This window comes from Falco biarmicus, chromosome 2 (genome assembly GCF_023638135.1).
Source record: "Falco biarmicus isolate bFalBia1 chromosome 2, bFalBia1.pri, whole genome shotgun sequence".
NCBI lineage: Eukaryota > Metazoa > Chordata > Aves > Falconiformes > Falconidae > Falco > Falco biarmicus.
In genome coordinates this window covers 70,108,390-70,180,478 of record NC_079289.1, presented here as the reverse complement: position 1 = coordinate 70,180,478, position 72,089 = coordinate 70,108,390, and the positions used below count along the sequence as shown (strand labels likewise).

Below are 72,089 nucleotides of genomic sequence, written 5' to 3'. Positions count from 1 at the left end.
CTGACATTTAGACACAGGTCCATGTTGTAATCTGTGCATTTATTGGCAGAGGGGGTCTCTGTTATTCTTTTTTGGGCCTATTTCCTGCTAGGTAGATGGAAATGTAGTGTTTTGTTTATCCAGCAGGCATATTTATTTAGAATTGTTTGTTAAGCAAACCTGTAAGTCTCAGCTGAGGTTCTGCAAAACATTTCATATAGCAGGAGCCAGCCTGTGCCTCCAGAGGTTTTTTATCTGTACGGTCAAGTTAGAAAAAAACATGACTAATAAAGGGGACCAAATCACAAAGTAATTGCTGAGAGTTGCTCATGCTAGGGCCTGTGACGATTAGAAGTGAGTAATGTGATCTCAGCTCTGCTCTTTGCCTTGTGGGTGGCAAACTCTCTCCTGGCTCTGCAGAGCTTGTTCAAGCACTGAGGTGAAAGACTCGGGCTGTATCAGCTGCACCTTAAAGTTCAGGTTACTGAGCAAAGACCTTGCGTAGCACACATGATACTGAGCAATCCCAGCACAGGAAAGATGTTAACAGTTGTAAGTGGCAGCACTAAGCTGAAGGTATCAAGTGTGCATGCTCAAACAGCAGCATTTTTCCACAATCCCTAGCAATGTTCTTTTATCTCCTGTACGATAAACACTTTCACTCACGTGTGCTTTTCTGCTTGCTACTAAGCAAGCTCTCTGGCTCTGACAGCCTGTTCCACGCTGACATCCCTCACGCAGGATCCCATCTCCCTTCTTACCTGAAGGACAAGCCACCACTCCTGACTGCTGGCTCTTCCCTTCCCTACCACCCAGCTCCTCCCTGCAAGCACTACCGCACCTTGGTGTGCTATTGTTATTCTTCAGATGTCCCTCCTGTCCCTCACTTTACTTTGCCCTATGCTGTCTATGCGCTGTATTTTAAACTATCTAGACAAGCAGGTAGAATAATTAAATGTGAAGTGTTTCAGGATGAAATACATTAAACAAAAAGAAATTGTATAAATATGTAAATAATTGTATCTATGTGCTGAATCTTCTTAACACCAAGAAGCTTTGCTCAAAATAGATGAAATAATGGGGTAGCATAAATATTAAAAGGTTTTGATTTACCTGTTGCTTGGAATATACTGTAAAATAGAGACTTCTAGTAACAAAACTTAAAGAAAACCCTGGAAAAGCTTCATGCCTACATACCTAGAATTATTTATCTAAGATCCTGAATTTCAAGTCTGGATAGCTCCTGTTAGTAATTATATTTGAAACCCGTGTTATATCCAGGTTTGGATCCATCTGTGAAGTGCAGCCAGAGGCAGTACTACCCTCATATGCCCAGTGAAGGCACACATGCATTTTAGTGCAAGAAGGAAGGGAAGTGTCTCTTGCCTCTCACCGCTAACAGATCACCCATGCTAGTATGCTAAGGAGAGAGCGTGGCATAGCACCACTTGGGAATAAGGCACTCAGCCAGCCATGGGCAGGTCACGATCCAGCCCTATTCTAGCGAGTACTTAACTATTTGGACAAAACACAGCACAGCAATGTTTTAAGAAAAAATGGGGAGAAACCTCCCCCCACCAACAAAACCCAGCTCTCCTGACCCATGGAAAACTTTGGCTGATGTAGCTGCTCCCAGTCAGGTAGTTTGGGGCTGTTAAAACCCAGGCAAGTGCCCTGATTGCTGTGTTACGGATTGAACCAAATGCTCAGCCAAGGCTTTCTCTCAGCTGTCCTTAGCCTTCTTAGCACACATGGGCCACACAGAGACAGGACTGAAAATGCTCAGAGGAGAGGTAAGGGCCGGGAGGATGCTGGAGAGGCTTTAGGCAAGTAAGAGGTAAGCAGCCCAGCAGCTAATCCCTGAGGCCAGCTCATGACTGCAAGGTTTGGCTTGAACCCTTAATCCAGAATTCCTGTTTCTCCCCTTTTTAGCTGTTCTTTAAAACAAACAAAAATCAAATCAGAAAGAGACTGATACAAAAACCTTCTGGGTCACATCAAGGTAATAAATCAAGAGCAATGCATACTGTTCCCCACCAATCCAGCAGTTAGCACACGTGGGCTGGCTCACAGCAGCAACATCTGTTACTCCAGTTACAGTACTGCCATGTATTTTGATAACCTTTATGTATGTTTTGAAAAAGCATTAGCAATATATTTGCAGTAGCTTAGTCTGGACATGAAACACACTACAGGTGACATGGTAGTTATCTGGTTCTTACCTGGTCATTCTCTTCTTCGTCACTGCTTAACTTGAGGTCATCTTCTAGCATTCTGGAAAGTAAGCAGTAGAATAAATCATAATGTACCAAAATGCGTTAGATATGATGTTTTCTTTGAGCTACTGTAAGCATTTAATAATTTAAATGGAAAGAAAATATATTTTTTATCCTGTAACTGTAGATGTGATACTTTATAATTTTTTCTTATCCAGTTGCTATCAACTAACTTCTTAATTCATTTCCTACTATTACTGCCTGAGAGAAAAAGTTTACTAGAGTAATAATGGATTTTGCAAAGGTTCTTGTTATTACAATCACTGAAAAACAATTTTTATATGCTAAAAATAATAATTTTGATGCTGACAGGTCAGTAGTCTCTCTGAAAGGAAAATTTTGCTCTGTTTGGCTTTGAGCTTACAAAACAGAAGTAGATATTTACACTGGCAGTACTGCAGCACAAAATAAGATTCAGTGATGTTTCCCAAAGGCCATTTTTACTTTATTGCATGTTTGATGTAAAATTGACATTGACTGAAACAATTAAAACTAAAATATATTGTCTCAGCGCACGAGAGTATCCACAAGGATTTCACTGTCATAAAAACATAGAAAATAATGCATCTTTTGTAATGGGGATTTCATCCTCCCTTCCCATATCCTTTCTTCAACTTGCTTAAACTGGCTCACAAAGAAGAGGAGTTTGTTTTTACCTCCATGCATTTTTTTTTACAAGGTAGGGTTAAATAACCAGCAGTTAAAGGAGTTGAAGAGGTGCAAAGATTTCCCCTAGTGCTTGAAAGGTCTTCAAGAATGAGAACTGGTTTTAAGAAAACACCTCTGTAATAATGACAACGATAGCAATAATAATAATAATAATAATAATAATAATAATAATAATAATAATAGAAAAAGTTGCTGTTTTTTCTTGCATTCTGGGGAAAGAGAATCTATAATTTCTTCTCGACTCCAAAAGAAAGCTTGGTGAGCAATTCAAACACATCCTGTGATGTGGGTGGTCCCCAGAGTGTAAATATCTCAAGAAGACATATGTAGTAATTTCAGACCACCTCCTTGTACTTGTGCCTAGATCTTCCAAGAGCGTGCCTGAAAAGCGTGACTCTTACATGGGCTACATGGTGCGCCGTGTCTTAAAAGAGCACAAGCCGAACCAGCCTCTCCTCAGCTGCTCAATATCTGTACAGTCCCTGCCTGTTGCTGCTGTCACAACTCTTTCTCTATTTCCCTGCAGCACCTTTCAGTCAACATAGTTGTATAAGAACAGGATCAGGGGTCAGAGCCGAAACTCCCATTTTTTCCTCTATAAAAGATTTTTCCTCCATAAAACCTGTCTGCAGTGCAGACACCTAGAACATACAGGACGCTCACTGAGTCAGAGGGACTTGACAATCTCACAGCAAGGCTTTTACATGTTTTATCTGTCAATATGTCCACAGGCAGGGAAAAGCTTGCTTTGCCATTTCCCGAGTCAGCAAAAGCTCTGGTGGCCGTATCAATGCAGCCACCAGCTGAGTTAAGAAGTCCTGCTGAGAAGTGGGCAAATGGGATGGGTACAAATGACACGGGATATAGCTCCTAGGGGCTAAAATATGTCAGAGAAGCAAAGCTTCCTGTAAACACCGCAAGGTCCACATTGACTTTGGATTTCACCACTTACAGGGATCCAAACAACCTTATAATTGCTCAGTTTTTTGAGTTAGATATGTTTAGGGCATCACTGAGAAAACAAGTGCTTGAAAAGAGAAAGTTCAGATCTGGGATTGGGCACTATGTAATTAAATGTGACAAAATCTGCACTGATAGTGATTTAACCAGAGAGAGATGTGGTTATTCTGTGAAAAGCAGAGCACCCAGGGTATAACTCCTTGCTCTACCTTGAGTTTGAGTACATGAATTTCTGCTAGTGAGGTGATAGTTAAGTACATTATTTAAGATTTAGCTATTCAGCTCTGCCCCTAAATGGAAACTAGAAAATCAAAAGTGTATAATGAAATGTTCTAGGTAGCTCTACGCATTTATTAGTGTCCTGGCTTTTTGTATCAACATAAAACCCCTGTGTATTATGCATCTGTGATTAGAAGGAGCTATGATGCTTCAAAGCCTTCAGGTTGTGTGGAGGTGTGAGTGGAGCTAAGGTGAGGCACCAGGAGTGTGAGCAGGAACCATCCACACAAAAGGAACAAGAAACCACAGTGCTGGCCCATCAACCTCTCTTTGCTTGTATGTTTTAGCCTGCCTTTGTTATCCCTGTCTGTTTCTCATTTCAGAAGCGCTGCTCTCCAAGAAAAGCAGTCTGCCTGGGGCTCATGGCCCCTTTTGGAACTACCATCAGCATACAAATAATCTCCTAATGCTGGGGAAAGGAAAAAACAGGTCATCATATAATGCTTGCTTTTTTTCCCTAGAGTGGGATTTGGCCCACCTGATCCATGCATTTGTCACAAGGATGTATCAGGTTAAGACAAGTTGCCAGTGCAGAGGTCTACCTTGTAAAGGCAGGAGCTGCGCAGGTATAACATCCATGCCTACAAGTCCTCACCAGTTCCCAGACTGCTTTCCCTGTCAGATGAGGCCCTCAGCCCTGACCTACAAAGCTACAGCCAGAGCAGGACACACTGTCACCGGCAACTGAGGTTCACCTGCCAGCAGTCCTGGAGAGGGAAGCTCCTTGGGCACCAGGCAGCTCTTGTAGCCCAGGCTGAAGCACACCTGGGGTGACGAGGAGGCATTTGTGTTATGGGCACTCCAGTTTGCAGCAAGCATCCTAAGGAAGCTAGATCAATTTTAAGTCTGGATGCTTTTGAATAATGCTTCCACCATGACAATGATGATGGTTAAAAGAATAAGTCCGTTACTGGACCAGCAGACCCCACTTGAAGAGAGGGAGAACAGAAGAAAAATACTTTAAGCTCACAAGAGGCATTACATTAATTTGTAATTTATCTGAAAAGCACTTTGGCACAGATTCAGCACAAAATGAGCTCTGGTACACCCTATGTTAGCATAGCACTTCAGATCGTGTTTAAATCAACCCCAGCTCAGGATGGAATTTCTTTACGTATTCTGGCAAAATAGTACAAGGATGGACAGACAAACACAGACAAGCTCAAGTGCAAACACAGCCTTTTCAGCACAGCCTATCCATAGCTATTTTCTGTAATACTTTTTTTCAGAATATGCAAAATCCAGGCCAGTCAGTGACATCATCCATGGGCTTCAAGATTTCTTGAAATGGACTTGGCTTTGATGTGCTTGGGTACTCGTAAGAAGATAAGTAAATATAACTTTGTAAACAAAAGCTAGACAAATGAAGTGGTTTTCAAAGCAGCTCTGAAAAACACACACTACCACTTAGGGCTTCTGCACTTGAAAAGCGTGCGTACGGTCAGGAAGTCACTTTGCAGAACCTAATTACATGTTTTTAGTGAAGCCTCTGTGAGGTTGCTGAGGCACAGAAGGGTGGGAGGCACGGGCAGGAGTGCTCACTGCACTCCAATTAATGCATTTGTTCCTTTCTCTGTGAAGAATGTGTCAGGTAGAGACATAATGAAAGGAAATGAGGATGAGTTTGAGATAGTGAGCAATGCCTCAGCAAGTCAACTGGTTTCTTTCTCCAGTAAAAGCAATTAAGGGGTTGCAGCCTGGGGTGCTGGGCTGCTTAGTTACAGTGGGAAAGGAGCGGGGGTGAGTGGTTTCTTACATGCAGAGCAAAATAGACACAAAGCCTTCTAGAGGGCATTGATATTCAACGTCTGCCAATTTCAATGTGACTGCATGTCCAGACATCCTACATAGCTTATCAGAAAGCCTGACCTGTTTTATCCGGGACTGCTCACTGCATTGGTTCAGTAAGCTGCTGAGGCAGGGTGTCCATGTGGGGCACTGCAGAGGGACCCTGTGGGACTCCTGCTCGTCCCAGCATGTTGAAGAGCCAAGAGATGCCCCTGGTCAAAAGTACCCAGGGTTTGGGATGGGAGGCCATTGAATGCTGCACGGGAACCACCTTGCTCAAAGGGAATGGTCAAATTGAGACTTGCAGCTTCACTGTTTTGTCTGTCTTTTTTCCTGATTTGATGTTGCTGGAAAGTCAATTCCCAAGCAAGGATTATCTTCAGCCCCAGCCAGAGTCCAGGGGATAGCAGGAAGATAACTAGTTTCCCCTCTGGGAAGTAACATGAAAGTAACATCATGTTTCAAATGTGAGGGTAGAGGCAAGGCCCAGGTCAAAGGGTTTGGGGTTTTAAAGAGCTGGAGAAGAAGGAGCTGCTGGGGAAGGAGATGTTCATGGTGCGGTGTCTGGGGGAGATGGTCTTCCAACAGTCAGTTGCCGATTAGTTGCAACTGTTAATGTTTGGAGCCAGTCTGAGACCCTTCCAGCATAGCCCTACTTAGAAGGATATCTATTTTCTTCCAGGGTGAAGACACGGACCTGCCTGGGAATTAACCTTCACATCTGCTGGTGCACATAAAAGAAGCAGCAGGCATCACACTTTGCATTGTACTTTAACCTCTGATACATTTCACATTCCTTAGCCTGATGAATTCTTTCCTTCCCCCACACCCCCCCGCAAATTACTCACTGAGGCATAAAACTCTCAAAAAATGCCTCTATGGTTTTGTTTTGTGATTAGAGAGATTTCCTTTTGGCACATAAATCAAAGGACTAGAGAAGATGCCCTGAAGATTTTCAAGACAATTTATGAAAATGAGGGACAAAAGCCTCCCTGTGTCCCTCTGGTGGTCTAAGCTACTATACAAGATACGGTCTTTGTGATAATTTTGATAATTAAAAAAAAAAAATTGAAGTGGGAAAAGAAAGATATTGATAGCAATTAAATCACTAGCACTAATGCTTTAGGAGAGAACATGCCAATGGTTTGCAACCCAGAGCAGAAATATATGTATGTTGCAATTGTCATTTAAATAAATTCAGGAGCCACCATCTTTGCAATTTGTGAAAGATCTTATGAATGTGTTAATCTGATCAAGTATATTGTTCCATTTTAATGCTAGCCAGCATCTCAGTCAGAATACCATGTTTATTATGAACTTTTATGATTTCTGCTCATTATGTAGGAAAGGAATTTCACTAGTGGGAAAATACTTTGACTTCAGCTGAAGAGGAACCCCACAAAGCAAAGAGTTGTGATGAAATATGAAAATCAGATAACTAAGTGCTCATTCAAGTTTATGCCACCAAAATGTTTCATCTGAATGAGACTGGTTTTGGAAAATTATCTTATTTTTTAATGCGCAATATTGACATTTTATTTTCTTTCTCACAAATGCATAGTGACCTTTTAAGAACTGGACATAAGTTTTAATATTACCTGAAACCCAGAAAGACAATAGTTATTATTCTAAGTAGCAGTATGCTAGAAGGCTCTCAGACTGACTCCAGATGTTTGAATTCACAACTGATGCACTCATATAGGAGAAGAAAAATATTGCTTCACATTGTAGAAAAACAATCCAAAAGCTTCCTGGAGGCACAACACTGTGCAAGACCTTTAACTCTTGTTCCCAGCAAAATGAGAGAGAACACCAGGTGGGAATCTGCCGTTCCTGTCCAGACTGTGCCCTTATGTTACTGGGATTATTTCAGCTATGAGTGCTCACGTACGTAATATGACTTAAGCTCCAATAAGACAAATGTATCTTAAGTTTCTGGCTGTCTTTGGTTGCTTTCTAAAAGAGAAATGCAAGGAAAAACATGCCTGGTAAGAAGTACGGTGAATTCATAAGAAACAGATGAACACGTTTCCTTCCTTTAAAAAAACGAGAAAAAAAAGGGAAACTAATGCTATTACCTTGGTTACTTGCACATAACAGATGGCCAGTTATATTTGCTACTTACTTACAGCCAGAACAGGTATTTGAAATAGCTTTGTTTACTAATCCTAAATATAAGAGTAGCTGTTTTTATACAGTAGTAATTTTTAATTAATTAGATTCTGATTGCTGAAATTATTTTTCACTTTAGTGCTATAACTGATGCAAATGTTTCACATTAAAAAAGCTCATGCATTTATATTATCTGAAAAGTGTAGTACTCATTCATGTTTTATATGAAATAAAGTCAAAAGTTTATGGATTGAGGTAAACAACTAGATCAAGAGGATATTTTATAAATGCTGTAATACAGCTTTCAGCAGGCTTGTAAGAGCTCTGCAAGCACTGCTTGCAGCATCTAAAATTCACTCTGAATATATGATGTTTAAGTTGTAAAAACCCCTCAACAAACAGTTTGTGCAAGTTCTGCTACACAGAAACATGTAGGAAAACACAATTATATAGAATAACATCAAATCTAATTAAAAACAGAGGGAGAAGGCCAGTAAAATCAGGCTGGTGAAATATTAATGTACTTAATACTGGAATGAAGCATATATATCAATGTGAGATTTAATGCCAGAGTGTAGCATTTAATAGCCTGAGAAACGGACTCAGTCCATAGAAACAGAATTAGCAATTCCAATAAAAAATAGATGCTCTGAAGGAAAAGTTTTCTGTCCTTGATTTGAATCCATCTAGGCTGGTCTACGCCACTCTCCAAATCCATTTAAACTAGCTAAATGCTCTGCTAAATTCCCATTACACTGACGGTCTCATTAGAAATGCACGGCGGAGTCCTCTCCAAGTGATCCAGCCATCACTCCTACCAGCAGAAGCTGAAATAAGGTTTCCTCTGCAGCAGCTGCCCCGGTAAGCAACTGTGTTTGCCCTGGTGATGTTTTCCCTCTTTAAATGAAAGGAGGACAAACACAATTGAATCATACCCTGAATTCTATCTTGGCAGGGTGGCAAGAAAGTGCACCACAGAGTGCTTCCCGAGAACCATGTTTGAGCAGAAGGACTCAGAGTAGCTCCTTAAAAATGGGAGAAATTCTTCAGAAAAAGGAGGAAATGAACCCACGTGAGCCCACTCTTCCAGCAAGGAAGCCACCTAAAAACGCATGAATACTCAGAGAGAGGGAAGAGTGATGAGCGATGTCCTGGCAGCTCAGCCTAAGCACCCACCTAAGTAGTCCAATCACTCCGAATACTTACCAAAGTTTCATGGCTAATCATGCCCTGTGTGACAGGAGGAAACACATTTGGGGAATAAAAGTTTTGAATGAGCCGCACACAATTTTCCAATCCATTTCTTGCCTCCCTGCCCCTGCTTCCCCCAGGCTCTCCGGTTGTGATTAACAGTTATTTACCAACGCTCTCCCTCTGATTTCCTAGTAATTGCTGATGCTGCCATCTACAAAATATTCATTTCAAATGTGAAATGAAATAAGAGTGCATGAACTGCACTACTGCCTTGTGTGTTAGCTGTTGTGGCAGAAATCTTTGGGAATTTAATGTGTCTGAGATGGAACTGCCAGTGCCCAGCCTCCCCGCGGAAGGTGCATCATCTGATTTTGTACTCGGTGATTATTTCCTTGCAAATAGCCTCTTTCTGCCTAATCCCCAGCATTACAAGCATCTGTCCTCATGCTGGAGTCATCACCCCACACATTCATATTCTTGTGCTCCCTTGCAGATGCTGACTGTTCATTTAGCAATACCCATACCCAAGGCTGTGGTGGTGTTTATCCCTACCTCGCTGGTCCGGCAAGGGAAATGAGATAGTTTTGGCTAGAGGTTCTCAAACATTGCTGTGCCAAAATAAGAAGTGTCTTCTATCAGCAAAGTGATGGGGAAAGTGGCAGCTCTGTGTCCTTGCGTGACCCCCTGGGCCCTGCCCCACACACCAGAGCCCCACGCCTGTCTCTGTGCCAGGGCATCCTGCTGGCCCTGACCTCCGGCTGCCTGCTTACCTCCATCTCTAAGGGCTTTTCAGTGTTGCAGGGTAGAGTCCCCCCTTAAAAACTCAGTCAGGAGCGCATTCCTTGTTCTGGGATATACAACTTCATGTTGGTTTCTGTCAAGCCTCCTTTGTTTAAGCGAGGCTGAATTATTGAATTATTCAGCCTATTTGATAAGCTGCTCCATCCTCACTGTTTCTTTCTCTGTAATCCTCCACAAATTTTTACCATCAGTGAATGTAATTTCCTACCACGTCCTAGTTGCCAGCTCCTCACAGCATGATATCAGCTTTGGTTGATAAGAACTTACATTTCTTTCCTTGAAAGTAAAACATTGAACACAAATAATTATGCTTTTATCCTTCAGTTTCTCAGTGGTATTAAAGGAACCCTGTTTGGGCTCCCACCAAACTCTGCGCGCAATAGAAGGTGCCAGGTGACTTGTCCTTAAACTTTCTTCCTTGGCCTTTTGGCATATTGCACAACATTAGATGTCTTCTGGGGTTTACCCCACATTTCAAGGTACACCACAAACGACCCTCTGATTTTGCTAGCCAGTGGTCTTCATAGCTGTATGGTAGCATGGAAGATCTGAGGCTTATGGATATTTGTATCTAGGGTAACTGATTTTAAATAATTTACTGTCTCTAGACACTGTTCAGCTTCCTGCCTGTCTACTAGGCACCCTGCTTTTTCTCATATAAAAAAACATTTACTGACTCTAACATTATTAACAGCTTTAATATTTCCAGCTAATAAGGTGCTATTTTGAGAATTTCTTTATTGTTGTTGTTTGTTATATACCTTAAGAAAATCCTTGTTCTCATTGTCCGTGAACTTTCCTCTGGTATCCTCCACTCCTTTTATCCGTTTTATAATTTCTCTTTTAGATTGATTGTTACCTTTCTCTTTCATGTTACATGTATTTTATATTTCATCTCTACTGCACAGATTGCTTTTTCATTTCTAATTGCTGCTTTTCCATCACCACTGAAGCTGAGCTAGCTTTCAGCAAATTCGGGTTTTTCCGTGATTGTGCAAATGCAGCCTTTTTCTAACCTAACAAGCTCTGCTTGAAAAATTCTAAACTTCATTGTTTCTAGGTTTTTCTACCCCATCAATTTCTGGTCAACAATTTCTTCCACTTTGGGACACCAGTCTTTCCTTGTGGGGACTGCCCTTTATTTGTTGGAGGCTGGACAAAATAAAATCATGATCTAGTTCCCAGGCAACCATGTGCTTCCCATCCAGTGACCGATTTATTTTTATTCCAGGGGTATGTCTGAGGAAATGTCCTCAGTGCTAGAAAAGTGCCACAAAGACCATCCACAACCTTCATTTTAATTTCATGGTTGGCTGCGCAGGACCTTTCTGGTGATAACCTTCAAAATTAAGACCTCTGGTATCCACCTGATGAACCTTCCTTTGCTTTACAGATCGGTGCCAATGGAGCAGCTCCATCCCCTCCTGTAACCAGAGTTGATATTCAGTGATATTCTGGCTCTGGGATAAAGAAAAAGATTATCTGACATCCCCAGCTGGAACTTTTCATGTCAATAAAGGCTAAAAGAGGGGAGGAACGGGTGAATTCAGTCCCTCCAAATGGTGCATGGCTGACAGGCCGATACAGAGAAGCTATTGCAGAATATATATATGGCACTGAGCAGCAGGATAGGAACGTATGAGAACTATACCTCCTCCATAACCTCCCAAGCTCCAGCCAGTTGATGCACGGCTGTGAAAGACACACCAGGACCCCCAAAGTTTTCAGCATTTCCTTTTAAATACTTTTCCTAGCCATTTCCTGGAAAGCCACTATAAGTATTTTACTCAGTCCCGCCTGCAATACTTATAGCTTCATTTAGTTTTAATATAGTTATAAATGGGCTGTAGCGGCCTGCTTCTTTTAATAACTAAGTAAATGAAACCCTGTCTGCAATAATAAATGAACCATCCATCTGGGAGGCCTCCAGTAAAAATTTCAACAGGTATTTATTGCTCCTTTATGTAAACAGTACTCTGGACAATACAAGTGATTATACTCTCTGTCAGCCCTGTCAGGAAGGAGACAGTATAGTTTTGGATGAGGTTCCGTAGCGTACACACTGAATTTACAGGTTTATTTGACTAGATGGAGAAAAAATGATCAAAACAAGCAAAGAAATAGACAAGAACCCAGTTGGCTCCTGTCGAAGGGAGCATGCCATGTCATTTAAAGATGTGGGCTGCAAGGATAAAATAGAGAAAATTGACGGGTACCGTGGTGTGACAGATTAATTGCAACCCCAGATGCTTCATAGACACCACCCTAAAAAACCCCAGCCCTCTGCCCCTCAGAAGCAGAAGGAGTTCACTGTAAAATCATCACTATAGAGACTTTAAAATATATTGTGCCCTCGCAGGTTCTAACGGTATGGAAGAGCAGTGCCTCTGGAAAATCCCTGACTGGGGTGCAAGGGGCCACAAACCATGCCATCCATCCCCAGGGGTCATCCCTTTCATTCATGGACACTGTTGCTCACACACTGGAAAGGGCAATAGCATGACACTTTTGCAGTAATGAAATTTTAATTAAAAAAAATCTCATTGCCAAAATCATCTTCATACCACTGTTATGTTCCTGCTCCTAATTACATACCATTACATTCTGCTATTGTTGAAATAGTACAATGCCAGAATATATTGTCAAATAATTAATTCTGTGTGTGGCAAGAGGGAAAAAAAAAAAAAAAAGAAACAAGGGGCAGAAAGACCTGAAAGCTCATGTATGGCCAGGCTGACATGCCACCACTTGACACTGAGAAGTGAGCTGTAGAGAATTCTGTGCATTAAACATGCTATGATTTTTGCCAAAATTTTCAGCCCTCAAATTTCTGCAGGAATGGAGGGATGGGCTTAAACCTCTCCTGTGAGCAGGTTTCTCAGTACTTTTCATTTGAAGCCAAGCTAGGCATAAGGAAAAACACATTTTTTTTTCCTTACAAGGCAGACTACAAAAGGAAAGCAAAGCTCTCAGCCAAACTGCCAGGCAGCATTCTGCCCCACGGGGTGAATGTCGCTACTCGTTACAGAGACCTGTACCTTGTGCGCTCTGCTCAGAGAAGCGGGTAGCACCGCTCTTGAAGGGGCCACCTCCTTGACCAGGGTGTTCTAACATTTTTACTACGCTCAGTATGCTAACAAACTTATTTGGAGATGGTGCATTAGTGATAATATTCTCTTTTCTCCTCTCTGCTTTTGTGGTGATCAGAAGACGCAGAAAGGGGAGAAGATAATCCCAGCAGGGCAGACATCTCCAAATTAATAGCAGTCCCATCACAATACAGGAGGAGCTGTCAGGTTTTCCTGGGATGGGCTGAGGGAGGGAAGGGGGTGCCCAGGCAGTGCTTGGGCTCGGGGCACAGGCGCTGCAGGGACAGGGAGGCTGGAGGCAGATGCTGGCACCTGGGGCAAGCACATGCCTGTGAACTTCACTGCTGGGGGGAGAAAAATGTGCAATCTGCAGCGGTCAGATAATTCCTCTGCTTCACACGGAGCTGCGCTGAAGGGATGGTTGCTCATGTGAGACCCCCTTAATTCAAATTGCGTTTTGCAGCTCCTGTCAAGGTGTATGCTTGGGTTGTCTGTGGGCTTCCTGGCACAGACCCTCGGCTGCCCTGGGGTCTGAAGGCAGCAAACACTGCTGGCCTGCTTGTTTCACTTCGAGATAACCCCTTCTAGGAGTCAAATTGGGAAATTCCTCTTCCTTAGAAATAATCTCCTTTGGACATTGTAACCGCAGAAATAATCAACTGAAGGCTGCTCCTTCAGAGAGGGGAAGGGCTTTACTCCCAGCATTCAGACCCTGCATGTGCTGTGCAGAAATACTACACCTGGACTGCAATCTATCTATCTATCTATCTATCTATAAAGCATGTATTTTTTCTTTAGAAACACTTTTTGGACAAAATTATGAAGTTAGCTCTCAAACAGTAAAACCATGCTATATCTCCTTTCTAATGTCTCTTTTTAAATATACACCAGGGAACAACTCTCATAACTCACTTGGCACACACTATCTTATGAGTTATAGGTCAGTCTTCTATGCACAAAGTGTGTGTTGCACTTCTACACACCATTATGAATTTTCCATCCCTCATCATTCATATTGTGTCAGAATATCTATTACAAACTCCTGTTTGCAAGAAGAGCTTCTATTTTCCCCTTTCATTTTATCACTGCTCTTAAATTTTCTTCTGGACACCAGCTTGGCATGCTGGCAGTACCATGCTGGCAGTTTCTGAGAAAAAGTCATATTAAAAAATCATATGTCAGGGCCATAATGTCACTTGCAAAGAAATACCCCTTTTTAACTAATAGAAGTAGTGTATAAAAATGAATTAGACACAATTGTATTCTGATTGCCAGATTCTACCACCCAGCTACTAACTACCACAACCACCTTGTAAAAAATAATCATCTGGAAGTCTAAACGGTGTCTGATAATGCTTTCTGCTATCCTAAATCTTTGGAAATGTTGAGTCATCTTGAGAAAAATGTCGACAATCATTTTTCACAAAGGCTCAAGTGTGGACGAGGCTCTAACTAGAGCCTTGTGTGAGGGATTTAGAGCTGAAGAGAATTTTCTGACAAATAGTTCCACCATCAAGAACAGTGTGAAGACTGGCCAAAATGCTTGGCAATTGCTAGATTTGAGAAATGCTTTTCCCTAAATAACTAAAAAAAGTTTAATTTCTGTGTAAAATGATTAATTTCAGCATGTCTGAAATTCTATGCTTTTATTTTCTTCTTTCAAAAACTTTATTGCAAAATATGCTTGCATTTAGTACTGCAACAAGGCTGCCTAAGCGCTTTCTGGAGTGGGGTAGCCCAAATGAAGCCATTAGCCCTGAAGGTATTTTTTTTTTCATTTTGCTGAGAAAGTGAACACAACTTTTTTTTTTTTTTTCAGTTGACATGTGATTTTTTATTTTATCAAACAAAATATCTATCACTCACACTGACTCAGAAGTTAATTTAATTCAGTTTGCAAAGTACTGAAACTAGCCTCAGTTTGCATGTCATGTGCATCCACAAAACAAACTGGCTTCTCTCATTTTTTCCCCACTCATTGACTGTTAATTGAAGCTTTCTGTGAAATATTGTTTCTGTCATCAGTTGTCAGAATGCACCACAGGAGCAAACTTCTATACCATAGCAGTGTTGTAAGCAAGTGTTGGTATGAGCCAAGCACGCAGGAAATGGGTTGTTACATGACTGAAATGCAGGGATTTGTTGGTGGTTTGTTTTTGGTTTTGTTTTTGTTTTACAAAGTCAGACTGGAATTAAGACTGCTTGCTCAAATCTACTCCATTATACAACTGGTTGGTTGGTTTGTATGTTTGAAATTTATGATCATCTGATACTGAGTTCCCAGGAAATGAATTCTACTGTCTCCTATAGGATCTCCCTATGGCCTCCACCTTTGAAAAAATGGCAATAAGTATCATTTAACTTGTTATTATTTGATGTCAGATCAAGTCCAATGAATACATTGTTATTTCAGAAGTACTTTTGAGTGTGGAAATAAAATATGCAGGACTTAATATTGACAGTGCTGTGGGTAATTATCTGTTTGCTATCTAAGTAAGAACAAACCCTAAAGATAATAATATGCTAATTCAGTAAAGCTGCAAATAATTTGTAAGAAAATACTGTGTCTATATTATGCAATATATATTTTAAAAGTCATATGTATGAGGGATGACACTTGACTTCTAAAGAATTCAATTTCATAGTAACAATATTAATGGTCAAAAGTGGATCTCCTAAACTTGGGCTAGTTTCACTCTAGTAAAACCAGTTTGATCAGCAATTAATTTAGCCCACTATATTACCTTCAAGGCAAATTATTTTTTTACTGATAAAAGAAAATACTTCAGATGTACAAGGTTTATCAGGCATTTAAGTATTATTAGTGCACTGAGGACAGCAGAGATGGCTGATGAAAATACTGAATAAAATGGGCAAAATGTAGGAGACTGATAATAAAGACCTTTGAAATATGGAAATAACTTTCTTGAAGTCGTATAAACCCTTAGACTACCTCCAGCAGAGTCTTTATTAGTCTAAAGAAATCATTCGGTATTTTTCAGTGTACTACTATCCTCACACTAGGAGCAGAGAAGTTTTTACTGTTCCACAGATGCAGCAAATAGCCCTCACTACACATTTTTATAAATGTCTCATGCTTGAAGTTTATATGCAACTTAAAGTAGTGCCAGAGAAGAACCGGGAGAGAACAAACGGTCTGCCAGAATTTTCTTATCGGTACTTCCTCCAACTCTTCCTTCTAGCTGAACATCAAAGCACAAGAACTTACCCTCCTCACTACCAGGATCATCAACTAGTATAAAATAAGACCCATCCTATCAAGACAGGTACCAATTCATTATCGGGCTGTATCCTATCACACCATTTTCTAGTGAGACAGCTCTGCATAGGTACATTTCCCAGCACCCTGTGAGGTGCTGGGAAAAAATAAACAAACCCATTTATTTATTTATATATCTGGAAAAAGTAAATAAACCCATGAATATTCTCATTCAATTTGAAAGAGGAAACTGAGGCAAAAAGATTCACTATTTTTCTCCAGAGTCACACTGGTCAATAAGATCCAGAACTGGGGAAAGGGACTCCAGGTCCCGACTGGGAACACATCAGTGTTGCCTCAGAGGTACCTGTGACCCAACATCTTACGCTGTTCAGCCTCCACTTCACCTTTGGAGCCTGCGCTAGGAGGGAATCTGAAGTGAAAGAAGGCCAAAACCAAGGTGGGAAGGCGAAGAGGTGCCGAAACAGTATCTTTCTATGTACAACAATCTCTCTTCTATCTGAGCACAGCAGAGTATGTCAACATTTAAGAGTCTGTAACTCTCTGGCAAATACACATACCCACCTGAAATGGGGCAAGTGGGTTTTATGTAAAGAACACACTTATTCATCTGTATAATGTTACAAATAAAAAATAAAATTGGACCAGATTATTTGAATCTCTTGCAGAAGAACCCATAACATTCGAACTTATTTTGGTATTTTGAATCAAAATTTGATTATTTTAAGCTACATGTGAGAGATCATTCATTCCTAACAAGGATTTGTTATATTGCTTGTTTAGAGTAGGATTAAATAAACTTTTGTCATGCTGGGACTGTTAACTCTTGATGTTCTTTACTGCTACGCTCACGTGGTTATTAACTCCTAACAGTCTTTAGTTTGGGCTGTAATTGCTCTTTCTGTTTGTTCTTGTGAGGTCTGAAACTGCACTCAGAAGTGCTCTTTAAATATTTGGGTTTTTTTCTGGAGTTTTTCCCCCATCTTTGTGAAAGTCCTGACAATTCACTGCTAGTTACTGTCACGAGATACTAAAAATGTGCATTTCAGCAGATATATGAAGCAGCAGCAGATAGATGCTTTCTGCACCCCTGCTTGGGACCACTGGGGTTGCATGTGGGACACCAGCCGCAGCTAGGGTGATGGTGCCTGACTGCCTGCCAGCTGGGGAGGGGGCCTGTTGCTGTCACAGTGCTCTGTATGGGGACTGGGTCTGCCCCTAGCTCAGCACCGGTATGGCTCTACAACCGGGTGGGCAGGCAGGCAGGCAGGTGCACCCAGAAATCCGCCAATGCCAAGTGCCCTACTGAGGGGTGTCCTTCATCACAAGTGATAAGGAGTGGGTGAAAATTGGCTTGGAGGGGTGCCCATGCCCTCTGGTCTGCTCTGGGGTCTAGTGGCTTGGGGATAAGGGGTGGTGGTGCCCATGGCTTGTAGCAGCCACGCTGCACAGGTGTTGGGGTTACTTTGGCTTCTGAAGCAGCTGAAATGCCAAGTAGGGAGCCTTTTCCCCAAAACCCTGGCTCTGAGGCTGACGAAGGGCTAAATGGGGATGCAGCAGGTGACCTTCTCCAGCAGCTGCATCTCAGGGTCCATCCCCAAGGAGTGCCAGGGCTGGGGCAAGGGACAGAGTCACACATGGTCTGAAGAGCAAGCAGCAACTGCACCAGGGGCTTGAAAAGCTTGAAGACCTCAGTGAAAGCACACTGAAATAAGTGCCTAGCTATTTAACAATAAATGTGTATATTTCGGATTGGAACTCAGGCCATAGCTCTATTTTGGGGGTTCAGGGACCACACGAGCCTCTTGGGAGAAGGGGTATCCCACAAATTTGCTCCGACAGCACTCCTGAGGCATGAACGCCCTCTGAAACCCAAGAGCAAGAAAAGGTAGGTGAGCAGCCGCTGGCACACCCCGCAGGGCATCACCTTTGCACACTGGCAGAGCCACAGCTGCCATGCTGGTGCCAAGCTGCTCTCCATCCTCCGAGGACTGTGCCTCATCTGCTGTGCGAAGATCGAAACCCGGGAAGGGATAAGGAGGAAGGTACTAGTGAGAGCACACTTTATGTTTTTAAGTATTAGTATCTTCGGTGCTCTTCAAAGAGGGTGATGCTGCCGTATCGCATTAGCTCCCTGTACAGGTAGTGAATGGGGGCTGCAAACTGTGAGAGTCAAAGCATCAATCTCAAAGAGATTTAGAGGGAAAAAGACATTATACACATTGAAAAATAAATATATGCAGCTTGGGACATTCAAATATATCTCGTCTTCAGAATGCTGATTAATGTTGCATCAAATCACAATAAAAATAGCTCCTAAGGCTCATTTTCCTGTTTGTAAAAGGGTAATAATGATTTGCTTTACCAGTGTTTGTAGCAGGTTTTGAGGGGGGGGGGTGTGTGTTCAAAAGAAATACTAATGACCTGAGGAGGTCATTAGTTTGGGGATATTCTGCTGGGCCGGCACCAAGTCTCCTGTGACACTTTCTGTCTAACAAATCATACTGCAAAAAAAGAGTGGACTTTCATCTGTGCAAGCTTCAGGCATATTTGAAATTACTTAAATGAATGTAATTGCAAAGTAATTTTATTCCACTGTTTTATAGCTGCTTCCTTGCTCTGCCAAAGGCAAGACCAGGGAGCCCTTGAAGGGCAGGAGGCTGCTGAGAGGGTTCTATTTTGTCAGGACTTCTCCACTTGTCTGCACCGGAGGACTCACATCATCTCAGCAAACACCCCATTACACAGGACCTCCACCATGAGCCCCACCACCAGGCAGTGAACCCCTAATTTACACCACTGGCATTTGGTCTCAGCACCTGATGAGGTGCTAACTATAGCAGGTCTGTGTGACAGGACTACAGCCCTAGAGGTAATTTCCTACACCTTATTACCACATAATAATGGCCTCTTAACAACTAGGCTAATCAAGAATTAATGAGGCACTAAAACATTTTAAGGAACAATGAAGGATTTAAAAATTTCTCTTATGTGTTTTATTTAAAAAGCAATTCATTTATAGTTACTGCCCTTGCTTTGGAGTCATATAAAACGTCTTGGTACTTATCAAATGTATCAGCTGAAAGGTTTTATTCATTTGTCAGTTATTTGCTTATGTGGGGCTGCATATAACCCCAGAACTGAAGGAAACCTTAAAGGGAGCAGAACCAGATTTGGTCCCCATCTGCCTCCCTCACGTTCGTCCGTCTGTCTGCTTAGCCGCTCTTCTGCTCTCACAGGGGAAGCCCGTTTGTCCGATGGTGAAGTGCAACACCAAAAATACAACAAAGTCAGCCCAAATTAACACAACTGCCCAAAGGGGAATTTGTATTAGCTCTGGAAAGCTACATTGTCTTTATTTTCAGGAAGGGATGGTGCACTTTAATGGGGGAGCCATCCTCGATGGAAGTGTTTGAGAGAATGAAGTAAGTGGGGAAAAAAAGGAGGGATAATTTACACTAGTATAGGATTTCATATCAGTGACTCAACACTAAATTAAAGCCTGAAAATATGTGCCTTTATCATCCTGGAAGGGATAATCAAAACAAAAACATGTTCAAATTTGACTTTTAATATTTAAAACTTCCTTCTCTGGTGAAAGAGTGGGGAATATATCCTGGTTTGCTGAGAAAATCCCCAAATAGATCATTCTGTGACAGATAACTGTTATGATTATTAATTCCACTGCTGACACTGAAATTAAACTGATTCCCAACATAATGGATGAGTAAACAGCACATCAGAAAGTCTCAAATGCTTCCACATTTCCTATGCAATCAAAAAAAACCCCAACTCCTTCATTAAGTAATACACTGACAGAAAAAGCAATTTGATTAAATAAACCTATCTGCCAATCATGCTAAAAGTTATAAAAGGAAAGCACTTTGCAGCAAAGTAAAACTTTTCTCCATACTAATCTCTCTCTCCCCCCGGCCTTCCCCAATTCTTAAAAGAGAGCGATGGAAAACTATGTGCCCCAAAGGAAGATTGGGGCAATACCTGGGCACCTGACAAAGGAGTTCAAAGTTAGTCTTCAGTCCCAGTGATTTACCATGAAGCAAAGATGACATGATGGCGGGATCAAGGGACAAAGGAGAAAGCGGCAGGTGATGAGGCATATGGGCTAATTCAGGAACCTAAGCTGCTGTAGGTATATGGGTGTATCCTTTGTTACATATTTATCTCTATTTTTTTTTCTGTTTTCCAGGTGACATGGGGACAATTTTTGTGGGGTGAAAGTGGAGACGGAGAGGGTCAGCAGAGGTGAAAAGCCAGGAGAAATGAGGCTGAAGGTGATGAACCTGACAGAATCAGGGATGGGAAGGTAGGAGAGCAGCAGAAAGGGTGCAGCAAGAAAGAAAAAGGAAAGAAAAGCAGAATGGGTGGTGGATGGCATAGGATGGACACCAGGTGACAAGACAAGGAAAAAGAAATCAGAAATCATCCTGTGCATAGGGTCTGAGGTGTCAAAGATACTGGGAGAGTGGGCAGGGATGTGGGGCTGCAGAGGTACTCCCCAGGTTTTGTGCTACTGGGCTCCCCTTTGTCCTGTCCATAGAACCCCCACTAGCAAAGCAGCAAACACATGTTCTCCCCTAGCAGGAAACGAGGCCACACATTACCTAGCTGCATTCCAACAACGGGGGGTTAATTTTTCATGATGTTTAATTTCACCAGCTCTGTGGGTTGGGGAGAGGGGAAGAGTTGTGTAACATGGTGTGATGGGTGGAAAGTCTCTGAACGTCACTGAGTCTGGTGGCCAAAGATGGGAACAGGGCCTGGCAGCATTCTCTCCTTGGCTTTGGGAGGCAGTAGATTCTCAGGACATCAAATACTTAATTAACTGAGCTGCAGAATTGCAGGCTAAGATTCATGCAGTTGCTTCTCTGTTGGAAACCAAGAGTGTCAGCCTGGACCACTCTGTTCTTGGTGAGTCTTTAAAGCTAATGCAACTCATACAGAAGATGTTCTTTGAAAAGAACCAGAGATTTATTTGGATAAAACTCTGAGTAGATGACAAGCGCATGCAAAGGAATAATATGAGTTTTTAGTTTTTCTCAAGTAGAAAAACATAAGCAGCTTGAGCAAGAGGTATGTGCTTTCCAGCTAGGCACCAAGGCTTTTATGTTCTTCCAGGCACAGAAAGAGTTGTTCTTCTCATAGTGAATTCATAGCTCTGCAACGTCATTGAGCCAAATGGGATCATGCTAAAGAAGTATTTGGCCACTTCTGCTAGATAAAAATAAACCAAAATAATTTTAAAAGAAGGGCTGTTGCTTATTACAATCTTTCCATAATGTCTGGAGACAATGGTTATTAAGCCATCCACCTACTGTTGTCTTAAGGAAATATATGCAAGTGGGGAATATATAAATATTTTAGGTCCTTTATTAATCTAACCTTCACCATCCAGCTTTGAGCCCATCTCTCATTGTTTATGTATTATATCTGTCTTTGTATTTGTTTAGTCCTATTTGTTACACGTAATAATGAAACTCCTCAAATCCTATCTGGCTGACAAGTCTTCTGTTACTAGACCTCTAATCTTCCCTTTCTCTCTTTATTCCACTGTCTCCCAGGCTTCAGAGCTGGAAATTTGGTTCCCAACACCTGGCTACTCAGCATCAATCACAGGAGGCTGCGGTGGGTGCTGCAGGACTCCTGACACTAGCATGTTTGCTGAGGAGAGGTGTCAGGCAACCACTCTTAGAGAGCAACGAAACCGATGGAAAAGGTTCACGGAGAGGTTTCTTCTCTTGAATGCAAAACCGGGAAAAGTAAAGCTTTTCAGAGGAGGAAAGGATGCCTCTCCCGAGTGACCGTCTGCCTCCTGGCCTCAGTGCTGGCACACTCACCGAGTGGAGCTGCACTGGGATTATCACACCGTGGGATGCATTGGTCAGCATGCTACTGGCAGCTGCGAGGGATGGCGAGAAGAAGCAGACCTCCACCCTGACAAACACAGGTTCCTCTTTTTTTTTTTTTTTTTTTTTTTTTTCCCTCTTGGTATTTCCATGTCCAGTCACTCAGGCAGGACACTTTTTCAACACATGTAAGTCACCCTGCTCTACTGAGACTGCTTACAGCAAGGCACGCAGCTCACGGGGATATTTTTTTTAACTGAACTGAAGATGGGCAGCACAGCATAAACACGAGCCTAGGTACCCACAGGGACTCTTGGTCTTTCAAACAATAATGCTGATAGAACTCCTGCTGCAAAGCATCATCCTTGTTTATGATTATTTGTGAGATCAAAACGTTACTCTGTGACAGAGGAAGAGCTCAGGGTTTTTTAACAGTTTGTGGCAAAAGGCTTCATCCTTTCTTCCACAGAAGGCCACGGAAACTGCTGTTGCTTACACTGATTGCAAGTATTAAAGTCTGTGCCTCATATTATATTTATTATATAAGTTACGGGGAAAACATGTGGATTTTACATGAGCAGCCACAGGAATTTTTTCTTAAGTCCAGCAGTTAAAAACAGTACAGACTAGAGTGATGACTAATTAGTTTTGAGGTTACGTTCTGTGATGTCCTGGGGTTCCCAACCCCAGACCTTTTCCTCGTTCTTCGCTGTACTGGGCCTCTACCTGGACTACGTCAAGGCAGGTTGCATGCCTGGGTTGCCTGCATCACCTCCCTAGGGGACTTCAGGACAGCAGGTCTCATCCACCCCCACCCCCCAAACTTCAGCCACTACAAATGGCACAAAATTGGTCATCAAACAAGGTACAAAAGGGTAATTTGCTCATCCTTTGTCTGTATCATGCTATTAAATACTTGTAAGAGATTATTTGTGCTGATTTGTCTGCTTTGCTTTGATGGTAGGAAATCTGATGGTAAATGTACAGGGTGTTCACTACTAACTGCACTAAATTCTAATACAGTTAAATACATAGTAAGTCCACATGTTTATCAGGTAACATCAGTTCTGTTTTAATTTAGTATACCTGCTCTATCGCACCTCCTGGAGTGTATCTCTAAAATAATATGTCAAGAGAATCCTTCCCTCTACCTACAGTTGCTTACAGTTTTTGCCATGAAAGGGAGAATCAGCACAAATGAATCCTGATAAAATATCTTACAAAACTAATAAAAATCAGCATGAAGAAATGCCAGCTATAATTGCACTATTTTGCCATAAAAGGTCTGTGGGCCAATCAAACCACAGTTTGATTGTGGTTTTTGTTTTGTTTTGTTTTGTTGTTTTTTTTTCTTGGAAAAACAGCTTTTATCTTTGTCAGTGGTACAGTTGCCTTGATTTTGGAATGATCTGTAAGTATAACCTTTTTGAATCTCAGGAACAATATACCTCATCCAAACCTTTGTCCGGATTCATCTCCAGCTTTGATAGCTTTGGTGTGTCACCCTGCTTTCTTGTCAAATCTACCATCAATTCTAAATTGCCAATAAATAAATTCCACATTTCTTTTGGGAGATGAAGCTTGTCTGCATGCTAAACAAAGAACAGAATGCACAAAGCCGAGATACACACCGAGATATAATATTCTCCCTCTTAAAATACCGCAGGTGAAATGATAATGTGGAAGTATTCTTACCCTGAGGAAGGCAGACTCCAGTTGTAGCTTAGCAAATCAAAGACCAGAAAACTTGCTTGCAATAACATCCTAACAAATCCAAAGAGTTATTTTTTTCCCCCAGTTAAAAAATATCCACACTCTGACATTTAATCCAAATCCAGAGATTAAGGTAGAAGAACTTCAATAATTTGTTTAGTTAGGTATGAAAAGTAATTTTTCAGGAAACTGCCAGCTTGCTACTATAAAGGTTTAAAAAAAATATAGCTATTCATAGCTGAACGATAGGACTTTTCCACACAGGAAAATTCATCATCATTTCAGGTTTCAGTATCTTTTTGTATTTTGCATGGCAAATAAAAAGTTGTCCACCAAGCTTGAAAAGTCTCTTTTTTTGAGTTGGTCACTCTGTGGGAGAAACAGGCATTTCTTTATATTCCCTTAATTTCGTCTTCATAGTTGTAAAATAAGTTAAAAACAAAATGAGAGAGCTTCTTATTAAAAACTTCACTTTCTTGTAATTGAAAAAATGTATCTGTGTACCAACAAAGTAGAAAACTAAGGCACTTCAAATTCCAAAAATCTTTCCATTCCTGGGCGAGCTTTAGTGTTCAAATGTTAATAGGATGCCTGCATTAAAAAAAAAAAAAAAAGAAAAAAAAACCCATAAAAAAACTTGGCCTGTATTCAGGCTCAAGAGTCTGTGAAACAGACTTTTTCCATACTATGACCTCAGTCTTAGGATTTCTTTTTTGCAAAATAGTTATTTTTCTTGGCAGGTGGCCAGAACCCTGTATCTGTCTTTCTCCCCCTCCCGCCCTCCTCCTCTCCCCACCCTCCAGACGCCCCCTCCCCCCCCCATCCCCCCCCCCCCCCCCCCCCCCCATCTTTCCATCACCCAGCAATTCAGCCCCGGGACAAGGTAACCCCCTGCCCTCTGGCTGATGGGGCATGGTGATGGTGTGGGAAAAAAAATCAGGTTATGAGAGCCTGGAAGTATTGAACGCTCCCGATCGCCTTTCTCTTCTTTTTGGACCCATTTTATTTTGTTTCCCTGCCTAAGACCCCTCAGTGAAGCCAGCAGCCCCCCGCACCCAGCAGCAGTGGTGCCCCCGCCAAGCATCAGCCCCTGCGGGTTTCAAGTTGCAGTGGCTTTCGCCCAGGGTAAAGGATTTCCAAAACGTGTTACCTCGGCAACCAGGAATTTTAGCCCAGCAAAAACACCACCATGCACATCTCGACTCCAACATGCGAGACGCTGAGCTTCCATTTATCATTTTCTTCAGAGAAAAAATACGGAGCGGGGTCGATGGTGCCTGCCTTCCTGGCAGCATTTCTGATGAAATAGACTTCTTCCCAGGTATTTGCATCTCCTGATTTTCCTGGCAACCCCTCTTTCACCATCGTACTCAGAGCTAATATATAATACATTTAAAATTCCCAATTTGTGCCTTACAAATGACAAAGTCCAAGGAAAACAGTGCCTAAGAGAAAAATAATACGCTTTTGGTGCAATACTGCAAAGCATTTCCTCAAGCATGATGACATTTTAGCCAGTTAAATTGGTTAGCTTTATTCTAAGTGACATTAAATGAACACCAGTGTTACAGAGCATTTTTGACTTGGTATAAAATTAGAAATAATGTCCAGCATTATAGTAGGTTTTCTAACGGGACAAAAGTTGTTGTTCCAAAGTGAGTTTTTCTCTTGCATTAAACCACCCCCCTTAAGCCTTGAGCCAAGGGCGGCATCAAAACACGGACAGCTTCCCATGGCTAGTTATTTTTCCCTCCGGCGTGCAAAGTACAGGTAGATAGTAAAGGTGAAGGTGCTAAACAAGAGGGCCTGGATCAAGGGGAATTTATAAATAAAACTCTGTGCTGAGCCCTGCAGCGGTAAGAGTGGTTATCTCAAGTTATTGGCTATATCTGGTCAAAGAGTGGGCTAGCACTTGAAAATAGGACCGTGAAGACCCTATCTCAGCCCATGTAAGTCAATCACAAAATGTCCCCAGACCTCAGTAGTGCTTTTATTTAGCATTCGTCTATCCCTGTTCCTGTTGACACCTCAGATCAAGCTTTTTTTTTTGTCTGATTTGAACTCAACAGAAACTAAATCTTGTCCCAGGAAAACTGCAGCTGCAATTAAGGTCAGATTAGGCTTCCAGGTGTTCTCTTTCTAAACCAAACAAATAAGCCCCCTCTCATCTGCTTTCATGGACATAATGTTTTTAAGATCTTTTTATATGACTTTATATGTTATTTAAAGATTTTTTACTTGTATCATCTTCGATTGCTATGTGTCCATAATTTTTACATGGCAAAAAAATTACCAATAATACCAATTCATTCTTCCTCCCTAACTTTGCTAAACTTCAAAGACAGGTTCAGTCAAGACCTGTGTGAGCAAATGTCTTCCAAGAAAATGTCTTTATAGCATTTGAAGAAAATAGATTTGTTGGTATCAATTTACAATAGTGTTTTTTTGTGAACTATCAGCAGCATTATACACCACAAATCCAAAAAATCCATGCGCAGAAAAGGTTAGGAATTGGCAGGCAAGGTTCAGGTCAGCATTGTGACAATACTGCAGCAGCTCTGATGCATCCCACAGGTGAAATCACTTTGTTTCTTAGAGCAGGAAGTTATGGTGGAATTGTATTTGTTAACAGGCTGTATTTTTAATACAGAGAGAAATGCTGTGTACGCCGAGGGCAATTCTTCAGTGGAGAGGGAAGAAAAAAGAACTTTTTCATGGGAATTTGAGAGCCGAGGGGTGTGTTTTAAAATTTTAGCTGTTCCTGCTGGACTGGCCGAGCAGAGTGACAGTCTGGCAGTGTTAGGGGGGAGCTCTGCAGGCTGAGGCTCAAGTAAACAGGTGGAATAGTGCAATGAAGCCAGCCTTCTTCTTCTGCCAGCGACTTGGCTAGTGGATAAACACCAGACTTTCACTTCCACAGTTTTCAAGACCTCCATTGCTCTGAAAAACACTGCCTTCATTCATCATAGTAAGGGGGTTTTTTTCTTGGTTTTTTTTCTTTTTTTTTTTAGCATGGACTACAAGAACTCTCAGAAACATCACAGACATACATTAAAAGCCATTGATGCAGTAGTGTTTTCAGAAACAATACATCTCAAAAATTAACTTAAAGGATGTAATTTCATTTTGTCTACGATCCCTTGGGAGTTGTGCTTCTAGGCAGAGAAGGGTCATCTGTGGCTCATGAGTCAGTTGATATGCTCGTAACAGTCCTTGATAGAGCCCATGGAGTTACTAAAACAGTTGTCACCAAATCATTGGCCAATGTATCTGCTGCAAATGTCCTTGCCATCTAAAATGTCCACAACTTGAGCTGTGGAAGAGTGTTTGGGAAGTTGCCCTGGTATCTTAATCTGAAAGCTAAAAGTGGATTATACCCCATAAAAGTTTGGGCAGCGCATTTCTTGGAACTGACTTCCACAGTTGCTTGGATTTCACCCTTTCCATGGTCCTCCAGACCCATGTGTTAGCTTTTTTCTGGTTCAATTGACTTGATCCATCATGGTACTTTTGCCAAACAAACAGGAGGATACTGAAGATGTACCATCGGATGTATTTTTCCTCTGCAGCTTGCATGCTTTGCCCCTTCCCTATTTGCCATCCCTTCCTCCAGTTCCAGCAAGACAAAACTCAACTCCTAGTTTAAATTGGGTGACGCCTTCCCAAGATTGAAACTGTAGGAGGAGGATGGGGAAGTGGTAATGGGGCAGGGGATGCCCTTGGTCATCTGTGGGTGCCTGGGAGAGACAGCAGCTCCCGCTTTCCCTATCTCCCTACACCTGGCACTCCTCAGGACATTTACCACTGACTACCCAAGCCTGTCTTTAAAAAACTACCGCTCGCTTCCTTTACTGCTCCGGGTGAGTAATCCTTAGCCATTCTTACAGAACATTACATTTTTCAACATTTTGTACAAATATTAATCAGATAGTCTTCACAGCAGCCTAGTTATTATTTTAGATGGGGAAAAGCCAAGGCTAACCTTAAATAACTTGCACTAGGCTTTTTGGTGAAGTGAGGTGGGATTAAGTCTCCTCTTCCAACCCCAGTGCTCAACCAGGTTGCAGTAGTTGCCTGAGAGGGTTAAGGTCAAGACCACACAGCCAGATGTGGGAGGTCAAGGTCCCCGGGGGCAAAGAGCTGGACAGTGCGTTGGCAGCACTCACTCAAGCTGCTCTCCTGTGTTTGAGACTGGTTCTCTTTGTTCTCTGGAGGCACCTTGCAACCCCTCTGCCTCAGTCTTCCCATCTACAGAAGGGGAAACCAGGAGGAGTTTGTGGATGTTGGTATCTGTGAGTCACTCTGCAGATACAAGGGGCAGGGCAGAAGTGAGGAAGAAAAGGCAAGAAACCAACAGGTGACACCTGTGCCGATACAGATGTAGGTCACATCAAGTAAGAACAAGCATGATGTTGCTTTTAGTAAGGTTTTTTTTTTAAAGAAGTAAGCTTTTTAGTATTTCCTTTCTCAAGGAGAATCAGGGTGATGAGAATGATGAGCAGCTGCTGTATGGGCAAGAGACTGTAGCATTAATGTCTGCAACTGGGCAGCTTGGAAGCTGTTGAATTCAGTACTGCTAATGAAGATTCCCCTGAGCAAACTATTCTCCAAGTGATGCTGATGCTGGGGACTGGTGCAGGGAAGGAACAGAGCCAACATCTATTTCTGCCTGGCAAAAGCAAACAAACAAACACACACACCGAGATCACTGTGATTCTCAGAGAGTATTAGCAAAGGACAAAACTTGCATAACTGCCATAAATTATAAAAGCCTCCCTCAATCTTGGTTAATTCTCTTGTAAAAGGGAGGGAAAAATCTGGAGCATCTCAGCATGAAAACAATTGTGGGAGGGATAATAAAGAGACAGCACTGAGGTATCTAGTTGCTAGCCCTGATATCATTAAGTAAGTGCACTAGAAATGTCGAGGTAAATGCATAGCAGTGAATCACATTCAGGCATGATTAACCTTGGGTAGTCTGAACTGGAAATCATTTACAAACACAAAGGTACCGAAGAACATCATAACAGACAGTACATCGAAAGTCATCCCAAGAGCGAGAGTCTTGCCGAGTGCTTTGTGTATTTGTGCCATTTTTGAATTACTGTCATATTTTGCGTGTGGGAGGATGGAAGATCCCAGACCCCTGGCTCGGGGAGGAGCTTCCATGGCATTGCAAGGTCCTCTGAAACACATGCACTAGTTAGAATCACTTTTCCTTGCACATAAGTTTTATAAAATTACAATTGTAATATTCTGAGGTTTACTGAAAGGATCCAGTTTTTGCCAAAGAAAGAATGAAATCCTGTATCTGAAAATATTAAAGAATGCAAGAACACTCTTTATTCCTCCCCCACTCCTTAATGCAGTCCTTCAGACTATGACTGGTAAAACCAGGAGGAGAAAGGATATTAATAAAAATTAAGTGTTTTTAACAAAATCTGTGAAAGATTTCTGGCCATTGAAAACAACCTTTTATCACAAAACCAAAAGAACAAGACATTATTGGATATTTCTGAACAGTCCTAAAAGTTTAGAAATGCTCAGCGAAGCTGTAACCAGATGACCCATAGAGAGCTATATATATTGAGTACAACAACAAAAAACCCCCTTCAAATCCAGAATTCTCATGGCTTTAAAAGCATTCAATTACAAGGAACATGAATCAACTGGGGAAGACTCCAGACAGCTTAACACCTTTGTATTGTTTGCACCTTTTATTGCAATTCTTCAGTGCCAGCTCAGGCGATTATTGTGCATGCCAAGGTGGTAAAGGCCATAGGGATATCATGCAAAAGGATACAGCTCTGCTCACACTTCCTCCCTACTTTCACATCCTTCTCATTCTCCTACACCCATCTCAGTTATCTCCAGCACTGTAATAACTGCCCTTATTTATCTGCCTCATTAGGATGTTGCATCAATTAATGTGTATCATCTAATGCATACCAGTTTCTTAATGTTTAATATTATTATCAGTGGAGAGCTATGTCATGCTGAGTCTATCTAGGGAGTTAATGCATACAGGAAAAAAAACCCTGTGCATAATGCTATTCAGAACGATGCATTTACTGTACCCAAACCCCTCCGAACAGATCACCATGCATCCAGCACGCTAGGTTTCTGTACTCTCGGAGGTTACAGGTAGCACTTTTGGCCCCAGGGCTCCAGGTCACAGGGTTATATCTGGTTTTGAGGACCTGGAGCCTGGTGGACAAGGCAGGAGGAATGTCTTGAGAGGAGACGTCATGTAAATGCTTGGTTCAGAAACGCCTCGCTGCCTGATTCAGGAGGGTAATCAACCTGTCCTTTGAAGCTGCATAAATAATGTTTGGATGGAGGTAGTAAATCTGCACCAGGGATGAATTAACTGCCATTGAGTCATATAAGCTTGGCTTGAGTGTGTGGCTTGTAACATGCCTGAGGAAAATAAAAAAGACATTTGCAAGAAAGAAACATTAATTTTTTCCTCCCTGGCTTTTCTGTTATTTTTATCTAGGCCAACACGACTTGCTTTGTGGTTTCTTTTTGTTGTTGTTGTTGCTGTTTGTTCCATTTTCACAAGGAGACACTGATCCACAGTGAAACAAATCCACATTTTCTCTGGGTCAGGCCTAAAGGTGCCACCTCTCCTACATCAATGTCACTCCTTTTTAGCACCCCTGCCAGGAGATGCCAACTGCACTCCTTTGACACTCTCAGGGAAGTGACACCTCACAAGAAGGTGCAGGGTTTTTTACCCACAGGGACCCCTGGCAGCACTTGTGCCCCCTCGCACACCTCTCCCCTTGCACAACCCTGCCGGCCTCCAGCTGCAGGGCTGGGCACTACTGGGGCTCTCATCTGGCTGTGCAATGACATGGTCTTATCCATGCAGGGAGGGGATGAGTACATCCACTCCTATAGATGGACCCAGCCACACACGCTCACACATCCACATGTACCCTTGCACTGCAGGTCTTTCTGGTTGTGCTTCTTGTGCACAGGTGCGAGCTGCTATATCCCCAGAAGAACAGGCAGTCTATATCGATCGATGGCTGCCTGAGAACCAGGGATAAAAGTCTGTCTTAAAAGAAGGTGGAAAAGAGAAGAAACCTGGGGAAGGCCAACAGAAGGTAGCAGAAAGAGAACTGAAACATCAGTGTGCACCTACACGTCAGCATGAGTTAATTTACCTCACTGTAACACTCAAGTATCCATCCCTCAATTCTATAACACATACATTTTAGTATACTAATAACTTTTGCTCATATTGCTTTCCCTACTTTCTCATTTCCAGTGTTTTACCTCTGGTTTTCTTCTGCTTCTTCTTCCACTTCTCTCAGTTTTATATCTCTTTCTGAAAATTTGGTGGTTTCGGTTCCTTTTTCTCCTTCTTAGAAGTATCCCTCTCATTTTCTTCCACCTCTTTTGGCACAGGACTTGCTGATTCCCTTCCTCTGATCTCCTTTCCTTCCTGTCTCTTTCCACACAATTTCTCTAGAGGGGTCTTTCCTTCTTGAATGCAGTCATTTATCAGTGGTAACCAGTCATTTCTACTTCTAAAAATTGCTATGGGAGCCAGTATCTGCTGTGGGGTAGCCTTAGCATATAGTAAGGATTTAAAGATAAGCATTTTAAGAATACTATATGTCTAGCACAGTTTCAAAAGGTTGCACTAAGACCTCTTATAGGCAAGGAACTTTTCACACCTGACCAGATTCCGGTCTGCTATAGGCACACTATATGACACAGTATGTAGTCTCAAACCAAAACCATAAACGTATTGGGGCATATCTTTGAACCCATATTCTGGGTTCAGAGGTACCCCTATTGTGGGTTCAGAGATCTTACAGGATTTTAATCTAGTGAAGAAGAAGAAAGGATAGTAAAGAACATTTCTCATCAATAGAATACTGTCTAACTAGAAAAAACACTTTGGAGGTTGGCTTATGTTTTACATATTGCTAAATATCAGCAAAAAAAAAAGTGTTCATTTCTCAAAAATACCTCCAGATGGCATTAAAACCCTTCTTCTTTTGGTCTTTATTGTGATATTATTTTAAAAAATTATAATTATTGGAATTGTTCTATTAACCATTCCCAGCAATCATACTATCAGAAGGAATAAGGCTGCTAATGCTTAATTCATTTAATAAGTTTGGCTAAATATGCTCACATACTGTAATTACATTCCACAACACAATCTGCAGGACAAGCCATTCCTTATACCATGTCAAATCTTTTTCTAGATTCATTTCCAGAAGATTTTTAATGTGTATTTGCAGCAGAAATCAAAACATCCCACAATAAATCACCGTTATTGTACCTCCTTCTGTGACTGCTTTTGCCATGTAACAAATGGTGACACCTTGTGAGATTTACATGATATAATGCTCTGAATTTAAATAACAGGAATCAGAAAACATAAATTATGGGCAAGATGCACTCTAAAATTCACATGACTAACTGTTACAAGAACTTCCCTCCCTCAAATGGGATTAAGAAGGTGAATGGTTTTGCAGAAATTCATAATGCTCCTGCCTGGTAGTTATTAAAGGATTTCACTTATCTAGCTCAGTTTGGGAGACTGATGCTATTTTTTTTTTCTAGCCTGCAGCCCATCTGTTTCATAGACTGGTTTACGTTGGCAAAACAATTCAGTCCTTTGTATACTAGAGTTAAAAATGGTAAAAGCTTCTATTGTTGCACTAGAGTGAAGGTGAACACTGATATATTACAAGTGCCTGTTCCTATCTATTTCTCGACTTCTTTTGTTAATTCAAAAACATCAACAAAATCGTGAGAGACCAGAGATAGCTGTAATTGGATTTCAAGTAATTCAGAGGTGAAGCTGCAGACTGCAGTCTTTTAAAATTACATCAGTACATCAAAGGCATATGTGACATGATGTTTTTTAGCAAGTGTGTCAAACTCCAGCAGCATTAAGGTAATGCTGAAGTCAGGTTGTAAAGGCCAGTCTTGCACACCCACAAAAATAATCTCATATCTATTCAGTGTGATATGGAGCCATTTCATTTGCAAAGATCTCTGACTTACTAGCATGCAAAAGTTCTAGGAATAATTAATGTTTAGTCATTATCTAAAAACCTGTTTTAAGAAAAGCATCAGCGAAAGAACTTTATCTTAATGAAAACAAATTCTATTTTGCCCAACAAATCTGATAAAAACACAGCTGCCTTCTCCGATCTTAAATGCAAAAGTGACTTACGATGCATGGGTTGCGTTTTTCTCTGGACTCTTTGGCTCTACATCACTTTTCCCTTTAAAAGAGAAGAAGAAAACGACATCAGAAATGGATCAATATGGAAACTGCTCAGATGTGACACATCAACGCTTTATTCATTGCGAACACTGACCGCTCTTGCCACACATGCAGACCGCTGCTGAGGCAATCACAGGGCTGCCGGGGCACTGCTGGAGCATTTGCAAGCGGGGAGTCAACCCTGACTTGACTTTTCTTGTCACTGCCACACGTACTCTGGAAATGTCAGGCAAGGAAACTCCACAAGAGAGGCTGATTAGAGGACACAAGCTTTACCAGGGATAGCAGACCTTGGAGCAATGGAAAGGAATTCTCTAGGGCCCTACAGCTCTGCTATGAGAGTGTGCCCCATCCAACATGCACAAGCTCCAAAACTCTGCTACAGGAACAGTAATTATTTAATAGAAAGCAAAACACCATCAGTGGGAGCTAGTAAGGCAGTGATTACGACACAGTTCTGCCAATGAATGTTTTGGTTCACATTCATTTTCACAGATTAAGGATCCGATCTTTGGCTCCTGTAAGTGGGGGCTGGGGAAGCCTTCCCTGCTATGTTGTATATCTTGCCTTAGGCACTCAACCCCAGGAGAAGTCAAGTGCCCAAATGCTTGAGAAGTATCAGAGGCCCAAGGGATGCCTCTTCACATTTCTTTATGACTCACAAGGGTCCTTGCACAGCATTTTGACTTGTGATGATCCCCTTCTTGGATCCAAAATCGTATGTCTGCCCAACACAGCTTAGTTACATAGCACAGACACCGGGGAAGCAGGCTGCTAGCTGATGGGGTGGTACTGCTTCCGCTGAGTCAGGCCAAGTCCTTCTCCCTCCTTTTCACCCACCCCGGAAAAAAGGAAGGCTGATATTGTTTGCTGTAATTATTGCTCTCTGAGTAACCTGAGAAAGCTGTGCTTCAGTCTAAGATTTTTGTTTAGTTCTACCATGGGTATACAAGGTATGCGACTCCACTTGAATCACCTTGAACTTGAATTCTGGACCTAGTGACTGCGCAGCTGCTGCTCCTCTTTGTGTGTCGCTGGATGCTAATAGCTGTCTACACATGAGTTTATGTTGCCTAGCAGACAAGGAGGCGCAGAGGTTGAGTGTGACTGGTTTACTGATGGATGCATTTTTCTCCATTACCTTTTAATAAGCTTTGTTAAATCAAAATCCACCTGTGCCTTCTGAAAAAAATTTGAGAAGTGTTTATTGTGGTCAGGCTGTTACGGTGTTGTCTGATTTTCTGCTCATTGACTTGAATTGAGTGGGTTTTGGATTAGCCCCCAACCTGTTCCATGCACGTGAGCATTACGTATCATCCATTTGCTGCTGACAAAGTCCTCACACTCAATTCCCATACATTGCTGGGGTGTCAGCAATGGCTGGGAGGGCTACCTCTGGAAAACTTGCTGTTGCCTTCAGAAAAGGCAGGGTTTTGCTACCAATGTCCTTCCACTGCTGCACAGAAGCAAGCTGAAAGACTTTGCCTAGACAGAAAAGAAGATGCCTTGTAGAGAAGGTTCTGTGTATTGTATTGCAAACACCTTGCCATGGTGCTTTTAGATCTCATCTGCCCCTCTGAAAGTGTTTATGTCTACCCAGCTTAGGTGCCTAAACTATAGTGAACAGGATGGGGAAGCTTCGGATGACGTCAAAAACACTGATGCCTCTCTGTGGACCTCTAGGGAGACTAAGCACTTACTGTAGGAGGACAGCTAAAATTTAGGCACGAGCAGGGCATCCATACACGATGGAATACATTCACTCTGTGATTTCTAGGTCACTTTTTGCTTCTAGCAGAGACCTCAGAAAGTATATCCAGATGATGAACTCACTCGCTAGAAAGCTGTTGCTACAAGTATACGTTTTTCAGCCTTAGGGTGCCTGGAGCCCTGGAGCTCATCTGCATTATGGTAATTTGAAACAAGAAACCAACAGTAACAGTTGGCATATAGTCAAAATTTTCTGTTTGTAACTTAGGCTTTTTATAAGTGATGAATTATTACCATGAACACTGGTTTGTTTGATTGTGAGAGGGAATATGGATTCCTGAGTGCTTTGCCAGCAGAGTTCACATCAGTTCTACTTTCAGCAATGTATGTTAATGCAGCAACAAGGGGAATAGCATAAGTACTGTGAGGAGAGAGAAAAGGGAATCTCTGTGATTTAGCCAAACTGGATATTAATGAATTACCCTACAGTAAGCATTTGCAGCTGCTTTTATGCTAATCGTCACTTAACATACTTCTGTGCGGAGGGGGAGGAGGAAGCCTGTACAGATGGTAGAAACGCATCAGTCCAGCCTATCAGAGTAGAAAATCTGGCCATTAAGGCTTTATCAGTTCTTACCAACTTTGTTCTCACTTGACTGAATCATAGAAATTTTAAAAATGTGTATAGACCAAGCATAGCTGAATGTCACAGACACAGTACTGATAAGATCTTTGGATAAGCATATGTAAAAGGGAATTACCTGTCAGAACAACTTGTTTTTTTCACACTCACTGTTGGCCAGACTAAGATTTACTTTCCATTTTCCATGTAACCTGCCAAACCCATGCAGGTACCATTGTGGGAGGCTGGCATTTGCCGAATTGCTAAATCCTCTCCAGCTCTGCTGCTTCTTATGGGCAAATTTGTGTTGTCCCTTGTTTTTCTTAGTCTTTTTGGAACTGACAAAGAATATGCTACCCACCCCACTATGGGACTGCTGTTAGCACACTTTATTTCAGGTGCTAAGCACTGCGTGTGTCTCCTGAAATGGGTGTGGACATGTGTGTGTCTGTGTGTTGGTGTGTGTATGCATACAGAAACATATGGTGGAAACCATCAGTCCTCATGAGGATCCTTAGCCACAGAGCTGGCAGTTCTTTGCTAGTTTCTACCTCATCTCACACAACTCCCTTCCTAATCTTTCTAGATACAAACAGAGGAGATGTGCCCAGATTACTCCCAGTTCAAAATAAAATCCAAATCAACTTTTGTAGGATTTCCCCCCTGAATAGTGGGTGGCCAGAGGAGTTCTCTCCTCTGAGCTGGAATTTGAGTGAATCACTCAACCTAACCGGCCAAGTTTCCCTTTCTGGATTACAGAAATAAATAATACTTATTGTTATAGAGCAGTATAACTTCAGCCATTATGGGTTTTTAAATGCTTTGATTTCCTTGCGGGGGAAGGATAAGAGAAATGCAAATGTTATCCATGAGAAAGACAACGTTTGCAGCTGAAGTAAAACCACTGCAAATGACAGACTCAAGAGCCACTCCAAAGAAGACACGGTGGGATGGGAAATAACAGCTAATTGGAACGCTGAAGATGTGCATTTGAATAACACAGCACATAGACCATTAGATTTCTTTCCCACATAGGGTCATTTGCTAACATTTCCTCACATTCTGTATTGGGTTTGCATGACAAGGTTCGGGTAGTGGGGGGGCTACAGGGGTGGCTTCTGTGAGAAGCTGCCAGAAGCTTCCCCCGTGTCCGATGGAGCCGATGCCAGCCGGCCCCGAGATGGACCCGCCGCCGGCCAAGGCCGAGCCCAGCAGTGATGGTGGCAGCGCCTCTGGGACAGCGTGTTTAAAAAGTGGGAAAGCCAACCCCAGCCGGAGAGAGGGGCGAGGAGGTGTGAGCGCAGCACCCTGCAGCCCCCCGGCCGGGCAGGAGGGGCAGGGGGGGCTCCAGGCGCCCAGCAGAGATGCCCCGGCAGCCCCTGGCGAAGCCCCCGCTGGGGCAGGCCGTGCCCCCGGCCCATGGCGGCGAACGGGGGAGCAGATCCCCCCCCGCAGCCCGCGGGGGACCCCAGGCCGGGGCAGGGGGTGCCCGAGGGAGGCTGCGACCCGCGGGCAGCCCGGCCGGAGCGGCTCCTGGCAGGGCCTGTGGCCCCGCGGGGGGGGAGCCCGGGCCGGGGCGGGTTCGGGGCCTGTGACCCCGCGGGGGGCCCGGGCTGGAGCCGGCTGGGCCTGAAGGGCGGCACCGCGGGGGGGCCCGGCCGGGGCGGTGCGTGAAGAGCTGCAGCCCGGGGGAAGGGCCCCCGCGGGGGAAGGTCGCGGAGGAGCCGCTCCCGGGGGAGGGACCCCGGGCTGGAGCAGGGCAGAGTGTGGGGAGCCTCCCCCGGGGGGCAGGAGCGGCAGGGACCGCCGGAGGGACCCCCCAGCCCCAGCACCGTCCGGCCCGCGGGGGGGGGGAGCGAAGTCGAGCCCGGGAAGAGGGGAGCGGTGGGGGGAAGGCATTTCAAGATTTGGTTTTGTTTTCTTACTACCCTTCTCTGATTTGACTGGTAATAAATTACACTAATTTCCCCATGTCCAGTCTGTTTTGCCTGATTCACCTGTAATTGGTGAGTGATTGCTCCCTGTCCTTATCTCGACCCTCTAACCCCTGCCCAGCTGAGGCGGGGAGCGATAGAGCAGCTTTGGTGGGCACTTGGTCTCCAGCCAGGGCCAACCCACCACACATTTGAATCCTTTTTTTCCTAAATTTCCTTTGAGTTTGACGTACAGGATTGGTAAAGTATGTATTTCACTCTATCTTATTTGATGTTTTATTCCAGCACCTCAACAGGAATGCTCATGGATGCAGGTCTCAGAGGTAGTCAGATTCCCTCTGCAACGTTAGGAAAAGTGCCTGGGTGCCTGACAGTGACCTACACTTTTGCCATCAGTGAAGATGGTGTGCATGGGTTCAGCTGTTCTTTCGTTTGGTTGCCACCAGCCAGGCAATACCTACTGCATGCAGCCCCAGCCCAGCTGCAAATATATGCTGATTTTGCTGAGCAGGATGAATAAGGAGATAAGAAGCTGGAGGTACTGTGGTGTGGGAGGGCAGATGGGGGGAACTGGAAGTAAAGTGAGGTTGGAGACCACTGGAGTAAGGAGCAGGGGAAAGTTGTGAGGAGGTAGTGCCAATTTCCTAACCCACAGGAAAGCAGGTTTCATTAGATATGCAGAACAGCCTATTTTATTCAATATTCAAGGGAATTCAATTCAAGGGAATACTCAAAATGAAACTATGACCAAAGCTGGCCAGACACTGTGTCCTCTGATGTCATTGCGAAGCCCTCAGCTCAGCTGGTGTGTTTGTCACGCTCGTGACTGCGTGTATTTGTGTAGCCCTCTCTATTATGGCCCTTTGGTGCTTCCTTTTCTCATTACTGTTTTCATTATTTTCCAACAGAACCTCATCCCCTTTGTCTTTTATTATTTCCTTAGTGCTGGTACTCGCAGCAATATCAAACTGATGCCAGCAATTAAGTGACACTGCTGCATGTTTCTTCACAACATTGTCTTCTGCATGCTGACCTTTCACCAGCCTTTGCCACACTGTTTTAATAGCCTACATCTCCCTGCCTTGTCTCTCTGGATGTCTTCTACCTCACACAGTGGGTGACCAGCTACTTTCAAAGCCCCACCTACCAGCTCAGGGCATTCTTCATCTTCAGTCACAGCCCTGTAATTTGCAAACAGGGCTCTGTGGTGGCTAACAGGTCAGGAAACTAACAAAATCATTCTTTTGGTTGAGGTGATTTTATGTTGAGAGCAGGATAGGATCATGTATTTTTAATATGCAAGACAACATTAACAAGTCAGAAGTGTCAGGGGAGAGGATTAATACTTTGTTTCACAGAATGATTCAATCTTCCCTTTCAATACAGCTGCTAAGTTTTTTACCATAACTAAATGTAATTAAAGTGCTGCTGATCTGTGCCATGATTTGTAAACTGGAGTCCACTGAAAGGCCCCAACCAGGAGTGACACAAGCACACATCACTCCCCTGCCCACACCGCTAGCCAAAAAGACCCACAGCCATATGGTCTTTGAGACATTATCTGGTGTTACTTTGGCAGGATTTATCTAGCTTATTACTGTGCAATAGCCACAAAATATACCATTGCCTATGGAAGAGAAATGATAACAAGTCTTCCTACAGAATTTTCTGGCAGTTTGGATGACCGTGTAACTAGGTCACCTCTTTTCTGGCTTTCTAAAAAAGCCACTTTTTTGACCTTTCAGTCTTTCTCATCTACATAATAGAATAGTCATAACAAAATGAATCCTTTTTGTTCTTCCCAGTCCACCAAAAGAGCTGACATTTTGATGGTCACTCCTCAGTTCAGTTCTCCACATTTGGCCACAGCCAGGCTCTGCACCATCCCATTCTGCTACTTGGTCCCTTACTCTATCAGTCACTTGTTTTTCACAGACATTGTCATCCCCTCCATCCAGTTCAGCCAGAAAATGAATTTGTACTTACTTGTATTGCTGTGTCCTGTAGATCCCTGTTGTGACTCCTATAGTAATAATAGAAAATAGGTACAGTGTGTTATTTTTATGGCAATTTTTAGCTGCAATACTTGCTTGAACATTACCTTAACAATACAAACAGCATCATTAATTGTTCATTCAATTTCAAAGTAATTTTCAATTACAAGAATAAATCCAATATTTCTTTGAAAATCCATTAATTCTAAGGCTTGTAAACTTATTTCACAACAATCCGTTAATGGTGCAATTCCTTGTCTAGCTATTATGACTCTCATGCTCACTATTCAGTTATTGATCAACCAAAACTTGTCTATTATCTTCTACAAGTTTAGATGAGAAGACAGAGGGAAGACCAATATTGTTTCATGGACCATTAGATTCCTGCGACAGTAGCACAGCTGGTCTTTCCTTTTCACATGTTGATATTGACAGTACCAGAGAACGGAAATACAGACCTAGCTCTGGGTCCCTGAGATTACAAGGTCAACCTTGTATCACAACTGCAATATCTATGAATATGGTGCAATAAATCTGACCATTTTTTCCTTACGTGCAAATGTTCACGTATTTTACTCATAGAATTTATATGCATTCATAAAAATACAAAAGAAGCCTATAAATAGAAGTGAAATAGAAATATAAACTATAGCAAAAAGATATTTATATTAAGGAAAAAAAACCCACTTTGCCATGGACGGCAGCAGGAAAGGTATCCCATATATAACTCTGCTTCTGAATAACCCAGACATGCACGGGAATACTACCACATATACATGCTGCAGTTACAACTGCAGCAAAGGCTGTTCAGAGGGGCCAGACACCCACAGCAACACACATGATCATTTTCAGTGAGGAATTGGGCACTAGACCAGATCCCTGGCCCACAGAGGCTGAGTGATGAAGCAAATTCACAGCTCATCAAGAAAGGAACTGCAAGTCCCCAGAGAGCTCAAGGATGCTCTGACTTGGCCAAGCTGAGATTTTGCTGCTGAGTCACTCGAAAGCATACCTCAGGGGTTCAGGGCCCCAAGAGTTTCTTGGCATCTCTAAAGGGACGTTGGCTGGACTGCAGATACTGGGATCTCAGGGGCTCAGCTAGTCAAATCTGCTCAATCTACACCATTTGCTCTGGAGTCAAGGCTCTCCAGACTTACGGCTTTAATCTGTAATTTTTAGGCTATAATACACATCTACAATTCATCACCATCCTACGCACCTTAAGTGCAAGACATCAAATTTTTGGGGAAGCCCTGAGCTTCTACCTTCAACTGCAGTATGAAAAGATCTGTACCGTCTTTCACATGCTGACAATAATTTCTGAATAATTTCAAATTGTCTACTTTTGACAAATTGCCTCACCTTTTTGCAAATGCTTCTGATGACAGGATATTAAAGCCTGGTTTTTTTCTGGTGACTGAATATCAGAGAATCACAAAAAGACAGTGCAGGTTTGGGTTGGAAGGGACCTTAAAGATCATCTAGTATAATACAGAATAAGATTATAGAATAATCTTAAGAAGTCCAGATCAGCCTGCAGTAGTGATGTAGTGACATATACACTTGAATTTAAATGCTATTCTAGTAGTCAACCAGGCTGCCAATAAAAGCAGGCTATTAGAGCATGTTCAGTTTCCAGAATAGTGCATTTATGTACCTAGAGAAGTTTGAGGGAATACAATCTTTTTGATGGAAATACCCTTGGGTTTGTAAAAGTGTTTGAAACTGCTAAACAAGCATCTTGCTCACTTTTTTACATTTTCAACCTCAGGAAGAATGCAACCTCCCCTTTAACTGCCTAGCACAGTATCTTACTACTGGCTCTGCATAGTCTCAAATCTGACATCAGTAAAACATATGAGCTATAACATTTTCACTTTTCCTTTTGACTGAGTCTTTAAAATAAGCATCTTGATTCTCAACAAATTATTCTTAATAATAAAGGCTAATACAAAAATCTCATAGCAAAAGAGAGAATGCTCCTACTGAGGTAGGAAAAAAGTATGACTTCATGCAACTTAAAAACCAAAGGTGAAGTCTTCACTTCTGGAGATTATTTTCCCATGTATTTGCTCCAACTTGTTAAAATCAAGAAAAAAGGAAAAAGTAAATGAATTCAGAGTGTAAAGAATAACATCACTATGATAACTTGGCTTCTGCTGAGAATAATCACCCAATAGCTTTGTGACAAGACACCAGTTCTCCTGGAGTGGATAAATTAATTCTCAGATAACAAAATGTTGGCTGATCCCATAATATCACATACATATAACTGGAAATCAAACATCTGATCAAACTTTCAAGACATGAAATCACAGTAAAAATGAAGAAAGACAGTAAAGCAGAAAGCAGAATTAACAGCAATTTTTTCCCACACAAGAGCAGAGAATTAATGCCTGAACATGAAAGCTCATTCACACAAGCATCAAGTGAGCTCTTATTTACCAAATTTAATTATTCATTTAAAGTTTATTTATTAAGATGTTTTAAATAAAATTGCAATCAAATAATGCCTGATCATTTGTACATAACAAAGTGTGACAGAGACCTGAGAAAGGAAAGCACACACAGCCTGTCACATCACACACTGATTCAATTATCCTTAAGCTTTGAAAAACAAGAAATAAAGAGACTATCATTGCCCCTTCCTAGTAAATTCAGGACTACAAATTAATTCCACAGAGAAAGTAAATTCAAAGTTAAGGATGAAATGTAACTTTATGCTCTTTATTACATAAAGGACAGTTCCCTATATGTGCTCTCCCAGCAGTGCTGTGCTGTGAAACATACTGGGCACTGCTGCACGTGGCAAACATGACCTGGACTTCCCTTCCGTTCTCCTGCGTTAGTGCAGACCTCCCGTGTTAATGTGGTCTGATTTCATATACAGGTACAGCATATGGACATACATCCCCCATCTACCCAGCATACAGTTATATAGATGGACACATCTGCACACTCCATTTCAAATATGCAATTCTGTTATATTTGTGCTATATATAAATATAAACCTCAGGTTTCTAGCATTTATTGCTAGACTGATTTCAAAACCAGTCTAGCTATAGTTGCTGTGGCCTTTGCAACTTTAACAGCCTAATTAATAAATTTCAAGTTTCAGGCTGTCAGATCACTAATTACTTGAGTTGCAGGTTAAAAGCAATGTGGCATGTATGGGAACTAATGATGCTGACACTCCGTTTTTATAGACAGAAAAGTGAGGATGATTTGCATCCTTGCAACAAGGCAGGAGTCCTACAAGCTTCTCTTTTTCTTATTCCCAAAATGACGAGTATCTTTACACTTGGGAACTGTCTTCTGTTAAAAAGGACTGCAGCCTACTTGCTTCTCTGGCTGGAAGAGTCATTGCAAGTGAACTGAACTGGTCTCTCAGTGCTGCCATAAAGACTGAAAGTCAATTCACGGTACCATGCATCGCTTGGAATGAAGAGATGAATTTGATGCCCCAAATTTAGCCTTTCAGCCTCTTTGCTGGCCTTGGCCACTTCATAACTGACAGGCACATTTATCTGAATAATCTGTGCTCTACAACAGTTTGGTGCAGTCCTTAGGTTTTAACAGGTTGGGACCACTATGTAGCTTACCTGTGGGAAAGCTTCCTAAGAGTTATGGTAGCATCCCCTATGAGATCAAATAAAGGTTTTACACCACATATTGTGAAAAGCAATAGCTAGCTTATGAATGTTTCAAAAACATGTCTGAAAAATTAGGAAACCATTCTTTGCATTTTGGAACCTGAAAAGCAGATACCTTCTAAAGTCTGCAACTGTACAGATTCAGAGTGAGCCACAGGAGTAGCTTTTAATTATTCTAAAATATTTTAAAATAGATGTGGTGTCTATGATCTATGGCCAGTAATGCAGGATTTTTCCAGGACTCTGGTCAGTTTTGTTAGGTAGTTCTTCCCCATCTCACAAAAAGCATTCTGATTTCTGACCATACAGCCCACCCAGCCCACAATACAGTAGTGATGTTATTATATGTACAAAACTATGAAGATGAAATCTTGTTCATCCTAAGCTAAAATAAAATGGAAATTCTACTTTGGTAAGACAAAAGGAAGCCACCTAGAAAAGGGTCTTTAAAAATGAATGGTAGATCTCTGACATGGCTCTGCAGTTCAAACTATTAGAATATTTCCCAGGGATATGGGTGAACAGGCAGAAAGAAGATGAGAAAGTCAGTATCACCCATTATTCACATATGCTTTGCCCTATGGTCTCTGGTTCTCCTGTTCCTATATTCATCACAATATATTTAGTTCTGAGGAAGTACATTCAGATGGCTACACAGATACGTGCATACCTTGCCCATACACATCTGCATACGTGCCGTGCAAGCACATCGTGTGGTGGTAGTTCTGACAGAAACGGCAGAGCTGCAAGCACCACTTTGTTTTTGTCATCCATCTGGGCACTAAACCCGCATGTAAGCTGCTGATACATCTGTCTCCTACTGGATTTACTCTAACATAACCAGCCCCTAGCCCACCTACCATCTTTGGTCAGCTGCCTGCCTTCAATAAGCAAATAGACAGTGAGTTATTTCCTTCTTTGTCTTTCATAACATGCCAGAGATGCTTTGGTTTACACCCTCGGTGCTTCAAAATCATGACACTCATCCATGGAAAAGCTGTTTTACTGTAGGCAAATCTTGAAGGATTCTTGGCTTTGTGCTTGTAATTATTCCCTGCACTAAATTTTGCAGAATGGACTTAAAAGCTACCAGAGGAGTTTGCTTTAACAGGAGAAAGGCTATAAGCAGCATCAATACAATCTTTCAAGCTTGAACACTTCATGAAATATGCTTGTGGCATAAAAAGTATATGGTGATACAATGTGAAAATTTTATTGGCCTTTGCATAGGAGCGCTGATTTCATTCCCTCCTGACTTACCAAGTATAAATAATGTGGTTTCCCCAAGCTCATGCCAGTGAGCTTTACCATGCCACACTGCATCCTCCCTGGGAAACGCATACGACAGTGGAGCTGGTTTCAAGGCACCATCAGCAGTACCAGTGGCCTTGGTCCCTTAAGAGACCAAATACTTCCCTGGCAAATACTCTGTGGCCTCTCTGGGCATCATGGCACTGGGCTGCCTGCCTTTCTAGCAAAGCTGGCTCTGAAGCCAGGTTGGTGGCAGGGGATGTATGCCCACTCCTGAGCCTCTGACTGCAGAGGCCAGTGTATTAGTAAAGCCCCCCTCAGACCTCAACAGTTTCAATAAAAATCTCGGCTAGTGAAGCCAAATGAAGCAGGAACAATGGATGCAAGCAGGAGCTTCTTGACTTGCAGCAGCTGTATGTGCCCTGAGGTATCAGTCAGGAGCTCAGCAGGTGCCTGCAGAAGGCACCACATCTGAACACCCCACCAGGGACACCGGCAGTTTTGCCTTGCAGCGAGGAACCCGTGACCCACACATCAGCATTAGTGCTGCTGCCAGGAGATATGCAAACCAGAATGTGTAGCCCTGCAGAGGCTGTAAGCAGGGAAAAGTCAGGGGATACTAGCACACACACACAAAAGGTCATCAGCACAGCATCAACCTCAGCCCAGAGGCCTCACACGCTTAGGCAGGGCTCATGTAGGACATATTTTGAGGTGCAGGAGGCACGGTTCTACATGATGTTGCGTGTCTTACCTTGTTTGGGAAGGGAAACTTGCTTTGTTCTGCCTTTCCTGGTGTATGAATAGCTGACAACGGTGGGGGCCATGAATGGGTCATCTCCTGAAAAACAATATTGCACAGCAAACTGTGTTTAGAAAGTCAATGGAAGAGGAGACAATGATAGTATATCAGTAGCAAGAGTGCCTGGGTAGTGGAATATTTAAGTTACTGCAGCTTCTAGGAAATGCCAAGTTTACATATAATCTAGACGATACATGAGCTACATTGATTTTTATCTCAGACTCCTGAGAGCAGTTCTTAAGCACCATTTAATTTTCCTGAATAGTTAATGTATCTTAAGTGCAAGAAGTTTGATTTTTCTGACAATCTGCAACTACATTTTAATCATGCAATGTATTCTGGATGGTGAGACTAACAGAAGAATCTTTTTTTGTAGTATGGGAACAAAAATTTCAGGTGATGACCAGTGGGGTACACACTATGGAATAATCGCAAAAAAGATTTCATAGACAGGGTCAGAATGAGAAATGTTTTAACACTTGCTCAATGATTAATTCCTAAAATTGCCTTTATCATTGTAAAGGAGTTGAATAACTTCCTAACTGCAATGTGTTTGTGCCTTGCAGAACACAGGCATTCGGCAAACCCTAAACAAGGTGTCCTGCACTCCACCTTTGGCTCTTCCCTGTGTTGTTTTCAAGGATATTTTTTTAATAGCTAAGACATATACGTAGCTTGACCTGACTTGTATGCAGTCATCCTTGACACAGCTTCAGGTAGCAGGTAGACCCATGTTCAATGCCATCAATCATGCAAGCCTGAATGAGTTGGTCTCCAAAGCAAGGCTGCTTTTGGGGAGGTGTAAATTAAACACTTCAGACAAGAAGTTTATCAAGAGAGAGGTTTCATATTTGTCTCTAGGGCAGGCTGTTAAAGGATAGACATGGGTTTTGATATGCTCAGCACCAACAGCCATAGCATTTGGTACAAAGTAACCTAACAGGATTAGGAGGAGAGGAGTAGAGCATGACAACCCTGAAGAGTCAGCCCCTAAGTTTTCAAGAGCTGAAGAGCAAATAACATCCTGCCTAAGCAGGGGTCTCGCTGACACCATCAAGGGTTTGCCTGGCAGATGCTTTGCTGGGTTTCGGTACCATTAGCTGACTGCGCAATTGTTTCTCAAGTGATGTTCCAAGGAGTCACACTGAGATCCATGATCAGTCCCAAAATAATACTGGAGTTATATTTCCATGACTCATTCCTTTTTAAAAAGAAAGGAAAATGTCATTATTTGAAAAAAGGTGCGGGTGAGTCTCTTGTCCATTCTTCGTTAGTGCTTATGGAAGTTCTTCCTGACCCAGCACGGACTGAGCTGGGGCATTTTTTACATAAGGGAAAGTCTCCAGCTGTTCTGCCAATGAAAGGATCAGCCCTTTCAACATAGTTTATTAGTAATAAATGTCACCTTTAAAGCATTCTTGATAAACAGTTTATTTCCTAATAAAAAATACATTCTTTTATTTTATTTGAGCCTAAAAAGTTACATGATTTATTATACTTCTGTAATCTATGTGCGTGCCTCTAATCAGAGCATCATCTGGTTTGCAGTTTCAGTATCAGAAATGCTTTGCTTTTCAGTTCTTTGAGGCAGATTGTTCATCATATGACTTCCTTATCTGATAAGTGCCAGCAATAGCAGTATATAGTCATTTTTAATATACAGTAAGTTCTTTAAACTCAGGCAACAAAAAAACACAGGCAACCAGATTGCTGTTTGCTAAAAGTACCTGGCACAAATGCTATTGTTTTCAAAAGATTAGGGAATTACATATTGAGAAATACTTCAACAGTAAAGGTTTATGACCATAAATTGAAGAAAAGGAGATTTGCAACGTGGACATTTAATCTTAAGGCTGTGATCTAAAAAAGTATCGCTTTATCACCTGCTTTTCTCTGCTTTTCCCTTACAGGACTATTTACTTACTTTCTAGAAATGGGATGCCGTTCATATAGACTACAGGTGTTCCCACTGGTAAAACCCCGCTCCCAAAGAAAGAGTTTTTCCCTACAAGTTGGGCTGCTGGGCCCAAAATTATGCACAGGGATGAGCTATGTGCCCCTTTCTTCTGAAGGGCAATGCTTTACGTTATCTCTGTCAACTGAAGAATCAGGGCAGCCAGACTGGGAAAGTCTGGTAGCTTTGACCTAAAGTTATCCTACTTGTGAAATACGCTGTTCAGTACTTATGATTTCCATTTGCCCAAGAACAGTTCCTCCAGGTGATACGGTGGCTGACCCCCACTTTCACCTTCAGGGAGATATCTTCTGAGAAGTCTGCTATATGCCATGCAGAAACCGATCTTACAGCTGCGGAGCTCTTCCCTCCCACCTTGCCAGCCCAAGTCTGACAATGATGCCTTCATCCAGGGAGAGGACCAGAGGGCTGATTAAAAATAAGGGTGACCTTTTTTTTTGACATGTCAAAATCTTTCATTTCTTCTTTTCCCCAAGATTGTTTCTCATCCACACTTCAATGAAAAATGGCCTTAATGGTCTTTCTTTTTAGCTAGCTTCTCTTCTCCCTTTTACTTTGTGTTGTGGTATATAATAAAGCTTTCTTCATAATTTAAATTTGACGCAACCCTTTCTAACACAAAGCTTTAGTAAGACCACTGATATTTGCCTGGGTTAATAATTGCCATTATCACGAATAGCTGGATGTGAATTTATTGGAATAATATTTTGAGTTGTGATCATATGCTGTATTTATCACTACCCTTTGGAATTCAGACAACTATAAAATGAAATCAAATCAGAAAAAAAATAATCAGAAAACTAACATGAAGAATATCCCAAATTATGGGTTGTCACCTCTGAGGAGTGGTAAGATTTCAAGGTAGTAAATATTTTTTAAAAAGAAAAGCATTAAACGATGTGCACAGTCTCGTTCCGGCTGCCAAGCTCAGAATCTCAAAAATCAGGAGAAAGGATTTAGATGAGCAGAAAGTGCCAACACTTTGCAAGGTCAAGCAGAAACAAATCCAGAATATGTTCCTGTGTGCCAGATCTCATTGTTTTGAACTCTTATCTAATTTGAGACAGTTTAAAACCACTGATGGTGACACAGAATTATATTAAGATGTTTTTTTAGTACATGTTGTGAACTGTTTGAAAATGTAAGCCCAAACAGCAAGTATCTAACTAACTAAATAGAAAGGAGTCAACTTTTATTGTTAAAGTAAACTTTCATGTGCATCTTCTCTTTTCTGCTCAGCTAACCTGTCTGTCTTTGGAGTTTGGGATTGACAGTATTGGCATAAGGCACCAACTGGACTGGAAAAAATGTTTCAAATGGACTGATGAAAATGTACTAAAAATACTTGGCACTTTCAAATTGGTCCTAGAACATTGATTGACACAGAAGATTTTTGAAATTAGAAAGAGAAAAAAGCAGGGATTTTTTTTAGCATAAATCAAACAAAAAATAAGTCCAAAACACCTGGCAACAGAAGTTTTTCCAGCCACCACAAGATAATGGTCTAATTTAAAGCCAATTTAGATCTTTCTCCAAACTTGATTAAGTTAACCTGAAAGTCCTGAACAGTGTTAATTAAAGGAAGCACTGAGAAGCCGTTTGGGGTCCAGAGGTGGAGAAAACAAATATTTCTGGATCAAAGAAGGAAGCCCCGACTAGACTGCTTAAAAATACATGTGGATAAGCGTGTGTGCCCAACTGCGGGACAGCTTGTTTGAGATGTTGGCGACTGCCCTTCTCCTCCTGTGGCCAGATGCACAACAATGCACAACACCGAGGGGCAGCTCTAAGACTCCCTCTTTTTTTTAAAATGCACATTTCTTCTTGTGAGGGTTGCAGCAACATCGTTTCACACTGACATCTTTGCGGTGGTGGTGATGGCAAGTCTCATTCACATGCACATTGTACCTCATCAACTCTACAACTCTACTCGTCTCCACCTGTAGTAAATCAGTTTTCAGCAGTTATACATAAATGCCCAGTTTTACAAGCTGTAAAGGTCCAGGCCTAGTTAATCTCAGTCAATGTGCCAACTTAGCTTTTCTTCTTACTGCAGGGAAAACCTTCAAAGAAAGAATCTATAGTATTGCATATCCTTGCTCCAAACCCAGTTTCCGCAGCAACAATTAAGTAATGAGACATTTCTTGTGGATTAATGACTGCTTGGCAGTGTTTTGTTTGGGGCTTTTAACCCTAGCTTGTAGGTAATTTTTCAGGAAAAGTACCATGCAGAGGTAAATAATAGTATTCACTCTAGACTTAAGGCAATGCTATTTATCTAGTGCCATCAATCTTGCTGTGTGGCACATGATACCAGGAATGGTTGAACTGATTCAGAAAAAGTGTAATTAATAAAAAGTAGGGAGACCAGTATCATCTAGATTTAAAGTCTAGCCACATGTATTATCTTGATGTTCAGTCTCTGCCAAAACCAGAACTTATCATCAGGCCATTAAGAAAATTGACTGTTTAATCCTCCTCTTCGCTTGTGCTCACCCAGCCAATTTTTGATTCATAATATTTTGTCTCTCCACAGATGATGATTTAAGAAAAGTTTGTAGCATCTCATAAAGGACCCTGTCAAACACCTTTTCAAAATTATTTTGACTGGCTCAACTTCATCCACTGCTCTACTGACATGCTGCAGGAATTATAGGAGGTTGGTGAGACACAATTTTCCTTTGCAAATACTCTGTTGGTTAGCTCACGGGGACTGCAGAGGGTCTCTAGAGTTGCCTACACCAAAATGCAGATTTTAGGGAAGGATTAGATATATTTATTCAGCTGGAAGCCAAGGCAACACAAAGCTAATGCAGAGCTTTCCAAGATCCTTTAGCAAGTGATCACAGGACGCTGAGAACCTCTAATCCAGTTACTCTCCTGTCTTCATAAAATAGATATTATTTTTTTTTAACACGGGAGACTGCCTTTAACTGCTGTCAGTTGGCAAAGATCCCTTTCAGTTAAGTGAAGCTACGCTGCCACTATCTGACAACATGGCTATGATTTTAGTGTCAAACATCCAAAGCAGAGTCTGACACTGAAACTTTTGGAGACTGTTGAAGCTGACAGCATTTCACTATGATAAGGTTCTCGTGATGTGAAAAGCAAATTTTCTTTTTTAAAAAATTGATTTCTCTAGTATCTGTTATTGCTGCAACTTTTTTAACCCAAACCTCAAATATACGCCTGTAAAATAAAAGGATAAAGCTGTTTCCTCTTGTTTCTTTACAATGTCACCTATCCAAACTACATCTACTTAACTCTTTTTCTTCTTCCTCGTAAACCCAGTAGTTTTCTTTGAGCACTTGATAATTTTCCTCTTTACATTTAAGCCTGTTTTATTTTGTCATTATCCTTTTGGTAACATGTTATTCAGAACCACTACTGCACAACAAAATATCTTGCCATTTTCCAGCTTCTGTTGTTTCCTGGTTTACTTTCTTTCCATCCACTCATTTAGGCAGGTTTTAATTTATGGTTGATATTTATGTCATGTATGATGCAAAATGCTTTCTAAACTTGAGATAAATGAGAAACGTGGTTTCTCCTGCCCAGTAACTGAAGGATGAAATAAGGGAACTACTATGAGCTCCCTGTCATGGAGCTGAAATAGCCGTAAGGACACCATTTACCCCCAGCTTGGTGCCAGTTCAGCACTGAACCTCAGTCAGCAGTTCTTCTGTCTCCCCAACTCCTGCTAAAATGATTTCAAGGGGTCACTTTTTTCATAACAATCTGCTGCAAAACACATTACACCACATTTCCCCTTTGGCTCCATTCCTAAGACCCTTCAAATGCCTTGTTGCTTTCTGTAATATGAATTCCTTTCAAGAGGCTTCATCGGTATATGATAATCCAGGGCGAGAGTGCTTGTCAAGGAATTTTTTTTGTTCTAAGCAAAGAAATAAAGGTAATTGTGTAGCTTGTGACTATGTCATTCGTGCTGTGCTTGGTTCTTCAGACCTGCACAGATGGGCATCAGCTGAGATTGCTTGAAGGAACAGGACTCTGTGTGTTTGTGTGTGCGCACACATATGTCTGTGGGTTGGGGAGAAGGAAAGAAAAAAAGAGAAATTAGGCCCTTGGAAAGGGAGAAGGTCAGAGATTTTGCAGACTGCAGCATTAAAGAATGTGTTCAGCATTAAATCTCCAGGTATTTAGTATCTACAGAACTAAACCATTCCAAATCATGAACATTTGCAACGTGATCTGTGGATCAATTCACTCTACAGCAAATCAGAAATGCCAGTGCAGTAAGTTTCTGTTTGGAATCATCCTGCAAATAACCTGCAACATTTATTCAAGGTTCAGCAGTCTAGGACAGATAAATGTAAAAGATGGCTACAGCTGCTTACTTATCAAACTGACTTATTTAGGTCCTTCTTTGTGTGACTATAATTCTTTAACAGGATCCTGAAAATTTTTATTCATTTTGGGGGGCTAAATGAGCCTGTAAGTCCAGAAGAAGCTATGGATACCCAAAAGAAATATGGTTTGATTCTAAAAGCAAATGTTAATTAGGGTATAAACCATGCCATACTCTATCATATCAGAGTTTAAGACAAAAAGGTTTATTTCTATCAGGAAAGGAAGAATGTGACCCTTTACAGGTCAATCATAGAACAGAATTTAGAGGGTTTCCTTAAAAAACTTTTAAATATTCCTCTTAGAAATGGAAAAAAAAAAAAAAGAAAAGGAAAAATTTCTCCTTTAGTGGTAATGATGAATATCTCTTCTTAGCTATGAAGCGATGTTTTTAGATGAATGCGTTGGGCCATATGATATGACAAACTGTCTGAAAACCAGTCTTGCCTGGGCAAGCTGAGATGATGTGGTTAATCAAGGTACAATCTTTATTAGTGCATTAACCTCCTGCACCCAAGGACTGTGGATTCTAATTCCTGAATTGCCATGCAAGACTGATGCAGCTAGTTTTCTAGTCTCAGTTGGCAGCAAGCTAACAGAAGTAGCTAATGAAGATGAATAGCTGCCTCTTGGGAGTGGGGGGAGGAGAAAGAGGAAAGGAAAAGACCTAGGATACTTCAAGGTCCAGATCTCTGCATGATTTCAGATAATAATGAAAAAGTGCATATAGTTGACATTTTCAGAGATCGTAACAAGCATGTTAATTCGGCAGCCTGCTAACAAAGCAATGGTAGTGGCCTCAGGATTGCTCTGGAAATGTTTCAAGAAGTTAAAACAAAAACTATCGAGAATAAAGACCAGGACACCAGTTAGGGTCTTACCCTTTTTTGGTGGATGATTGTATTAATATGACAAAGGAACAGACAAAAAATGCCCAAGGCTAAAAAACAGAGACATCCACTAAGGAAAACATCTGCGGTTTGGAGAAGACAAAAATACCATCATGGTAAATATTTAGCAATACTGAAATAGCTTTGCTACAGATGCATGTAATGCTCTAATATAAATATGCCTTTATTCCAGACAAAAATTACACTGCTAAATGTAAGGAGGTCAATGCAGCAAGATTTGTGGGGGAAAAAAAATTCTGGGTTTTCTGAAACTAGACAAATTTTCCAAGTTTCTTATTTTGTGGGAGTCTGGAAACTTTCTGATAGGTACACAGCGGTCCTGGTTCACCTCCGGGACAGAAGATGAAATAGCAGGTCATCTCTTTGGCCCGATTTGTTCTTAGACCTAGTCTACCATACTCCTGAACCCAGTTTATGAGGACTGGGGATACCATAAAGACTTACATGGTTCCCGGAAACCTGAGGGCTCATATAAAGAGCTCTTTTTTGCATCTATGGTGGAGATGGCACCAGTGGGTATGATAATTCTAGCTCGGCTTGTTCAGCCAACTGATTGAGCAGTTCAAGCTTACAGAGCTTATGAGTAACAGTGGTGCCTGTGTGCTCTATGCACAAGTTACAGGCAGACTTACATGAAGTAAATACCTTGTGCTCTGGGTTAAGATTTAAGGTGCTACCAGAACACCTTTCAGCTAACATACCTGCAAAGGCTGCCAACCATAACAAGAACAAAGCAAGCTTTTGTTTTGTGCTACTAAACAAACCTCTTGGGCAGTGTGAAAAGATGATAGAGAGGCTAAGAAAAGACCATAGAAAGACAAAAGTCAGAATTAAAGTATTAGAAGTTAAATTGTTGCCAAATGTGGCTCTATAAAGCGTAGCTCCAAGAGGTTTTGCACTTGTGATTTCTTAGTGATATTAGATGAAATGTGTTCAATTTACAGGTGAAAATTACATCAGGCTGGGACCTCAGACTGTGGAGCTGAGCTTCAAGGCAGGGACTCTCCTTCCCTTTTCCCTGCCATAGCACATAGAGGTTCTGCAAGGCAAAGCAAACTGTAAATCTTTTCTGGAAAACCTTGCATGGATGTGGCTGACTGCAATTAGCAAACAATTTTGTTTATGATGCTCTGACAACTTGGGGAATCTGTTCATATACAAGCCATTTATTCTGAATGAGATTAAGAGATCAGTGTAGCACTGCCTGCTTCAGTGTATGTGAATTCAGCCATCTGTTCTCAAGGTTGCATCGTGTGCCTCCTAGATCTGAATTGACAGAAAGATGTCAAATTTTGATGGTTTGTATTCTAGAAGTAGCACAGTGGCACAACGTGATGGCTGAAGTTAAGAGGGACCAGTTCAGCTGAGAGTACAGAGGTGCACAGAGCTGAACACAGACAAACCGTTGTCCCCAAATGAAGAATACCCTATATACCTGATAGACTGGGATACCGGACCTGGAAAGGAGTTAGAGGTCACCAGAGGACAAGAAAATAATCTCCCAACATCTCACGTTCTTGTCCAAAGAGCTCATTCCATCACTGTGTGTTTGAAAATGGAGAAGTAAGTAGCACAGTAAAACTGGTTAGGCCAGTGCCGGAATAACCAGTTTCTTTGACTGAATTTCTTCAAAAATGCTGAAAATTCTGAGAAGGAACAAAAAAAGATCACAGATATTTACAGAGATCAGCCCTGTCAGACTAAGAGCTACTATGCTTGATTTGCATAAGCATCTTCCCAGGAGAAAAAAAACCCTAACATGACTTTCAGAAAACTTATTTGTAGCCAGCTGTCAAGTGGCCCAAGGCAAAAAGTAGAACCTCTGCTCAACACCTTCAACAGGATTCACAACAGATGACTGAAAAAATCAAGGTTGTTTGTGCTTAATAGGAGTCCATGTATACAAAATTTCCAAATAGGTCTCAGTGGAAAATGTTGTCAGTTTACAATAATAGAGAAAGAAGAAAACCACCAACTTCTTGTATCACAAGCCAATGGATAGAAGGACAAAAAGGCAAAATGAAATTAGGAAAAAAGGAGGAGCTAGGAACAACTTCTCATAAACTGGCGTTTCACCGCTGGGATGCAGTGCTACAGAAATGCCTGTCTTCATCTCTTGAAGTACTAAGATACAGGATGCTTTTTCGAATGATATGCTGCAACCAAATACAAGACGACGGCTCAAAACAGGGGTAGAGTGGCTGCAGTTACCTGGCTTGTTACGCAGGGCAGAATTCTGGTCAGACTGGGTGATAAAATATGCCATTCAGATTCACACCTAAAATGTACCTAAGTGGGATTTATTTATTCTTTATTTTGGAGCTTCTTTTTCAGTCCATCAAAATCCTTAAAATTTATGGCTCTCAATACAAGCTTTATAAGTTTAGAAAACATGAACCATTTGTACTCACATGCGAATGCTAGGTACTGACCACAAAAGCAGTGATTAAGAGAAAGGGATGTTCCATTGTGTTTTAGAAAAGATCGAAACAAAAGTTTGCTCTTTCCTTATGTATCAGTAATCTATTGCCCATAGTTGTCCCCTGCTGTTTTGATCGTATAAAGTCTAGGTGCATCACAATTAACCTTGGGGATTTAACCGAGGGGTCAACGGGATGGAGGCATCTGCCTGACACTCTTGCTATAGTCAGCACAGACTCCAGCAAGGGGCACATCAGCAGACCTAAGATCTGGGGTATCCTCTGGAAATTACTTTCTGTATCATCTAGAGATGGATTCCAGGTTGCTGTACTCAGTCCTAAAGTTCCTCCCGCTGTGTGGGGTTGAGTCTGGCCTTGCGACCCTTGGAGCAAAGCTTTATTTCTTACATGTTTGTATGGCACCTGGTACAGAGATTCAGGTTGGTGCTGGGCCTCTCTAGTTGCTACAATCACACACAGAAGTTGAGGGAGAATTCAGAGGTGACTCCCTGGCAGTGCCATTATTTCAGCTAGGCTGCCTTGATACTTTTTTGTAGACCATCTCAGGTTATCTCTATGTCTTCATATCTGAAGGCATTAACACTTTTCTGTATCTTGGCTGCCTGCATATCAGGATGAGAGGCAAGCACTCAAAGCCCTCTTCCCTATCCTCCCTGTGTTTCTTGGAAACATATATACTCCATATGAACTTTTAATACCTTCACATTAAGAAGACATTGCTGTTTCAGAAAGGTCATCTGTGATTATCTAGAACGTTTTTGTTAAATATATACACAATACAGTATTAGATTTTCCGGCTTTAACGTTGTGGGTAGTTAGAAGGTTAGTCAGCTGGTGATCATCTTTTTCTTCGAAAATTCATGTTTGGATTCTGTTTCGGCCTGAAAGAGCAGCTGGACAGCAAATGAGAGCTGAGGTGCTCTCCATCAGGTGCCCAGCCTCGATCCCCAAGCCTGGACCCATGTGTGCAGAACAGTATTCCAGCAGGCCCATGTAGGTGTAGCCACTACCCAGGGTGGCTTTTTGCCTCCTCTTGTCTTCAGTAGTACACATGTCCTCCTTCCTGTGGTAGGTGGAGAGGAAAGAGAGTCTTCATAATCTCCCACCCCAAGGCCTGGGGAATGATCCCCCGGCAGAAGTGGGAGCCAAGTGCAAAGATCCTCCTTCTCCCTCCAGGGGTCCCAAGGAAAACAACCTGGATTGTCCTGGGGAACCAACCACCCACACTGGAAAAAATCCATAGAGGTGGCAAAGCGGGGCTTGGTGCTAGAGCCAGAGGCTGGTGAGCCTGCTGCAAGGCTCTTTGCGATGTCAAAGGTTGGCCAGGTCCTGCTACGCTTGGAAAAGTGAGTTAATAGCACTTCCTTTTCCCCATGTGTAGCCCAATTCCTGTATGTATATGTAAGTTATAATCTCTCAGGGATGAGCACTACTGTATCATGTACGTGGCACTGTGTGTACATAGGCTATGATTTTGTTCAGAAGTTACCAGGAGCAGTAGGTCTTGTTGACTTTTATAGTGGTAAAAATATCTGCATAAGGGGGCAGAGATTCAGAGGACAACCCTTCTTAAATAAATTACTGGATAACTCTGGGACTTAATTGGAGGTAAAAAAATAATTCACAGAGCTTGCACAGTGCAATGGTAGAAGTACTTTACTAAGGATACAGTGATTTATAGTGGGTGAAATTATTTCCTTTTCTTTTCTGGTATTGATGTTTGAAGGATTTTGTCCAAAATTTGTGTCAAAAGCATGGGATAGGAAAAGAGGAAGAAAACGTGTACTGGAAGACTCCTCAAAATAGCAGAAGAGTTTAGTAGAGAAGTCCCGGTGGATGCACTCCCTATCCAAAGTCCCTCAAGCACTTCTAAGACTCCCATCCGTGCACACTGCAACCCTTGGCCAATGCGAACTGGACACAACAAGGCTGGAGGTTTCATTGTTGAGAGCAGAGGCAAAAATAAAGCCTGGAAAATGGTAAGAATCAAGTCCTCCTTCTATGTTCCAGTCATCAAAGCAGATAATCAGGGCCTTTTGCATCACAGTAAAGGGTTTGGTAAGCAGAGCACACTCAGGTCCTGTTATTACAAGGTAAAACACATACAACAAATTAAGGTTGAATGAACCTTGACTCAGAAAATCCCTTAAGAAAATACCTGTCCTGGAACAAATGGTACTGAGGGTGACAATGCCATTCTGTCTTACCACGTGGAAAAATGGAATTGTATGAAATTTTCAATTGTATGAAAACATACACTGAAGCTTTGACTCTGCTCTTAAAGCATGTGATCTGGCTTCATCCATTACATCATATATTTCACTAAGCAGCAGAGTGACACGAGTATCTTATTCATTATTGTAGGCACTGTTTGAATAAGAAATTTGCATCTACTTAAAAAAAACACAATGGTTTTTAAACTTTTAGCTAAAATCAAATACATTTAGATTTATCTAAATTGGTTAGAACCCAATTAAATGAATGGAAATAAAAATAATTAGATCTTTGAAACAGTTGATACGTAGACTGGCTATGAAACAAACTTGAACTGATGAGACACCCGTATGCACAGAAAGCCTACACGGACTAGTGTATCGTTCTGCCACACCATTTCTTGGTGTTCTCTGCTCATGTTGTACCAGACTCTTAGCACAAAGACAGCTTGGTTTTACAGCTAGAATGTTATGAAAAATGATGCTAACAAAAGTTTTTACAACTCTCTAAAACATTCCTCAAGATGTTTGCCAGCAAACAGTAGGTGATTATGAAATTATAGGCTGCATCATGACAGAGGCACGCAAGGAAGTAAGATGGTTATGAATGCTTGCTTATTTTTGAGCTCTTAACTACGCATGATTTACTTATCCACTTTACAGCAAAATTAACATTCTTTTGCTGTCATTTAAAAAAATGAGGATACATATATTTTCTCTTTTTTTTAACCTCGTAGTAATCATGTGGAAAAATTAAAGTAATACATAAAAAAACCCGAAACAGGACATACCATTACCACTTTGAAATTATGTTACCTATTTTTTAGAGAGCATGGAATCAGGAACAGCTGCCCTAGCATTGGAAATGTAAAATATCAAAAGTCATGAAAGTTTGTTTTGTGGCAGCACATGTTAATTTCTTTTGATTTCTCTTCATGAAAAACATCAAACTGCAATTCGCTGCCACAAGAAGGTCCACATAATGTTGCAGTTAATCCTTCAATGAGTTTCCTACCCAGGGAAGGATTTCACCCCTTTTGATTAAAGGTAGTTCTTTAGGTCAGTTCTTTTTTTACTCAGAAAAAGTTTCTTAGTAAAACAAAGCAGTGAGCATATCTTTTAAAGCTTTAGTATACGTAGAATCCCATCATAAGAAAGATCACAATGTAGAACTTTTTTCCCTACCAGCATGAATAAAGAACACTCTCAAAATGAAACAGAGAGAACTGGAGATTACTACAATGGTAAGAGTACTGTCATCGTGAACATTTAATGGGGTTTGTGTGAGAAAAATGGGATCCTGGAATTATGCCAGGTGGCTTAAAGTAATCTGCATGGGCAAGATAACTGCAACCAACCAGTGCACGCTGAGAGGAGAAATGATGAACTAGGGGTGACTCAACTAATGCAACCCTCTGTTCAAAATACAAGACATAAAAACCACCAGTGGTATAAACCCAGTCCATCCCCAGTGCTGGATTACATCCAGAAAAGGGAACTCTGGTTATAGCAAGGCAAAGCAGAGTGTCCTGCCAGGGATTTTGCCAATTTTTAGCAAATAGAACACTCATGATACCTGTGTGCAAGACAGACTGACAGAGCACGTTATAAAGTGAGATGAGAAAAGATAAAAACTGTACTTTCAAATTAATCCTTTAATGCCAAGTAGCAGTAAAGCTTTTAGTAGAGTCTGTTTGCTTTTATTGATAGGTTCAATGTGTTGAATCCCTATCCATATTTTAGCCTCAGAGCCTAGATTCACATCAACACTGGTTTCTGATGCTTAATCTCATTAGTACAGCTATTTGTATTGGTATACCCAATAAGGTTGCTAATACTACCTTAGCTAAGTGTTATTTATTGTATCTGTATATACAACAATATTAACACAGTCAAGCATCAGCGTCGGCACTTGAGGGCACCATTAAATTCACCCAGTGTTCAGCAAGAGATTTAATGATGGATTTAATAGTATTAAATAGGAAAAAATGCCCTTGGCCTTTACGTTCTCATTTAAAAACATATAAAAGAGTAGTAATTCAGGCAGTTATACTTCTTTCAAAGATTTTCCTTTAAATCACGCTCAGCAATATGAGATCTGCTGTACTTTGGCTGTTACTGTATCTTGACCAAAGACAGCAGCCCCTGGCCTATCAGAATTACCCAACTGTTGGCGATTCAGCTCAAGTTCCTATGTCAAATATGGGTGAGTTTACCACTAAAAAAATGACAAAACTGGTAGAAAATTGGCACAATAGTGTTGCCTGTGAGATACATTACAGAGACTTCTGTTAGCAACAAATGTAAGCAGAACCATGAAAAAACTGGATGTTTGGTTTTTATGCTGATTTTTTTCATGGAATATAAAGAGGTTGGTTTGTTGGGGTTTGTTTGTGTGTAGTAGTGTGCCTGCTGAATTTTCCTATAGCTTTTAGTTGCATTTACCTTGCTTTCTGTCTCCACATGTCTGTTACTGAATGGACCTACCAATGTTCTCTAGCCCATCAACTAGAGATTTTCACCCAAGAAAGGCACGCAAATGGCTTTTTGCTGTGTCTGAAGCAATTGCAGCCTTCACGTTGAAGGAACTAGGGCTCAGTCTGACACCAGCTTTATTCATACACTGCCCAGCCAAGTCTATCCTCTTGCATTCAGCTTGAAACCACCAAGTGGGTGGAAAAAAAAATATTGAAAGACAAATATGTTCTCTACATGACCCTTACCAGTGATCAGTGTCACTTAAGCCTCTGTGACTTCTTAAGCTTGGAAACTGTGGGCCATATGTGCAGGCTCTCAGTGACTTCCATACATAGAAGTGAATTTATATCAGCATGAACAAGTAACTGTTCAGTCATAGGCATTTCTTTTGCAAAATTTTAGTATCTATCATGAAAAAGATTATACAAACACTTATACTAGCAATATGAACACTGGCAATTAAAAGATAACAGTTAACCCATCATATTTGAATTTGAAACCAAATTTTACAAGTTTTTTTCCAGCAATTTTGGCATTAAAGAGAATATGGATGAAATCAAAATTATACTTCAATACATATGGGTAATAACACTTAAAACTAGATCCTTAGCAGCAAATCATGCAAAAAAACCAACAAAAAAAAAAAAGCTGAAGTGACTACTTATCGGGAACATTCACATTTCCCTCTGAAATTTCTCTGCTTGTGAACAGTTCTACTGACACAGCTACTGGGGGATTTTGAGCAAACTCCCTATAAAACATCTCGCAAGATAATACACCTAGTTTAAAGCATGAGTTATGCAACAGAGACAAAGAAAGGGACAGGCCATTCTTGTTTCCTCACACACCCAGACATGCTGGATTAATTATAGAGCATTATATAAATGTGGATGTGTTTGATTCCGCAGTGCTTTCCAAAACAAGGGTAAGATACCACTGACATTCAGCCACATCACTGGTGGGAAAAAAAACATACAGGGTACACAGTTCACTGCACAGCAGTAAGGGGTTGGGGAGCAGGTTAAAGGAAATATCCAAGGATGAGAAGAAATCCCATTTCTTATCAGACAAGGCTCCAGGTCTCTGATGTCATTTCAGAACGTGGGTCTTTGGCTGTTACAGATACAGCTGACATCCTCATATGCTGAAACATACGTTTCTCAGTTTATCTATTTCAGAAAAACGAGCCAATACAGAAAACTGGAGTCCTGTTTGTGCCATTAGAGCCAGGACTCTGGTATCGACCTGCACATTCTGATGATTTTGGTGGGTGAGACCTTGGGTGGATCCACAGCTAAGGCTTGGCTGATACATCTGTGTGTTGCTTACGTAATATGCATATTTTGCATGGCTATTTTGGATAATGAAGAAATAATTGTTAATGATTTTTTCAAAAAAAAGTTTCTAAATGGTAAGGTTTGCCGCAAAAGTACCAGTACCGGTACCACAAAGCTGGCTTCTTTTGCAATCGACAATGAGATTTATTTTTTTTTATCATCTCTAACAGCAGGCAGTGCAGTATTAGGCATTCCTGAAATGGCTTTGTAGCACTTTGCCATCTTTGGATGAGATACTTGAGGCGGGTCTCTCAGAGGCTGTGAGCTTTACTTCTGTCTGTGGGAGCTCAGAGACAGCTCCTGTTAAAGTCAATGGAAGCTGAATGCCCATAAATAGAAAAAAAAAGTAATTTTACTAGTGGCAGTAATGATTTTAAAATGCTTGGGTAGGCAAAATCCCTTCCTCAAGCTGGCTGCTAAAATGATACACTTTTAAGAGACTGAAAAGGTTCATCTAGAATTTGCTCTGTTGGTTAAATAATACTTACACAGGTTTTTGCATGCCGATTATGTATCAATTATTGTATAATTGCATCATTACTTTAATTAGATTAAACTACATAATTGGGATGTCTAATTACAGAATGAGGGGGGAAAAAAGGTAACTTACCCGACATTAACTGTGGTTCTTGAAGAGGGGCTGTCCACACAGATTTTGCTACAGGGGCAAGTTTCTGGTGTAGGAGACACTGGTTTCCTCCTACAGTGGCAACACCTTAGGCAGCCCCAGGTGCACCACCCCCATCCAGACCCTTTCAGGACCACCAGCAGTAAGGTTGTCATGAGGAGGCCATTTACCACTTGATACCTCACCAGCAAGGTGTGCCAGAGCACTGGGTTCCAAGTCAGAAGGGAGGGGAGATGGGTCGTGGAATCTGTGTGGAAAACTCTTTGTGAAAAACCACAGTTAGTGCCGAGGAAGCTGCTCCCTCTCCTCCAAGTGCTGATCCACAGAGATGCCATTCTTGGTAACAAACAAGCTGCATTTTAAGTCCAGATGTGGGAGGAGAAATCTTACTCAAAGAACAATGGGGGAAAACTTGATCAGCACTGGTCTCTGATTTACCAGCTAGAACTGAGGACTTGGAGAAGTACATGGGTAAACAAAGCATTAGGAAGCAGGTTTGAGCACCTCAGCACATGGAGGAGAGTGGGCTCTGTCTGGAGGTACTCTTTAGTAACCCATGGAAATAGGAATACAGTTCAAAATTTACCTGGACAAGTCTGCATAGGAATAAATTGCCTTCTAACCATTTCAGACTGGACGTTTGAGTAATTTTGGGGGTTCACTATAATATGCCAATCCTATACACATTAAATGACATCTCACTGTTTTTGTTGTGAGTGAATTGAGATTTTGGGGAAGAAAACAAGTAGAAGGCTAAACTGATGGAGCTGGAGATTGATTTAGATCTGCAGAAGTCTCTAAAACCATCCGCAGGTTGTGACATAATTTAAACACAACATTTCCAGTGTGGAACTTAGCTTGTGTTTGGTCCTCATTGAAAACTCTTGGAAGAATGAATTCTACAGGGTAGTGAAGTGATATTTTTTTCCCCCAGATATACAGGTTTTAAAGATTCACTTCTCTGTCATTCAGAAGACATAGTAAGAGCCTGTGAGGAACTCCATCCTGAAGCTGGAATGGCCAGGTAAGGCAGGGAGACCCCTATGGGGAGAAATGCCTCATGAGAAGTGAAGCTACAGCTATGTAATTTTTGGCAAAGGGATCTAAGATTTGGGACCTCTCAGAATCTGTTGAACTTAGGAACCAATTTCAGAAGAGGCTAAGTTTTGTCTTTCAAAGGATGAGGCAGTAGGTGGGCAAGCCAAAAGGTCCTGGATCTCTCCACCATCCTCTAGGAAAGGCTCCTTTCAGGGTCTTGCAAGCCATGTTAAAACGCCAGGATGAAGGGTCCCTCCCAGCTAGGAACGCAAGGTCGCTGCAAATAATTTCACTTTGGGACGTGAAACTACACGATAATTGTGAGCTGGAGGTGTAAATTCCTGGTTATGGTCTAGACTCCTGGTCTGGACCCACTCAGCAAAGCGCCCCACACATACACTGAAAGAGCAGCTCCTGCCCCACAGCACTGGCAGTGCAAATACATGAGATGAAACTCCTGACGGGTGCAGACAGAGGAAGCAGTATAAGGAAACATGACTTAATTTTGACGAGCAAAATAGTCTTAATCTCACTAGGATTATGTAACAGTATTTTGGCATACCAGCTGCTACCAGGCATATTTGCCATTTTCTTTTTTTTTTTTCTTAGAAGTATCACAGCACATTTAAGAAGTGGGCTGATCAAAGGCATCATCCACCTCTGTATCCTAAGATGTTACTTAAGATACAAAGGATGATGATTAAATTGGGGGTAAGACCAACAAGGGCCAAGAAATACCATGTTTGACAATACAGGAAAATGGATGCCAGCAAAAGTATCCCATGGTTGAAGCTGCAGACTGGCTCACCATTCCTTCTGGTTTCTTTTTGCCCTGGCAACTTGGATTGTGATGAAAGTGGCAAGACCAAAAACGTTGTGACATGAGCTGGTGAGACTGTGTTGTTGGGCCCCAGCAACAAAGCTGATAGATATATTGTGACTAAGCAGATCAAAGAGCTGCTGGGAAACAATCCAGCCCGTACACTTCTTACATTCAGCTTTGTAAGAGGTTCTGCACTTGGGGCTAAGATGTTTTGAAGAGTGTTGGCCAAAAAAACCTTGGACTATCAGGTGTTGGCTGGCACCAGGTGTCAGACTTGGCTGTGGTTCTGGGAGACTAGGATTCACAGAGAAGCAACAGACAGGGCTGGCAGATTCATCACGTTGGAGAAACAAAATTATCCTGATCCTGCCTACTTGAGTTTTCTAAGAATTATGGGCATCCAGAAAGTCAGTGGGGAAACAGAAAATTTATTGAAGTAAAACATCCAAGTTTTTTTTTTTTTTTTTTTAATGAAGTGCATAGCAAATAGAAGTTGGTAACATGGCTTTCCCTGGTCATGGAGACTTTTTCATCCCTAAATCCCTGTAGAGCTCTAGAAAGCTGAGGTGATGGGGTAGGACATTTTAGAGACCATGCCAGCTGATAGCAGCCAGAAACACACATAGTCTTGAAAGACACGTGTCTCCTTGCCTACATGGAAAAAGCCCCTTGTTCCTCAGGACCCAGATAAAGCGTTTTGTGGCTGTAACGACACAGGGGTAAGGTTGCCTGTCAGCACCTGAACAGGGCTGGAGTGGGGACCAGGCAGTTTGCAGTTTGATGGCTGCTGGTGAGTTCCAGAGGGAGGCTGTCACTTCACCTCCTGAGCTGACCACCTGTGGAGGAGCATGAGGGGAGACACCATGGTAGATGGGAGAGGAGGCTGATGGGGAATCCTGCTGCAAGGATAGCCTTCCCAAAGCAATGAATCTACAGTCTGTTTGAAAATCAGCACTAATTTTTTTATAAAACAGTGAAATAATGTACAATGTAGGTATGGGATATGATGTAGCATGTGAGTTGGAGGCTCATCTTGTTTTTTTCGGGGGTATCTTGCATTTTGTTCTGGAGTTGTTGGGCAATAAGTAACAGCTTTTTCGGTGCTCATAGGTGTGCTCTTGTTGTCCTGTGGCATTGTCTCCATTAATTCTTTAATCTGAATGTGGATTAAGAGATAATTTTCTGTCTTTTGCATGGAGAAACAGCAGGTGATTAACTGAGCCAGCTCAGTTACCTATAGTAGAAATTTCCCATGAATGAAACAATCATCCAATTAAGCTGATTGTGACCTATAACTGAGTCCATTGGACATGATGGGATGCAATCACCTTTGCAGGGATTTCTATATAGACTAAAGGAGCTAGCAAGAGATCAACTGGTAAAACTGCTCAAACAAAATATGACTTTATGGATAAAGATATGCTAAAAGAGAGGCTGATTCCCCAAACTCCTTTCTTCCCTGAAATGGAAGGAAGGTTCCTGTGGACACTGGCAACACTTCCTGGACTACAGTGAGTTGCATCCATTTTGCAAGTGTCTCCTCAGAGAGATCAGAGATAGGAGGAAAGGAATTAGGCCAAGCTGGTCAGGTTGGATATTCATCACTTGCCGTTATCAGGGTCAGCCAGTGGTGTGAAGCAGGGGAATAGTTAGTGGTAGAACAACACTAACGTTTTCACTGTGTTGGAGGAACAGAGCTGAAGCTATTGTATGATCCAGGGGGCCAAACATTAAAGGCAAATTGTGTGGTTAGAAGCAATGGAAAAGTAGTGTGAGGCCACCCTATCCCTTCCCTTGCAAGTTACAGGGAAGCAGGTAGGGCGCAAATGAAGCCACACAGTCATTCAGGAGTAGTCTAGTGTGTCTCAGGGGTGAAATCTGTGCATAGGTAGTTGTTCAAGAGTAAACAGGCAGCTATCAGTTTTTAAATGTCAAAATTATTTGCAGACATTTTTAAGGAAAGTACATTGACTGATTGTGATGTTAAATATTTTGGCCTTTGCAATTTCTTTTCTTGCATTTACAATGACATCTATAACAATTTCACAAAACTAGTTAGTCCCGTTATCAATTAATTGTTTGCACACTTTTCCTTAAAAAAAATAGGCTTCAGAGGAAACAAAATCTTCTATCTATTTTTAATTCTTCTACAGCTTAGAAAGTAAGGGAGCGAACTTTCATGTTTCTTTCACTCCTCTCCTCCTCCAGAGGACATGCCTTTAGAAATAACTGCCCTGATACCACATGCCAAATTATATCTTTGGGATATAGGAGAGGTTAGACAAAATCCCATTGATTTACTGGTTGTTGTTGTGTGGGTGTGTAGGGAGGAACAGACTTTATAAAGGCTTTTAGCATGCCAGCTTTTATCCAAAACAGCTTAATTAGAACCTGATATTTTAATAGTACCATTTGCCCCAAAATGAACAGTAGTTATACCGACCACCACTGCATTATGTGTGGTTAATGAAAGGAATTACAGTACGCTAGTAACAAAGGTATGAGGGATGAGGATAATAAAGGGCCATTTGCTGCGTGTGGAGGTCTGTGGAAACCCCTGTTTCCCCCCTTGCCTGGTGTTGGCAGCCCCTCCACGTGCCCTGGCTCCACGTGAGCATGTGGAGGCATCTGGGGTGACACGTGCCAGAGCCACCCCTGCCCCTGGGGAGGACATATGGCCCCGGCAGACAGCTCTCCAGCTCAAGGAAGCTTGGGAGGAGCAGTAACAAAGGGGAGAGATGCAGGCACTCGGAAAAAAAAGATGTTATTTTGTTGTGTGGAAGATACTTGTGAGCGATACTGTCTGTTATTACCAACTGCGTTTTTCTGAAATAGATGTGCCTTCTCCAGGCGAGAATGAAGTGAGGCGCTGAAGTCAGCTCGGTCCTGTAAAGCCCCAAATCTTGCACAGCCTGACCCAAGCTGAGACAAAACTGCCCCCTGATTTGGAAATGCTAATATAGCAGGAGTTTGCAACAGCACTATGCTGGAGCAGGAACTGCAGATTATTTTGAAGAGAGGAAGAAATGAGTTTTAAAGAGAATTTTTAGTTCTTTACCAGAACACCCTAGGTAGCCCCTGCTTTTTGTTGCTTCTGGTTTTTTAAGCCTAGCTGTCATAGACCATACCTTACTTCTCTGATTTTGAATCCCAAGTGAATGGAAACACATGGATCCCTGCATGAAAACAAATTGCAATGAAGGGGGAAACTAAAGATTAGCACTAATGTACATGCTTTAGGTTTCAACCCCAAATTCAGTTAATAAAAAAACTGTTATACTTCTCCAAAACCTAACAAATGAAACCTCAATCAATAGATATCTGAGGAAGCAGGATAAGATCAATAAGAGAGCTAATTTTGCAGAATTAAGGAGCAACATGAAGATTTTTAACGAGGAAGCAGACACCTTTGCAATAACTGCACTATGATATGTTGCCTAGCAACAAGATATAAAAATGATGTATAACGCCAGTAAGTTCTTTCACATATGAAAACAGCACCCTACCAAGACAGCTTCATAATGTACTCTTACAAACTAAAAATCCATAGAGACCATTAAAGCCTCCATCTTCTGTAATATACTCTGTTAAACAATCATGTGTTTTTGTTAATGCAGTAAAACACTGAATTTATTTAATGATTACCCAATGATACATCATCAGCAGCAAGCAGGAACGTTTCTATTTTAAGCCTGCAGAAACCATCCCAAGATATTGCACTTTGACAGAGAACAAATGCAATGAGCCAGACTCGTGCAATGCCCAGGATGGCCGGGGAGGGTGACGCACAGGAGGTGCTTAGGTGGGACAAATTAAAATCACTCTCTGTCTGATTAAAAAACAAACAAACACACACACACACACACACACACACACACACCCCTTATTAGAATACATGGGAATGCATTTACTGCTTTTAACCACTTTTTTTTGTGGCTTGTAGCTCGACAGAATATTTCTCATGGAGTACCTCCTGCTTCCCATCTCTGGAATGGGAAAGGCGAGGAGGGTGGCAGGGGGTGCCAAAAAGCGTGCTGTTACTGAATCACTTCTACACAAAGCAGTACTGTAAAGATGGTTCGGCAGGACAGGGGGAAGGACGGGGCTATTGGAGGGTGAGCTGCTGCTGGTGGGGCCATCTGCAGCCGGGGTGGTGGTGGGAGCAGCTGGCGTGGGCAGCCCCCTCCCCAAGCGGGAGCAGAGGCAGCGCTCACCAGCCCGATTATGAAAGATGGTCCGCAGCCAAAGCACAAGCCCTGCAGCCGGAGGGCCGTGCCAAGGCACCAGGTCCTTGTTTCTAGGAGGGATTGCAGGGGGACAGAGCGAGTGGGGAAGAGTGCCCCACACCCCAAGAAGGCTCCAGAACTTTCTGTCTGGGGCATGGCACCTGGCAAAGTGGTGAGAAGAACGGCCTTAGCAGAAGAACATGGCAAGTAAACCCCGTCCAGAGTAACCCAAATTTGGGACTGCTAATGTGTTACAAGCCTCATTGGGAAGTCATCTCAGACGTGGCTGGGAGTAACTGGGGTCTGGCTTACGGGGTAGTTTTGCCCAAGTCAGCACTGCACAGAGAGGGAAAAAGAGAATTTGTTCATCTGCTGGGAGGGGGCTCTTGGCTCAGGTTATCACCTTGTGCTGTTCCTGAGTGCTGATGATTGTGGGTTAGCTGTGAAACAGTTCTGCAACCCAGCAGCAGCACAGCTCCTGTGTGAGAAGTCCCCTTCCCACCCACTGGTCCACCTCTCCCTGAGGGTCCTAAAGGTCCCTTCCCTGTTCCTCTCCCTGGCTCTCCTTTTTGAGAGCTATGTACTGAATATTTCCAAACTGTAATACCTGCAGATTATCTGAGGTACATGTTATATATGTCTGGAAATGAAGCAGATGAACACGGCACTTAATCCTTCACTGATCTCATGCCTTGAATTTTAATCTTTGCTCTGTCACTGGCTTGCTTTTTTACCTTGAGCAAACCACAACAGCTCTCTGTACCTCAGCCCACCCATCTGTTCAAACGTATCTGGTGATGTGATCCTCTCTGGCTGACCCACATTTTATGGGATGGCTGAGAGTCTGCATCAATACATGTTTAGATACTAGAACACTTTTGGATGAAAATGATAACCATGTTGTTGCACAAAAGAAGCATAAAGCATTCTTGCATTGAACTGTTGAAAGTACTCAATATATAAAACACAGCAACGCCAACCAGAACCAAAATCCAGATCGTTGGGGTTTCAGTGCTGGGAGTGTGGTGAATTACAGGATCCGAGGTTTTGTTAGGAGCAGACTACAGAGACTAAGCAATTGAACCTGTGTCCTGGGTAAGCAGGGAGAGGGTAACATACACAGAGGGGAGCAGAAGCGAGCACAATCCAGTCCAACTGCCATGATAATTTCTGCTGTAAGCCTTTGAAGGTGAAGTGCTGAGAGAAATTAAAAAGTCCCATTCTTCGTGTAGTACCGGGAACCTGCAAAAGTCCAGTGTCAGGAGATAAATACGATCAAAGAGAAGCCTGTGCGGTTTTCTTTAATCTAAGTGAAGGCCAACTTTTGAACTCCAACAGAGCATTTCACTGTAAAAGGTATTATTCTAGGCAGTTATGTGTATTAAAGGTAACTGGAAAGATGGAGACATTGGCAAGATATAGAAAAATATATAAATATGTAAAAGCATAAAGGGAAGTCAAGTGTGACTCCCTTTCCTAATTGCCTAACATGATTCCCACTAGATGCATAAATTACAGCTCCTATTAACAGCACTATGAATAATAATCAGTTTACTTTCTGGCTTGTATCTAAATATACTTTCTATATGATTTCATCTTTTATTCAGCTGTTTAAAAGCAGAACATCTAATTACAGTTCCTATTAGTCTACATTAATTTTTATTTTTTTTGCCATAGAGCATGTGTGATGACTGATTTTCTAAAAACAGACAGAATTTTTTAGCATATGGAAAAATCATGTTATTATTAATACATTCCCACATGACTCTACATTTCAATTCCCTTAATTATTTAGTCATTGCTGATTATGTCTTTTCACAATTCATTATCCCATTTCCTGCAACGTGGGCATTTTATTCATTAAGTGTCAAAATGAAGGGCCTGACCTCCAGGAAGATAATCAGGAAATAAGTGGCAGATATAAAAGGTCTGGGTTTCCCTTAAGTGCTCACTTATTTCAGTAGCTATGCCATGTTTTTAGTAAGCGGTGACAGAAATGAACTGTTGTTGGTAATTGCAGAAAGGCGCGGGGCTGCCAGTCTGCATGAGCTCTGTTTATCCCCACGCGCTGCTCGCATCAGCTGATGGGTTCTGCTGAGCAGCGACAAGAATGGGGTGGCGTGACAGTGAAGTGGCGGCGCTTATTGTGTAACGGCACAGAGTAACGCTGCCTTTCAAATATTCAGCAGCAGAGAGTGCAGATGGCAGAGAGGCTGGTTGGTGCTCCACTGCTCGGGTTGACCTCAGAAGCCAGGACTTTCGCAGGCTCTTGTCAGCCTCAGGCGACTCCTGCTCCCCAGGGGACCTTCAGGACACATTAGGTTTCAGGAGGGAACACTGCCCATTCCCTCCTCTTGAAGCTGGACCTCTGGCAAGGCAGAAAATCCCAAGCCAGCAGCCCAGGAGGCACGATGAAGCATCACGTTTGCAGTCTAAGAGTTGGACCACGGGGCTGGAGGGGGAAAGTGCTGGGATTTCAGGCCAGGCGTTGTGCTTTGGGCTTTCAGTGGATTAAAACCAGGTCCACACTGCAGCCAGATGCAGAAGCATGTGCCTTCAGACTTCTGCACAAGCCTAGCCTCCGCCACCAATGGGCGGACTGGTGTCTCAAAACACCATGTTTTGACCTGCTTGAAAACGAATGTTCATGGGAAACCACCTCCCTGTGTAAGCATCTCTCCCTGGCTTCTCACAGCTGCTGCTGAGCTGCCCCGTTCAAAGCTGAAGGAGCTCAGCAGACAGGTGTGTCCCTTCTAGATTTTAAAAGCTGACAATGTAACCCATGAGGGACAGGGATGTGACAGCGCAACTCTCTGCTCTGCTGTCTGCCATAGGGTTTTGTCAAATTCTGTCACAGCAAAAACAGTATCCTAACATGACCAAGTAAGAATTACTCAGGGCACACTCACACACAGTAACAATTAAAATAGGAATGTGAAGATGATTTAATTAGCCTGAATAGCTGCTAATAACACCTGGTAATTTTGCAAAGTTGCAACTAGATATCTGTGGTATTTATAATATATATTGTATACATATGGATATCCCCATATGTGCATGTATATATATATATAAAATGCATATACCATGTCTTATTTATGCTCTTTCTATGAGCAAAAATTAATTTGAAAAGCTTTAATAGACATTACATTAATAGACAGCAGTTTCCTAAATAGCCTCATAGCTAGACAAATACTTTGCCTAATGCCATTTCATTTTCTGCCAGCTGCATGTGATTTGCTTTTGATCTGGCACGCGCTTCGTTATACATTATTAAAGAGCCAATCAGTGTGCCCCTGGAGTTAGCATCCTGTCCCCTGCTTATTTTTTAACAAATTTCCTCTTTTCTTTTGTACCACAGTGATTAATCATTTCAGCTAACGGCGGCACTGTTTATGATCTGAGTCAGTGACTTCAGACCATCTTAATCTCCCGTTAGGCAGATTTTAATGTGCTGGAAATTTACTTACAAGCTTTTATTTATAGCACAGTATGCTCTCAATTTCATCCGACAACAAAAACAAAACCTGCAAATAGCACTGGGTTTCTGCTTTTAATGTTTCTGGTGAACTTTTATGGGACAGAAAAGCCCAACCAAACCATGAAACAGAAACCTAAAAGGCAGCGTGATAGATCCTTATTTTTCAAAACTGTGTTTATCCAGTTGTGTGGAGAGAACCTGTTGCCTTCCAATGTTTCTCAGCAGTCAGGTCGTTTCTGGTCTGGGTTTTTTCGTACCCTCTGGTTGTCTGCAACAGTGCTTTTAGATGACTCGCTTATTAAAGCAGAGTCCTCTGGGGCTTCTAAAGTCTTTACTTGCACCGTCCTTATTTGCAGGCATGGTTGGCAGAGAAGCAGCTTTGATTCTCCTGTTAATATTACAAATATTTCCAGCTAACTTTAAGATCTATGCTGAAATGGCTGACCTCTTTTCTATGCTATAATAGCAGTTCAAAAGACTCTTTTATTAAGCCAAGTGCCCAACCATTATTGTTTTTTATTGTGCTGTAGTTTTGTCTAATATTAGAAGGAAATGATTTGAGGGCAGAGATAAAGCACCAAATGGATTTAGTTATCAAAAACTTTATGGTATCTTAGCTTGCTGCAGGAGCAGTCTGAATAGATTTTTTGGGAGGACTTTTATTCTTTTCTAAGCAAAAATTATATACCCATTACAATGCTCTCCATCACATGGGCAGTGCCAAGGACTACAGGCTGGAGATCCAAGTCTGCTTAAACAGACACTGAGCAATACAGAGACAAGGTGTCTACAGAGCCCAGCCAGGATGACACAGAAATGAGGTTACAAGGTCCGGATCTGCTGTGCCAATTTCCCAGAGCACCCCCTTTAGGGCCACCCTATGGAATTCCGCATTTGTAGTGCCTCCAGATTTTCTCTTTTGTTTGCCCTTTGCATCATGATGAACCAGACCCCAGACTTTTCTACGTGGGAGA

The 72,089-nt window shown here is 41.9% G+C and overlaps 1 long non-coding RNA gene across 1 annotated transcript; it reads right to left on the bottom strand.

Annotated features, from left to right (window-relative positions):
• Positions 1–33,113: 33,113 nt before the first annotated feature.
• LOC130145157 (uncharacterized) lies at positions 33,114–45,241 on the bottom strand. Its single transcript, XR_008820389.1, has 3 exons — positions 45,149–45,241; positions 39,483–39,519; positions 33,114–33,228 (listed from the first exon to the last, which is right to left on the bottom strand). It is a non-coding gene; the product is annotated as an uncharacterized LOC130145157 (long non-coding RNA).
• Positions 45,242–72,089: the final 26,848 nt, after the last annotated feature.